Source organism: Eucalyptus grandis, chromosome 3, assembly GCF_016545825.1.
Source record: "Eucalyptus grandis isolate ANBG69807.140 chromosome 3, ASM1654582v1, whole genome shotgun sequence".
NCBI lineage: Eukaryota > Viridiplantae > Streptophyta > Magnoliopsida > Myrtales > Myrtaceae > Eucalyptus > Eucalyptus grandis.
Window position 1 is genome coordinate 10,288,150 of NC_052614.1, and position 67,512 is coordinate 10,355,661.

At 39.5% G+C, this 67,512-nt stretch overlaps 2 protein-coding genes and 1 pseudogene across 2 annotated transcripts; all 3 read left to right on the forward strand.

The window, feature by feature from the left end:
• The first annotated feature begins 34,070 nt into the window (after positions 1-34,070).
• On the forward strand, positions 34,071-43,018 carry LOC120291210 (annotated as a pseudogene).
• An 8,250-nt stretch (positions 43,019-51,268) lies between these two features.
• Positions 51,269-53,630, forward strand: LOC120291217 (transmembrane protein 258-like). The gene is made up of 4 exons (XM_039308287.1): positions 51,269-51,343; positions 51,485-51,585; positions 52,893-52,971; positions 53,311-53,630. Exons 1-4 carry the CDS (start codon positions 51,341-51,343, stop codon positions 53,356-53,358), a joined length of 231 nt encoding a protein of 76 aa, XP_039164221.1. The 5' UTR covers positions 51,269-51,340; the 3' UTR covers positions 53,359-53,630.
• A 7,813-nt stretch (positions 53,631-61,443) lies between these two features.
• On the forward strand, positions 61,444-63,767 carry LOC104436487 (probable polyamine oxidase 5). The gene has a single exon (XM_010049271.3). It carries the CDS (start codon positions 61,828-61,830, stop codon positions 63,514-63,516), a length of 1,689 nt encoding a protein of 562 aa, XP_010047573.2. The 5' UTR covers positions 61,444-61,827; the 3' UTR covers positions 63,517-63,767.
• The last annotated feature ends 3,745 nt before the right edge of the window (positions 63,768-67,512 follow it).

Sequence of the window (67,512 nt, forward strand, 5' to 3'; positions counted from 1 at the left end):
CAAAAGCGATCACCATTCCAGCGCCGATCTCGTGGTACCCGACACTGTCTGTGTTGATGCTCGCCATCGGACTCGTCATCACGGCTTCTTTCTTCATGTAAGCTCCATCTGATTCCCAAGCACTTTCCCAAAAATGGGTTCTCTCTCTCTCTGTTTTTTTTTTTGGGTTTCTGCTCTTTGCTGTCCGGATCAAATAAAGGGCTTTTTTTTTTTTTTTTTTTTTTTTTTTTTTTATGGGTCGAGTGTTTTCTTGAGTTGATGATGTTCATGACCAGATGATTGCATATTGTCGCGACCTAAATTTAGGTTAATGGATTACTTAAGTCTAACCTAGCTCGGGCAGCAAGGACGGCAGAACAGAGGCGGAGCTAGGAAGGCTCGGGCTGAGGGGAGTTCGGTGACCAGTCCTGGCGTCGCTCGGGCATAGGTGGAGCAGCGGCTCAGACAGGAGCAGCAGCTCATTGCAGGCGGAGCAAAAGCGGGTCGAGGGCCGGCAGAGTTGGGTGACGCTGGTATGGCAAGACAGAGCAGAGCAGGAGCGGCTCAGGCGTCAGCACTTGGGCGGAGGGCTGCAATCCGGCTCGGGTCTGGCTCTGGCGGAGGCGAGACGAATGGGTCGAGCTGCAGGTCCCAAGCGAAACGGAGGCGTGATCGATCGGAGGGTAGAGGCGCAGCAGGGAAAACTCGTGGGTTGCTGCGGTGTCAGGGCTGGAGGCGCGCGGTGGTGGCTTCAGGCGAGACGGAACAGGGCAGTAGCGGCTTAGGCGTCGAGTCGCGCCTCCGCTGCTGGTGTCGAGCCGCGGCGGTGCGAGCGTAGGCACGGTGGCGCGCCGGTGAAGGGATCTGGCACGGAAGTGCGATGGCGTGGCTGGGTCGCGGGCAGAAGCGGAGCCAGCAGAGGGAGAGCAGAAGCGGGCGGCAAGTGTCGCACGGTGGCCAGATGCAGGCGTGGGCAGCAAGTGTGGGGGTAAGACGATGAATAGTAAACGTCCCCTCACACCCCTGCTGATTGTACTTCTTCTGCTTTTTCCTTTCTGTCTGCTTTCTTTTTTGACTTTATTTTTCTGCTCCTTCGAAGAGACCCCGACGGAGGAACCCAACAAAAGGAGAAGTCTCTCTTTCTTATGTTAAATTTCTGACCTAAAAATAATCGAGAGAAAAACCCCTTTGATGTGGCTGTGTATTCAATGTATGGCCTCCTCAAAATCTTAAGCAAACAACCTATTTATATGCCTAGGATTATATATATATTTTTTATTTTTTCAAATCGATATCCACTAAAATTCTTTTTCCAAACGCAATATTCGTTTTGCCAAACGTAATATTTGTTTTCCACTTGTCCTATCCAAAAATTCCATCATATTTCGGAAAATTTCAAATTCCTATTTTTACAAGATAATTTTCAATAAATAAAAAAAAAAAGGCTTGGGCCAATTTGCTCGCTTCTTAAAGCTCAAAACCACCAATTAATTCATCAATCACCAATCCAAAAAATAAATGCAAAACATGCAAACTAACAATAAATGCACCTAAATATATATGCTATGCAATTAATATTTTTCAATGATAAAATTAACTCTTAATTTTCTATATAATAAATAAATGATTGACTGCCAAAATTTAGGTGTCAACATATATTGTGCTGATCGAAAGCGATGAGGGCTTTATGTATGACCCTTTTTTAAGGAGTAATGTCAATGCACTTGTTAAATTGCTAAGGGATGAGAGATGAGGTTGAAACTTCATCTTTTGTACAGAACAACGAAGTCTTTTTTTACAAAAGACAAAATATATAACGTAAAAACAACACCACTAAAAGAGGACCCATAACTACCTATGTTTTGCATAAAATAATTACTCCATTAACACCTAAAAACTAGGACAACTAACACAAATGACTTCACTAACTCCAATAATTGAAAAACCAAATCAGCAAAACGTGCAAAAAAAAAAAAAACTATTATTTCAACAATCCCTCCCTTAAACTAATGTTTACTAACATTTAGTTTAAAACCTTGACTGTCTTCAATATGCAAACACCTAGTAATCTTCTGAGCTTCAAAAATGACTCCATCTCGAGAGCCTTGGTGAATATATCGGCAACTTGATCTTCACTCCTACAGTAGATTAGATTAATTATTCCATCATTGTTAAGATCTCTCAAGAAATAAAACTTCACATCAATGTGATTGCTTCTTCCATGTAGCACATAATTCTTAGAGAGTTTGATTGCTGAGTTGTTATCACAAAAAATTTTAGTAGCTCCCGATTGCTTGAATTGCAGTTCCTCAAGAATTCTCTTTAGCCAAATAGCTTGACAAGCACAAGCTGTTGTAGCAACAAATTCAGCTTCTATACTTGATAAGGTAACAATTGGTTGCTTCTTGGATGACCACGAAATAGCACCTGTCCCAAAACATAAAAACATAGCTCGAAGTGCTCCTCCTATCATCTTGATCTCTTGTATAGTCACTATCAGTAAATCCCAACAAATTGGACTTTTCACCATTCTCATAAAATAGCCCAAAGTCTCTAGTTCCTTGCAAGTAACGAAGGATTTTCTTAGCAGCTAACAAATGCATTTTTGTAAGATTCTCCATATATCTACTGATTAAATTCACAGAATACATTATGTCTGGTCTTGTTGTAGTTAGATACATCAAATTGCCCATAATTTGTTTGTAAAGTCTGCTGTCAACTTTCCTCCCTTCATGATCTTTGAATAGCTTTAAGTTAAACTCAACTGGAGTGTTTAAAGGATTACAATCCTTCATCTGAAATCTGTCCAAAATTTCTCCCACATATTTCTTTTGAGAAATAAATATCCCATCATCCGATTGTGCCATTTCTATGTCAAGGAAGTAATGCATCGTACCAAGATCAGACATTTCAAACTCATCCATCATAGATTTCTTGAATTCTTCAAACATGGCATCACAATTTCCAATAAATATAAGATCGTCAACATACAAGAAAACAATGAGCATTTTTCCTTTATCTCCAATTTTGACAAAAAGCGTATGCTCATAAGGACATTTTGAAAAATCAACTTTAAGAAAATAAGTTTCAAGCCTGAGGAGCTTGTTTTAGCTCATAAAGAGCTTTTTTCAATTTATAAACTTTATGCTCATTTCCAATCTTGACATAACTAGGGGGTTGCTCGACAAATACTTGTTCCTCCAAGTACCCATGCAATAATGCTGATTTGACATCTAGCTGGAAAATAGGCCAAGAATTCTATACCACCAATGCAACCACCAATCTAATAGTGTCATGTCTCGCAACTGGTGAAAAAACCTCTGTATAGTCAATCCCATATTGCTACTTGTATCCCTTGGCAACCAAACGTGCTTTGTATTTATTAACTTCACCATTTTCTTTTAGTTTTGTTTTAAAGACCCACTTTACACCAATGGTTTGTTGTCCATCCGAAAAATCGGATAGCTCCCAAGTATCATTTCTTTCAATGGAATTAATTTCATCATCCATCGTTTTTTGCCATTTTTCTTCTTTGACAGCAGTCTCAAAAGTTGTAGGATCATAGTCTAAAAATAAGGCAAAGTGAGTAATTGAATCTCCAATTCCAGTTACTTCATAATCTTCCATCCAAGTAGGCCTTCTTATAACGTGGCAAAGAGATTGAGCTTCTTCCTCATTGATTTCAGTGCATGTTGGTGAAATTCCAACAGTTGTAGAAGTCATATTTAATGAATTTTGGGGCATACAGGGTGCAGAAATCTACTCTTGTTCAGCATCATTGTCATAAAAGACTTGGGTAGGCTATTGCCTATTCCAATCCCAAGTATTATCTTCATCAAAAACATCTCTGCTAATCACAATCTTCTTTGTTAGTAAATTGAATAATTTATATGCTTTGGATGTTTCACTTACACCAAGAAAGACACATTTTTCGGCAGAAGAACAGCCCAAGTGCCATAACTTGGCACGGAATGACACTTAAGTGCCATAACTTCAAAATGGTACACTTGAGTGCCGTTTCAAGCTAAATGGAACACTTAAGTGCCACTCCGGCAAAAATCCGCCAAATGGCTTACGTGGTAATTTTCCAGCGAGTTTGGTCCAAAACGGCGTCATTTTGCACACGACGCGGCGAGAAAATGCAAAACGACACCGTTCGTGAAACCGACGTGTAAATAATAATATAAAAATTAATTAAATTAGATTTAAACTTAATTTTATTTAAAATATTCAACAAAATTTAAAAAATTAAGAAAAATTAAAAAAATTAAAAAAAAAAGGAGGTCGAAGGGGGCGGCCGGGGCCGAGCCCTCGCCGCCGCCTCCTCGTCGTCGCCGGGAAGGGTTGGCGATGGAGGGGGAGGGTCGGCCGGGTCGCCAGCCTCCGGCCGACCGGCGGTGAGGGCTGCAAGCCCTCGCCGGATCGCGGCGAGGCCACGACCCTCGCCCCCGATCCGGGCGAGGCTCGCGGCCCTGCCGACGGTCGGTCGGCCCTCGCCGCCTCTCTAGCCGGGGCTCGACGACCCCGCCGACCCTCCCCACTCCGTCGCCGGGCCCCGGCCGGGGCCGGCGAGGCCAGCCGACCGGTGGCGAGGGCCCGCGAGCCCTCGCTCGATCTCGGCGAGGGTCGCGCCCTCGCCGCCTGGCCGACTAGGGGTTAGCAACCTCGCCCGACCCTCCCCTTTCGTCGCCACCCTTCCGGCGACAGCGGGAGGCGGTGGCGGCGAGGGCTCAGCCCTCGCCGCCCTTCGACCTCCTCTTTTTTTTTTTTTTTTTTTTTTTTTATAAAATTTTTCATAAATTTTTAAATTTTTTTGAATATTTTAAATAAAATTCAATTTAAATCTAATTTAATTAATTTTTATATTATTATTTACACGTCGACATAAAACGACGTTATTTTTGCATTTTCTCGTCACGTCGCATGCAAAACGACGCCGTTTTGGACCAAACTCGCGGAAAATTGCCATGTCAGCCATTTGGCCGGATTTTTGCCGAAGTGGCACTTAAGTGTTTCATTTTACACTGATAATGGCACTTAAGTGTACCATTTTAAAGTTATGACACTTAAGTGTCTCTCCATGCCAAGTTATGGCACCTCAGTGTGTCCCAACCTCCACATTTTTCAGCCTTGTCATCAAGTTTCTTATTTTTCTCATTTGGGACATGGGCATATGTGATACGTCCAAAGATTTTGAAGTGATCTATAGCTGGTCTTCTCCCACTCCAAGCCTCTTCTGGTATCATATTTTGAACAGCAAAAATTAGACTTCTATTCAAAACATGAATACTCCAATTTACTGCTTCTGGCCAGAAAGTTTTTGGAATGCTTCCTTTTGCCAATAAGCTTTTCACCATGTTGACGATGATTCTATTTTTTCTCTCAGATACACCATTATGTTGTGGTGTATATGCAGCAGTAAGCTCTCTTCGAATGCCATGTTCTGCACAAAAAGCTTTAAATTCTTTTTAGCAATATTCACCACTACAATCTGTTTGAAGAGTCTTGTAGTCTTTCCTGTTTCATTTTCCACACGAGCTTTGAAGCTTTTAAATGTGAAGAAAGCTTCTAATTTTTCTTGTAAAAAATAAACCCAGGTTTTTCTGGAAAAATCATCAATGAAGGTAATTAAGTATCTTTTACCTCCATTAGAAGATGGGTTTATAGGACTGCAAATGTCCAAATGCACCAACTGTAAAACATCATTTGCTCTCCATGACTTCTCTTTTGAAAATGGAGAACGATGTTGTTTGCTAACAACACGTTCTTCACAGACTTGGGAAGGAATAGTAATTTGAGGAAGACCCGTCACCATGTTTTTCTGTTTGAGGGTCTTCAATCTACAAAAACTCAAGTGACCATAGCGAAAATGCCACAGTCATAAGGGATCTTTCTTTTCAGCCATCAAACAAGATTGAATATTTTCAATCTTTAATGGAAACAATCTATTTGAACTCATAAGAACAATTGCAATAGCACCTCTAACAGAATCATAAATTTCACAAGCACCCGTCTGAATGGTGATTACATAACACTTTTCTTGTAATTGGCCAGCACTCAATAGGTTACTTTTAAAGTTAGGAACATACAACACATTAGAGATCGTTTCCACAAAACCATTATTGGTTCTTATTTTAATATCACATTTTCTCATCACTTTCACAATAGAATGATCCCCAAAACTCACAGTGGAATGAAAATCTTCATTTAGATGAGAAAAAAAGAAGTCTTACTTCCACTCATGTGGTTACTGCAGCCTGTATCCACATACCAAATATCTGACTCGGGCTTCTTTTAATCTTGAATAGTCATCAACAATGTTTCTACTTCTTTTTCTTCAACAAAATTTGAACTCTCTGCCTTTTCTTTATTATTAGGCAGCCTAGTATAACATTCAGATACATAATGACCAAATTTATGACATCTAAAACACTCTACCTTGGATTTGTTAGGATCCCATCCTCTGCCTTTGCCTTGAAATTGGTCATTATTGGCTTTGAAATTCCTGCTAACATCTCTATTTCCTCGATCTCCCTTTCCTCTACCTTTACCTCTACATCTACTCCTTCCTCTGAAATTGTTGGAATGAGTATTGGTAGAAGCCTTCAACACTTGCTCCTTTACTGTTGAACTTTTGTTCATCTTCTGTTCATGGACCAATAAAGAGCTTTGCAATTCATCAAGAGAGAGCGTATCTATGTCTTTCGACTCTTCAATTGAGCAGACAACATAATTAAACTTTGGTATCAAGAAACGCAAAATCTTCTCCACAATGGTGATGTCGTCCATCTTCTGACCATGGAATCGCATCTTGCTGATCTCCATTGTTCTCGGCACAATAACTAGTGACATATTCTCCATCTTTCATCGCTAGTGTCTTAAAATCTCTTCTCAAGGCTTGAAGCTGTGCACACTTCACCCTAACAGAGCCTTGATATTTTTTCTTCATAAAATCCCAAATATCCTTGGAAGTTTCTTTGCAAAGAATAGTTTTCAAGATGGGACGATCAATAGCCAAAGAGATAATTTTTTGCCTTCAGGTCCTTCAACTTTCTAGCTTCCAATTTTACTTTCTAGGGATCTGTCAAAGCCATGCTTGCTAGTAGCTCTTGAATTCTAGATTCAACAACTCTTTTGACCGTAAAAAATTCTCCATCAGCATGCTCCAATGGTCATAGTGACCATCAAAGCGTGGAATTGCTGGTTGAACAAAATTGTCGGTGGCCATTGAAAATATTGCTGCTGTAATTATCTCACGAAAGTATCTCACACCTCTAAACTTTCTTTATCTTTTAAAGAAACTCTCTCACACTTCTCTCGTGTTCGATACCATTGTTAAATTGCTAAAGGGAGGAGAGATAAGGCTAAAACTTCATCTTTCGTACAGAATAACGAAGTCTTTTTTTACAAAAGACAAAATACATAACATAAAAACAACACCACTAAAAAAGGATCCATAACTACCCATGTTCTGCATAAAGCACTTACTCCACTAACACCTAAAAAGGGATAAGTACACTAATGGTGCCATAAGTTGTGTACGGCGCTCATTTTGGTGCCAAAAGTTTCCGTCGGATCACTTAAGTGCCAAATTGGAGGAAAAATGCTCACTTTGGTGCCATCGACAAAAGATTCCGGCCAATTGATTTTTTTTTTTTTTTAAAAAAAAAAATCGATAAGCCTTTAAATGACGTCGTTTTCGGTCCTCCTAAGAAAACGACGTCGTTTTGCCGTCCTACATGGATGGCTTCATGGAAACGACGCCGTTTAGCTCACATGGGGATTGAAATTAGGGTTTCCGCTGATCGGCCACCGTCGTTTGCCCGCCGTCGCTCGGCCACCGTCGTTGCCCACCGTCGCTCGCCACCGTCGCTCAGCCACCATTGTAGTTGCTCAACCAGGTGAGCGAGGAGAGACTGAAATTGTTGCAGGAAAAATTGAAGGCGAGGACAGAGGAGGAGGAGGAAGAAGATAGGTCGAAGGGGCTGCTGGTGCGCTACCGCTGCTGGTGTTGTTGCTGGTGTGCTGCTGGTGCTGTTGCTGGTGCCGTGCTGGTGCTGTTGCTAGTGTGGGTCTTCGAGGAAGAAGAAGACATGAAGACGAGCCTTCCCTCTCTCTCAATTTGGGGATTAGGGTTTCAAAGTTGGGGGAAAGATGCCAAACGGCGTCGTTTTGGTGTTTGGATGCTGACTCAACTCTCCAACGAGCCACGTTGGCTTCAAAAATTAATAAAAAAGGTCACGTCGGATTTCCGGCCAATTTCGTCGGTGTTGGCACCAAAGTGAGCGTTTTTCAAATTTTTTGGTACTTAAGTGATCCGACGGAAACTTTTGGCACCAAAGTGAGCGCCGTACACAACTTATTGCACCATTAGTGTACTTATCCCCACCTAAAAACTAGGACAACTAACACACATGACTCCACTAACTCCAATAACTAAAAAACCAAATCAGCAAAGCGTGCAAAAAAGAAATAACTATTATTTCAACAGCTCTAATTTGGGACATAGAATTCTAGGAAGAGGGCTTTTCGATATGTGCATGTGAGCCACCATCTACTTTTACATTTGAGGAAGTGGCACCTACTGAAGAAAGATCAATTGGAATGCGAGTTGGTCTTTTATGGGTCAATTTAACTGCGGCTTTTAAGGATCAGTCAAACGATTATTAGTTTTGTGTTCGTGATTGGAACTAGTGTTTCTTTCCTTTTCCTAGAGGGGAAAATGTACGAGTCGCTATTTTCGTTAACCATGGATATGAAATGGATGGCTTTTGTATCACATGTCAACTGCTGTTTAGATTCCTTCATGCATATTGCAGAACACCTTTGTATTAATTCTATTGTTTAATTTTATAGTAGTTACCAGATGATACATCTTCCACATCTCCTGTCTTTGTTTGTGATAGGATTCTTCAGAACTTGAGCAAACATGGCTCGTTATTCCGAGCCTCGAGCATCTCTATTAAACAACTGTGATGTGGTGTTTTATTCTTTTTATTAGAAGGCATAAAAAAAAACGCCCTTTAAATGGACTTAGATATGAGTGTGAAAAAAATCCCTTAATATGAGCAGAAAGTGAGCAAACATATCCTATTCGGTTCCTTCATGGTAATGGAGGCGAATTGGTATCTAGATATAGTTGTGAATTTGCAAGGAGCTCCCTTAATAAGAGCTGGTGCATATTGGTGCAGAGCCTGTTATAGATTCCCAAATGTCCTCGGTTTAAGGTTATTTGACACGGGCTTCAGTTGAACCAGTCATTGCAATTTCAATGGCCTATGGTGGAGTTGTTTTCACTCCTGCACAAACTGAAGAATTCCATGATTATGACAAGAGTCTGTGTTGCATGGTTCTTACTGTGAAGTGGTCACATTTTCTTTTTGAGTCTGGCTATCTCTTCGTTTTCCAACAAGAGTACACTGTAATTTGCTTCATTTTAAGCATAGGTATTTGCTTCGTTATCACGAATATCTAGTAATTGGATCGGTTTGTGCCAGAAACTTTCTTATTGTTGATCATTTTACAGTTTTAAACATGCTTTCTTGTGTTTGAAGCTATGAGGCGACCTCTTCTAGGCAAAATCGTAGCCTAGCCAAGGAGCTTTTTACAGGAGCCGTGGCATCCATCTTCTTGGTATTCAACTTTATCTATTGTCTTAAATTGCATAAAATTTATCTTATCCTATTCAAAATTACAGTCCTATTAACTCTGAATAGCCTTCGCATCATCTTCTTCTATGAACCTTGCGTCAATAGATTCTCTTTTGATACTCAAGCGAGGCATCCTCTTTTTTTTTTTACCCCAATTGGATTAGAGGGTTGGATCATTTGATTGAAAATCACAAAGATTGACTAGGTGATTATAAGAGTAAAACACTCGATCTATTAATGTACAAAAATTCACATGAATTTAGTCTAGATAAAATGCTGTTGCGATTGTGCAGGGTTTTGGGTCATTGTTCTTACTCCTCTCTTGTGGCATTTACGTCTGATCCTAAGCTTTGTAGTTTTTTATGCAACATCTTGCGCTAGGAAGGTGACTTTCCTAAGTGGACAATTTAGCATGATTTCATGATTTGAAATGAGGAAGCTGCCATAGAAGAGGGAGAGCACTCTTAAGAGTAGTTTTGCTGTATCTGGATGGCTGTTAACTTTATTGTTTAAATGTACTCGGCGTTACTTGCTTCATTGTGTTGATTTCCAATGTGCAGCACCTTTATTTTCTTATCTGATACGAAATCTCGCACAAAATTTTCGATGATCTGATACCCTTCTTAGTCCCAATTATACGTGCTCGCAAATGGTTTTCTGTTTTTTCATGTTATGGACATGAACTAGGACATGATCTCATCTATAGAATGTAGAAGATGAGCAGTTGGTAGGATCCAACCGAGCTGAATTTGAGAAGCCTCTCAAGTCTTTACTATGCTCAAGTTCTTGAAGAACACCTAGCTTGTAGTTGTATGCTTACATAGTCATGGGACATGCTCACTCGCTGGTCTCCACGACAAACTGAGCACAAGTGGTGCACAAAACTTGAAAGTTCGACAATCCGGCTCTCTCGGCCTAGATCTTGAATTCATCTACGTTCTTTCCATCCCTCCGAAACATTGTAAATGGTGCATTTAATTTTAAAAAAGAAATTAAGAGGTGGAATTGACCGCAAACTGTAGTAAGTATAGTTGATTGTTCGGTCGCCAAGAAGATAAGACGAAACTACATAAAAGGTGGAATTAGGTGAAATAAGATCAAATTCCTTGGCCAAGAAAAGGGAGAAGAAAAATCATAGAAGTATGACCTTTTGGGCCGATCTTGGCTCATCTTGGCTCAAGTTAATAACCCCTCCAATTGTTGGGAGATAGCTCAGAAGCCAGATAGCTTCAAAAGGATAAATGGCCAAGAGAAAGCCTAAGTCTTAGCTTATCAACATATACAACTTTTATATATATATATATCCCCTTGAATTCAAGTCCAAACTTGTCAACATATCTAATTGGACTCACGTTCACTCAAAGACTTAAACTAATGACTAATGAGTTATAGGTCAATTAGGACCTATTAATTACACCACACAACGCCACTTCTTTGATCTTGAACTTTTTCTAACACCCTTCACTTGTGCATTTTAACATAGATGATTTCTCATTTTCTCTATTTTGTTAATATGAACCAAAAACAAGAAAGCTAATTCGAGTTATGCATTTGAATCCTCCAGTTTGTACAATCTTCATATTATGATGATCAATCACAACTTTCCATGTAAACTTAATCAAAGGAGCTTAATCAATATTTTTTTGGCACTTCAATTAGATGAAACCCAAGTGTTGCACTGAATTGATATGCCGGATAGATAATCATAATTACCTTACCCTTCCCTCTCTTACTAAGACTCTGTCTTATGAAAAACTTTGAAAAGTTGATTGATTATAATGTAAAGAAATGACTAGCTTGTGGTCTTTATTCTCTTAAACAAATTATAATCATTACAGGATATATGGATTGCGTATATTGAGAAAGCTACAAACAGAATGCATTTCTCAATATTTACTTTCTTGCTAATAATTTTCACTGGACTTGGAAGATGTCTGGGAAAAGAAATTGGAAAAGGAAGCATGCAGAGAAAAATGAATAAGAAAGAGAAATAGCAATTGAAATTGGTGTCAGATCTTATCATCTTATCATCCTATCATCCCGGGTTAGATCATATATGGAATTTCTCAAATCAAGTCATTGCCCACTTTGAGCCCAAGCCCAAGGAACAGCCCTTCCCTCAAGAGATGGAAGCATTTTTGGTCATTTAGGCCTGTTTGTTTTCATTCTTTTTTTCAGTTTTTGAACAAAATTTCTATTTTTTTGTTCCAAGGAATAAAAAAAAAAACACGTTTATTTGTATTTTTGTTTTAAATTTATTTTTTGGTTCCTGCGAACACATTTGGAAACGAAAAAAAAAAAAAAAACATGTTTCTTGTTTCTTAACAATTTTTAAGAACAAATTTTCTCACTCCTCTCTTTTCTTCTCTTTTTTCTTCTTTTCTTTTCTTTTTTTTTTGGCCGGTTGCTGGCCTCGGCCTCACCAAAAGAAGAAAAAAGGAAAAAAGAGAAAAGAAAAAGAAAGAAAAAAAGAAAGAAAAGAAAAGAAAATTAAAATATTAAAAAATTAAAAGAAACAAAAAAGAATACAAATTTACCAAACGTGTTTCGTTCATTTTTATTCCCTAACAAGTTTACTAAATGTCTTCTTCTCGTTCAAAAATTGTTCCCTGGAATAGAAATAATTTTTTCTACTTCTCGTTCTCTAACAATTTTTGAACAGAAACGTTACCAAACGCGCCCCTAGTGGTGAGTTCAAGATTGATTAGATATTCTTTTATCATATGAAAATAGCTGCAGAGGATCCGTATCCTTTTAACTTTATGCATCCATTGCTAGTTCGAGATTTGATTGCTGCTATTCTTGTATCATATGTAAACTCGGTATTGCAATCCATAGTTTCATATACATACATGATTAATTAGATATAAGGAAACAACGATCATCATCCACAAAATAGCTAACATAATTTATTTATTTCCATGTGCAGTACATCAAATTATTAGCGCGAACACTAAGAAAGCGGTGTTTGGCTTAGATGGCTGTCGCGACCCGATCTCGCCACCCCCTCGAAATGATATCCAAGGATGGGAAAGGTCGGGTTTAGGGGTACTTGATCTCGAGATCACGAGCTCTCCCAAGCTCGTACCCCGCGTGACGGAGGTTGTCGCGATCCATACCCACATGCGACACACCTAAAAAGGAGTCGAATGTGGATATCGAATTTAAGGGTACTTTTACCATGGTAGCCCTCTCGATAGTACGCTCCACCCATTAGGATGGCATCACTTCATCCTTTGGGCTACCCCCACATCGAGTATGCTAAACCATAGTGAGTTTCATCGAAACTCATACCCCGCGTGACAACGGATTTATTTATATGATCTAGGTATTTAACAACCTAAAAATATACGGGAGTCGCCACTAGCCTCAACTTTGGGGGTCGGCTAGAAACCCAATCGAGGGTCGGAGTGTTCCTCGATTCCTACGCAACCGGATATCTAGGTTGGGGGACTTGGTTACGCTAATATTGCTATTAGCGCCCTTTCGGTACCTAAACAAGTATGTTGTGATTTTCCTAACATGTCCATGCGTTTCTTTTTATATTTTCAGATCATCAATTTCTATACTAAGTGATCATGCGTGGTTGATCATTTTCATGCTATTCTTATTTCTAAAAATAAAAAGGAAAACAACCAATGAAATTGAAATTGCAAAACGTTAAGTAAGCAATCAAGGAAAAACAGTAAATCTATCGGCAATCCTAAAAAATATAAAAGAGAAAACAAACGAGAAAGAAAGGAAACCCGCAACTCCCGGGCTTTATACAATGCATAAAACCCGAGACATGTGTCGGAAAACAAAAAGTACATGACAATGGTCGGAATGGACATCGACCTCCACCATCTTCACGCCTTACACCTTCTCTATCTTCTGGGTCCTAATCTAGACCTAATCTAAGAAACATATGAATAGGTGCATACAAGTGAAAGAAACAAATTTCTAAATCAAATGGTATGTAAATGATGCAAAATTAACATCATCTGAAAGATTAAGATGAATCCTAAGACTTCCTAATAGGGTTCAAGTCCAATCAAGATCTAATTGATGGTCAAAAATTGATATTTGTGAAATCGCGCATGTCGGTCCACAAACAAAACAAAATACAATGCATGTTTAATGGTTCGTAAGACCACCTAGACAATGCATAAAAATGTGAAACTTGCACATGACATAAGATTGAATGCGGAAAAGTTTGGGTAAACATTTAACCCGAATCGAATGCAAAGAAATCACACAGTCATTAACATTGCAAAGTGACTTAGAACTAAGAATGTCATGCATGACAAATTTCAATTGCAATTAGCCAAATGAATGCATGATATTCACATCAAACGAGATTCAAATATGATATGCCATGCGTCTTTCCGAAGTCTGAAATGCCCTTTATGAATATCTACAACACATCGAAGGCAATTGGACACATCTACTAGCTCATTCAAGGCAAACAGCAATCAGGTCACGACAAGACAGTTCACACTAAGGACGATTTAATGAGCATTTTCCTAATCAAATCAACTCCAGAAAATTCTGAAAAAATTATATGTTGTAGCCAAGGACATTTCAAGCAACTTTTCATGAGACACCGATCTATGAATTCAAGTACAAAATTCAGTAGAAAATCGGGAAAACAGTCAAGGTCGAACAATGCATAACAGTAAACTACAATATATCAGTTTTCCAGAATCATCTCCTAATTTTCGAAGAAGATTTCAGATAGCTAATGATATCGGATCGAGACGTGCTATAGCTCGTTAGAAAGCTAATCAAACCATCTTTGACTTTCATGAAGACATCGAGCACCAAAAAGCACATATACTAACTCAATTCTGGGCATACGCACAAAGAGGTCTGTCAGGAATCCGAGGTTGCAGAACAGTTGTCATCCAAGTTCAAAAATCATAGAACCAAAAGATCTAACTGTAATCAAACTCTAAATCAATCAAGTATTGATTCTAATCAGATTCGCAATGCATCCTTTTCTAAAAAAAATTCAAGAGCAGGGATATCTTTACAATGCAGCACTTCTCTTTTTTTAATGATGAAAGCTCCTCAAGAATAAACGCTAAAGATATTGTGAATCCACTAGTAGATATGAAAATCTATTGCTGCATGCTGCAGTCAAGAATCTAAGCAACAAAAATGATATTTACATGATTCACGTACTATTCTATATAGGTAGAAAGGAAAGTAATGCAGTACATGTGCAATTGAACTACATATAATGTTCAAAGACTTTATCTATAACCAGGAAATATTGCCAAGACGAGCAACAATGACAGTTCTGAACCTATACACAGGTTCCATGATCTAAACGAGATACTTGGAAAAATTTGAGCATAGACAATCAAACGCATTCATCCAAATGATTTGGTCCTTCGAATCAGCATACTCTAAAACCACAGATGATGGAAGACTAGTGATAACAAAATTCCCCACTCCCGTGTATCAGAACGGAACAAACGCCATTATTTCAAACAGAGACATCAATCTCATCAGCATGTGACATAAGAAAACGTATAATTTACGTTTATCCAGAGAGATGAACAATCAAAATTTGTCAGACATCACTCATGTGCATTCGTGTTGAACGAATCAGCATCTTCAATGCTATCAATGTATAGCCGATATTCAAGACAAATACAAGCACTTCCAGCATATGCAGCATCAATATGGAACCACATCCCATTTCTCTTAGCAACTATTGCTAGCATAAACAGGGGATTAACTGCCGTTGAAGAAACTATACCAACCTTGAATGAATCGGCGAAGGATCGAAGCTGTCTGAGCCCTAAACTCCAAATCCCTCAACCGGCCGTTCCAGCAGGGGTGCGCGAGACAGAGTTGAAAGAAAATCGTTCGAGTCAGAAATGGCGAACGAGAAATCGGAGACCAAAACCCTAACGGATCAAAAGAGAGAGAAAGAGAGCTCACCGATTCGGTGAGCCCGATCCCCAGAGATTCGAGTCCGAGAATGGCGAAAGATAAAGCGGATCTCCAGTCGTCTTTAGATCGGGTCAGATCCAGCGAACAGAACCACCGGCATCGTCGTCGCCGTAACCGCCGTCGCCTCCGATCGATCGAAATCGCACGCAAGGCCGGGGAATGGAGTGATGACGATCGATCCTTTTTCCTCTCCTCGATTCCCCCTTTCTTCCTCGTGAGCTCTCCACCGAACAAGAGATGAAGACCGTCTGGCTTTCCCCCACACCCCCAGAGAGAGAGCGTGAAAAGGCCAGAGAAAACCGTTCCTCCCCGAGTTAGAATCCTCCCCCCAGAGCCTCTGTGTGTGAAACCCCCAAGAGGGAGAGAGAGCTTGCGGGCGTCCGAGAGAGAAAGTCCCCGGCTCCGAGCTCAAGAGATGGCATGAAGATGATCCGAGAAGAAACGCAAGAAAGATGCCGCCATTGACGTCGTGGGAGGGCTAGGGTTCTGCTGCAACTGCCTCGAACTCCATTGATGACTCCACAGAAAATACGAACGCAGAGAGAGAGAGAGCGAGAGATCGTGTCAGGAGAGAGAGACCGAAAAAACCCCCCAAAACCATCCTCCCCCGGCCCTCCCGTGAATGGCCTCCTTTTATATTTTTTTATTTTATTCTTTTTGTTTCTTTTGTTTTCTTTTCATTTTCATTTCATTTTTTTTTATGCTTTCCTTCATCCATTTTTTTAATCTTTTGGGCTCTTTATTCTTTCTTTTTTTCTTTTTCTTTTCTTTTTTTTCTTTTCTTCCTTATTTCTAATTTTTTTTATCTTTTCATTTCAAACAATTTTTTTACTTTTGCAAATTATTGTTTAAAATGTCGACGAAAATTTCGGGTGTCAACAATGGCAAAATAGTTTGCTCTTCACATCTTGTAGTCATCACGGAAACCGACGCTCAGACACTATCTAATTGCCTAAACCAACAAGGAAAAAAAAACTATAAGCCTGAACTTCAGCATTTATAAATATCCAAAGAAACCGAGAATGCAATAGCTGCTGCCAACGAGCAACGTCAGGCCACCGCCGTCAGATTCAGCAGTAAATATCAGTCCGTTGTATGCCACAGATACGTCAAACACTGGAACCCAACATGCGCCTAAGTTGAGCCTCCGACCGGAGCTCAAGACGACGTTGACCCTTACTTCACCGCGCTCCAAACCCGACACGAGACTCCTAACAGAGAACTCGTTGGCCCTGGGCAAGGCGGAGTGAAAATGAGCGTGAACACTCGTGTGGCTCACGGCTCTCTGGATGAAAGAACAGATCTTGGTGCGAGCCAAAGCAGCGGAGGCCAGGACGATGGTGGCTTTCATGTGGGAGTACTTGACTGGGATAAGCTTGCTCAGGTTCTCAGTGGAGAAGACGAAGGGCCATTCCGTGGCAAAGCGAGTGTCGGAGACTTAAAGGAAGAGAGGGACGAAGGCAGGGTCGAGGGTGAACGTCGGGGACATGGTGGCGGGGATGACTAGGAAGATGATGATAGGGACGCAGAGAGACACTACCGCAGTCACGAGGCACGGTTGGATCACCTTGCGGCACCAACGAGAACGGTGAGGGTGGGCCGCTCGATCCCGGATGGGGAGGACGTGGTTTTCTGCTTGACTGGCTGTGTACTCGTTCTACGACGACAGGTGGAGTTTGGGTTCCTAAACCTGAGAGCATCTCGCTCTGGTTTTCTGGTCTCAGCTTCGACGGAGGGGGGAAGCGTCTTGTATATAGTCTTAGGCCTTCGATTAGTGTGGAATGTGGGTTGCACAGTTTCAGGATTAACATAATCGAAAGAAACTAAATGAACGAAAGTACAGGCGTTCCGTCTTTAAATGGAAGAGGGTGTTAAGAATCTTATGAAAGCACGGCCTGCACAAGCATACTCTACACAAGCATAGTCTGTTGCTGTTTCAACAAAGGAAAGGAATGCAGATACTGCTGCTGTAACAAAGATCAGAAGAAGTGAAGTAAGCGAGTCGTCGACTATGCCAGCTACATATGTACATGGTGTTCAGGTTCAACTAGCTGGGAAAGAGTCGAAGTCAGTGGCGAAACTTCCAAGCTCCACGTGTTCAACTATGAGTGGAGATCCTCTGCTGAAGAACCGTTAATTCTGTTTTTGCGTGTCTAACAGAATGAGCAACCATTTACTTTCTTTTCTTGTAAGTCAGTTTTTCTTCTTGTTAGTCGGTTTTACTTCTTTGTCAAGATCATGTAATATAAATAGGAAAACAGAGCAAGCAAGACAGTGAGCTCTGAGATGAACATTTTTCTTTGAATATAGAGACAAGAAAGTCCAAAACTCCTCGTCCATTCTCATCGTCCTTTCTTCCTTTCATTATATTCATCTTCACATGGTATCAGAGCCAACTTGAGAGCACGAAAATGACAGCTAGAACACAGAAATATCATTTTCCAATCCATGTTAACATTTCCAACTTCGTCATGATTAAGCTTGTTGAAGACAACTTTCTTCTTTGGCAAGCACAATTCCACAGATTCTTGTGAAGCCAAGAGATATTTGGCTTCATTAGTGGTGAAACTCCACCACCTTCTCAAACATTACAGGTTGAAGGTGAAGGTTGTGAAGCTGAAACTAAGAATCCTGATTACACAAATTGGGTAAGAACTGATCAGCTTGTATCATCATGGATCAGTGGAGCCGTATCTGAAAACATTCTAAGTTTGATAATTGGTTTAGAAACTTCATATGAGGTATGGGAAACTTTACTTAATCATTTCACACAAAATCAGTAGCTAGAGAATTTGAACTAAGAGGGAAGTTACAAGCTTGCCAGAAACGAGATCGAGCATTGTCTGTTTACCTCAGGAAATACAAATCAATTTGTGATAAGCTAAATGCAATTGGGAAGCCTGTAAATGAGATAACTAAGATGTTCGGTGTTCCGGAAGGATTATGATTAGAATATGAAAAATTTCAAACTACCATGTATTGCTTGAAACCTCAACCAGAATATGATGAAGTAATATCACAACTAGAAAGGTTTGAAACAAGGTTGCAGAACTACTCATTGAACCAGTACAATCCTAATCTAGCTTACTATGGACAAAGAAAATCTGAGATTCAACAGAAATGGGACTTTGAAAGAGAACATGTTCAGAAGAATTTTGGTTTTGGAGGTCAAAGAGGCAGTAATCACCTAAGTAGCATCAAAACTAACACACGATACGCGACATGACACGACATGACACGCCGACGCGTCATTTCTAAAAAAACAGAGAATTCCGACACGTTGGGACACGTTATATATTAAATATATATTTTTATATATACATAATAAATTATTATTTTTATAATTATTTCAATCAAATTAATTTGAATCAAATTCATAAATAAATAATTAATTAAAAAAGTCTAGAATGAATATACACTAAAAACATTAATCCACAATTTATTAATGTCATTCATTGTTTCAATTTAACAAATTCAACTATATTTCAATAATTCGTAAAACTTGGAAAAAAAAAAAAGCAAGCGATTCATATTTTGGACTCGCGTGTTAGATATGTTGGAAGATGAGAAAAAAAAGATTTTTCTTCTTTTTCTATTTATTATTTTTATTATTGTGTTTTATTTTTTCATATATATATATTGACCTCTCATTTATTTTAAAATTGACATCGATATCAAAATCACATGTTGGAATTTCCGACACGTGTTGATCGAGTGTCGGAGAGTGTCCGAAAGTATTGGAGAGTGTCCAAAAGTGTTGGAGAGTGTCAGACACGTGTCGAAGTGTGCAACATGACACAAAGATTCTTGGAGAGGGTCGGTGCTTCATGGATAACCACGGGGAACGCAGTTATGGCAGAGGACATGCAATTAATAGTAGGGGTCATGGTTATGGCTATCTTGGAAGAAGTCAGAGTTACAGCCAAATAGCTTGAATCATGATCAAGTGGTTCAACGTTTTAAGCAGATTAATGATTTGCTTGGCTCTGGACAGGGATTTCGACCATATACAAGTTCTTCACAAAGGTATCAAGATACCATATCATATCCGTCTCCAAATTTAATATTTAATAAACACTTGCAGGATGAGAAAACAACAGACAATGCTCGTTTGGAGTGTCGAATTTGTAAACGTTCAGGACATGATGCACTTTGTTGCTAGTACTCATACCAAAGAGATTCCAACAGCATTGGCAGCAATGTATCTTAAGGATTCAAAAGGCAGTGAGTGGTATCTAGACAATGGTGCGACTACCCACATCAGTGCAAATTCGGGTAATCTTTATAACTTCTCTAAGTATAATGGAACTGATACAGTTATGATAGGGAATGGTTCATGCCTATCTATTGCTTATATTTGTGATACTTTGTTACATACTGAAAACAATTTATTACCTCTAAATGATGTGCTAATTGTTCCTGAAATCAAGAAAAACCTTCTCTCAATTTCAAAACTAACGTATGATTATCCCTGCTCATTTTTTTTTTGATAAAAAAAAATGGGGTCTATATAAAGGACAATCACACCAATACAACAGTGATGCTCAGAAGGAAAGTTAGAGGACTCTACTGAGTAGATTCACAAACCATGGAAGCCTTCTTCACTCAAAGACACAAAGTTGTAGCAGAAGATGTGTGGCACCAGCGATTAGCTCACACCAACTTTAAAACATTGAAGTATCTGCAGAATCAGCAATTAATTCACTGCAGTACAAGAACCCAAACTATATGTAGAAGATGTCAAGTTGCAAAGAATACTGCATTATCATTCCCCTTATCATAATCTACATCTAATGTTCTTTAGAAAAGATATACCGTGACATTTGGGGTCCTTCACTAGTTAATTCCTTTTAGAACTTCAAATACTATGTCATCTTTGTGGACAATTTTTCCCATTATAATTGGATTTATCTAATGAAATTGAAGTCAGACTTTTATGACATCTTTGTCATATTTCAAAAACAAGTAGAGAATCAATTTGATCATAGAATCAAAAAATTTCAATGTGATGGTGGAGGAGAATTCACTAGCAACAAGTTTTAGAATCACTTACGGAATTGTGGCATCAAACAATATATTTCTTGTCCTTATACACCAAAACAAATTGGAATTTCTAAAAGGAAACATCGCCATGTGGTTGAACTGGGCCTAGCTATGCTCTATCGTGTTAGAGTTCCATTGAAATACTGGGTGGATGCCTTCATGATAGCTAACTACATTGTCAATATACTTCCCACACCAAAGTTACAGATGCACTCACCTTGTAGAAAATTTATCAACAACAACCAAGTTATGAACATCTAAGAGTCTTTGGATGTGCATGTTATCCCTGTCTCAAACTATATGCACAACATAAATTCTATCCAAGATCCATCACGTGTGTATTTCTGGGATATAGTGAGGGTCATAAAGGATATTGTTGTCTTGTGCCTACTGATGGTCGTATATATATCAATCGACATGTGATGGTCGATGAAAGTTTCTTTCCCTTCACTAAGAAACTAACAACATAGTACAATCAGTATATTGTTATGTATCAACAATGGGCAGAAGAAGTTAATCTTCTAGATTCCACAAGTGCAGAACAAGTGAAAAACTGCTCAAATGGACATATAGGACATTTACAGAATAGTGAAGTCTTGGAAGTTGATCACTCTAATGCATCACATCACATTGTTATGCCACAAAACTCATCTTTCTTACAGTTGTAGTCTGACTCAATCTCTGAAGAGCAAGCAATTCTTACTCACACAACCGAAACACCGGCTGAAATCATTATTGATCAAGCATAGCAAAATCCTCCACCTAATTCAAAAGGTACTCTCTCTGTCCACCCTATGCAAACTGGACTGAAATTTGGCATTATAAAGCCAAATCCCAGATATGCATGTTTGGCTTAATATAAAGTTCCTTTGGAACCACAGTCAGTTAAATCAACCTTGGCTGATGAAGCCTGGTGTAAAGCAATGAAGGATGAAATGGATGCTCTGCATGAAAATCATACATGGATACTAGTTCCCTGAACCAACCAAATGAATGTCATAGGCTGTAAATAGGTGTTTAAAACTAAACTAGCACTTGATGGAAGTCTTGACAGATTGAAGGCTCGGTTAGTAGCTAAGGGGTTTGACCAAGAAGAGAGAGTTGATTTTACAGAAACATTTAGTGTTGTTGTCAAACATGCCACCATTCATGTAGTGCTCTCTGTGGCAATGATGAACCACTAGCCAATACAACCACTTGGTATGAAAAATGCCTTCCTACATAGAACATTAAATGAGACAATATATGTGGAGCAGCCACATGGTTTTACACATCCTGAAAAGCCTCAATATGTATGTCTTTTCAAGAAGTCTTTATATGGCCTTTGTCAAGCGCTGCGTGCTTGGTTTGATGAGTTTAGCAACTTTCTTCTTGAAAATGGCTTATTCTATAGCACAACTGATCCTTCACTCTTTGTGCTTCACAATGGACTGGACACAGTGCTCCTGCTACTCTATGTAGATGACATTGTGTTGATTGGAAGCTTAGATTAGCTACTAGCCAAACTGATCAAGTTACTGAGTCTTCACTTCCACATGAAAGATCTTAGGTGTTTCCACTATTTCTTAGGAATTGAAGCCAAACTCACCTCTCAAGATCTTTTCTAATGTCAAACCAAGTATGCCCTTGATCTACTTACCAAAGCCAACATAACAGAATGTAAACATATTTCAACTCCTTTGTCACTTAGATCAGTCGCCATGACAAACAATGAAAACCTGCTTGCCAATCCACTTGAATACAGAAGTCTAGTGGGTGGTCTTCAATATCTAACAATAACTTGTCCTGGTCTTGCTTATGCAATGAACCTACTATGTTAGAAAATGCAACAACCAATAGTTGGAGATTTTCATAAATTGAAAAGGGTTCTTCGTTATGTTAAAGGAATTGTTCATCTCGGTATTTTTATTCACTCTAACAGTTCAATGACCCTATACGGATTTTCTGATGCTGATTGGGCTGGTTGTGCTGACACCAAACGTTCAACTACTGGCTTCTACACCTATCTTGCTTCTAACCTTCTTTCATGGTCAGCTAAGAGACACCCTACTATGTCTTGTTCTTCCATAGAAGCTGAATATCAAGCACTTGTGTCTATTACTACTAATCTTACATGGATCAGCTTTGTTCTACAAGACATTGGTCTATGTCTCACCTCACCAACACTTTTGTTTTGTGATAATAAGTCTACTATCTCTCTTACTGCTAATCATATTCTACATGCTCACACCAAACATATCGAAGTTGACTTCCACTTTGTTCCAGAAAAAAGTCTCCTCGGGCTCTCTAAGTGTTCATTATGTTCCCAATACTCATCAGCTTGCTGATATTTTTACCATGTCATTATCACACTTAGCTCACTCTACTATTAGAACCAAATTAGGTATGGGATGTCTACCCCTTCCCAATTTGCGGGGGATGTTAAGAATCTCATGAAAGCACGGCTTGCACTAACATACTCTACACAAGCATACGTTGTTGCTGTTTCAACAAAGGAAAGGAATGCAGATACTGAGGAAAGGAATGCAGATACTGCTACTATAACAAAGATCAGAAGAAGTGAAGTAAGCAAGTCGTTGACTATGCCAGCTACATATGTACATGGTGTTCAGGTTCAACTAGCTGGGAAAGAGACGAAGTCAGTGGCGAAACTTCCAAGCTCCACGTGTTCAACTATGAGTGGAGATCCTCTGCTGAAGAACCATTATTCTGTTTTTGCGTGTCTAAGAAAAAGAGCAACAGTTTACTTTCTTTTCTTGTAAGTCAGTTTTTCTTCTTGTTAATCGGTTTTACTTCTTCGTCAAGATCATGTAATATTTATAGGAAAACAGAGCAAGCGAGACAGTGAGCTCTGAGATGAACATTTTTCTTTGAATACAGAGAGAAGAAAGTCCAAAACTCCTCGTCCATTCTCATCTTCTTTTCTTCCTTTCACTCTGTTCATCTTCACAAAGGGGAGTTCTTTCCTCGAAGGAGACCCGGCGAAGGTTGTCTCGAAAGAAAAGTTGTCTCCTATGGTGATAATCTAGATCTTTTTACTTTCACGAGTAGATGAGTTGAGCCCCTTGCTCACTCGGTGTCCTCAGTTCACACATCATCGAAATGTTTTGGGCCGCAAAACCCACACTTATTTCTAACTCACCCTCGTCTAGTATATTATAAGGAAAATGACACTAATTATCCCCAAATTTAATTTTAGTTCAATGTACAATGTAATTCCTAAAATTTTACTTTATTCAATATGGTTTATGAACTATAATCTAACGTACAATGTGGTCCTAAGCTTTCAATATATTCAATTAATCCATAAACTTTTAATACACGTTTAATTAGTTTTTGAACTATATAAAAATGTTCAATATTGTCCCCAAACTTGAATTAATAGAAGGAAAATATTGGACCTTTTTATATAGTTCATGGACTAAGTTAAACATATACCAAAAGCTCATGGACTACATTAAATAAATTAAAAGTTCATGGACCACATTTGATATTGGGCTACAATTCATAAATCACGTTAATCAAATTAATAATTGAGAGACCACATTGAATATTGAATAAAAGTTTAAGGACCATTTGTGTTATTATCCAAAAATTATAATAATAATAAATAACAGGGCAATGCTATCCATTCAATTTCCACCGAATCATTCAACTTCTATTTAAACTTGTGACCTCAAATTTATTTACTATCTTTCTTTTTTATTTTCCTAAGACTTTACTCCCCCAAAATTAATTGTGTTGAAAAGAGAATTTTTTTAAAGAAATCTAATTTTTTTATAGGTTGTCAAGCAAATTCATTGATTTATTGTCCGGTAAAAGTTGTAAAAAATATTTACCATAGACACTTTTTGACACAATCACTTGTTTACGGATTTTCATTTTTATTGTGGGCAAAAGAACGCTTCAAGTGCCATAACTTTGCACAAAGGGACACTTAAGTGACATAACTTACGAAAGGTACACTTAAGTGCCACATTCGAAGAAAAACAGATCACTTCCGGCCAAAACGCCGACGTGGCATTTTTCCGACGAAGCGAGCCTAAAACGAGGCCGTTTTGCTCGCCGACGTGGCCAGGCAATGCAAAAACGGCGTCATTTTGGGCTGACATGGTAAAAAATATAAAAATTAATTAAATTTAGTTAAAATATTAAAAATAATTATTTAAAAATTTTAATAAAAAAAGAAATGGGAGCAAAGCGGCGAGGGATCGCTGCCGGGAAGGGACGGCGACAGCGGGGGAGGGTTGGTCGGGATCGCCGAGCCTTGGGCCGGGGCCGGTGACCCCGGCCGACCGATGGTGAGGGCTCGCAAGCCCTCGCCCCCTGATCGGGGCAACACGGCCTCGCCGGATCTAGGTGAGGGCCGCGACCCTCCCTCGTGGCCCTCACCGATCCGGGGCGAGGGCTTACGAGCCTCGCCGCCGATCGCCGGGTCGCCGCCCTCGGCCAAGGCCCGTGACCCCGGCCGACCCTCCCCCGTCGTTGCCAACCCTTCCTAGTGGCGGCGGTGGCGGCAGCTGAGGATCAGCCCTCGCCCACCTCCAACCCTTTCCTTTTTTTTTTAAAAAATATTTTTTAAAATTTTAAATTATTATTTTTTAAATAATTTAACTAAATTTAATTAATTTTTATATATTTTTTACCACGTTAGCCCAAAACGACGCCATTTTTGCATTATTTGGCCACATCAACGTGCAAAACAGCGTAATTTGGCTCGCTCGCTAGAAAATGCTACGTCGGTGTTTTGGCCAGACTTTGGCTAGATTGGCACTCAAGTGATCCATTTTACTCCGATTTTGGCATTTAAGTGTACCTTCGTAAATTATGGCACTTAAGTCCTTTGTGCAAAGCTTACAGACTTCAAGGCCCCGCACGTCTTTATCAGTGCATATCACTATCAACCCTTTCTTACCGATTGTCATTTATACACATATACATATATTTAAATGATCAAATGAAACAAAAGAAAAAACCCTCTTTAAAGATTATCTAAAGTAAGATAGCAATTACATTCTCTAATGTGAAGCTTTAAAAGATGAAATTTAATAATAATAAAAGCATAAAATAAGAGTTTTTTTAATGCCAATGAAATCTCATCATTTTGGATAAAAAATTGTCTATGCTAAAAATTTATATATATAAAATAAAATAAAAATTAGATTTCCCAGGAATTTCCCTTTTCAAAATAACTTATTTTTATTGGGGAAAAAACCACAAAAACCCTAAACTTTACAACTGTGACACATTTATCCCAAACTTTTTTTGTGACACTAAAAACCCCAAATTTTAGCCCACGTGACACATCTACCCTCTATTAGGGTTCCGTGAAAAAACACAGTTAAAAATTCTACGTGGCTGCTGACGTGGATGACATAATGCAAACGGTGCTGACGTGGCACCCGTTTAAGAAATAAAACGGCATCATTTTACATCAAACGTGGCGTTTTTGATCGGAGCCGAAAGGATGAAAACCTCGTCCGTCCATCCCTCCCCTCTTCTTGATCGAGAGGAATTGCAGGTGCGTATTCTGGTTTCTCCATCTCGATTGCACCTCCGATCCGTCCTCAATCGTCGTCGTCTGTCGTGCATCCACTTTTGTTTCGATCTGATTGTTGTGGTTTTGACCGGTCCTCGCGATGCGATCGTCGAGTGATTTTCCGTTAATCGCCCGCGGTTGTTGTCGGAGTTGCCGCGAGGGCTTCGCTCGATTAGTCGGCCAATCGTGCTGAGGTGGAAAGATGTGAACTTTGCCAATTTCGCTGCTGTTGTTGCTTCTCTTGGTGCTTTGATTGGTTAGTTTCTTGAGTCGAAACTATTTGGGCTGAGCTTGCGTGATGTTGCTCTTCATGGTTATAGCTCAAAGAACCTCGATTTTAGCTCGGTAATTTCTGAATTTGAGTAATCATAGCTTTTGGAGTGTTTGTGGTTTTTTTCATACCTCGTTTGTCTAATAAAGTGACGGGAAAAATGGTATTAAAAAAAAAAAAGAGTTGAAGAGCTTGTGTTAAATCGAAGAGCTGTTTGCCTTTGATAATGCCGTCGCGTTGGGTCTTACGCATGTTTGCTTAGAAAACTAAGGGCGCGTTTGGTAACGATTCTGTTCGGGAGCCGATTCCGATAAGAACCGATTCTTTTTTATTCCGTCCCGGAACCGATTCTCGAGTAAAAATACGTGTTTGGTAACTCGCTCAAAATTTTTTATTCCGAATAGAATTGCGTTTGGTACCGTATTAATTGATTCTGCTCCAAATTAATTTCTTTTGATTTTTAAATAAATTTTAAATAATTTCTTTTGATTTTTAAATAAAATTTTAAATAATTTCTTTACTTTTTTACTTTTTCTTTTTTTTTCCTTTTTTTTTCTTTTTCTTTTTTTCCCTTTTTTCCTATTCTTCTTCTTCTTCATTTGGCCGGTCGCCGGACCGGGCGACGGGGACGAGGGCCGGCGACGCCACCGGAGCGCCGCTACCTCGGCGAGGTCGGCTTCGTCGGCCGAGCCTCGTCGGGTAGCTGGCGAGGCTCGGCCTCGCCAGACTGGGCGAGGCCGAGCCTCGCCGGTGGCAGCTGGCCTTGCCCACCTCGGCGAGGCTGCCAAATTTGCCACCGGCGGAGCCGGGCGAGCCTCGCCGATGGCCAGCGAGCCTCACCGGCAGCCGGGCGAGGCTCACCCAGCCCACCGGCGAGGCTCACCCAGCCACCGGCGAGGCTCGACCTCGCCCGATCCGGGCGAGGCCGAGCCTCGCCCGCCGCCGGCGAGGCTCGCCCGGCCACGGCGAGGCTTGCCCACCCCGTCGGTGGCCAGTCGGCCCGCCGCCGCCCGGGCGAGGCCGGCTCGCCACCGGCGAGGCCGGGCCTCACTGCATCCGGCGAGGCCGAGCCTCGCCGGTGGCTGAGCTTGCCTCCGCGAGCTCGCCGACCTCGCCCCGGCCTCGGGCGAGCCTTCGGCGATCTCGCTGACCGGGCGGCCGGCGGCGGACCGGCGACCGGCGGCGGCGGGCGGCGGCAGCGGCGGCGGACGGCGGCGGGCGATGGCGAATGGCAACCGAGATGATAAAAGAGAAGAACAAGGTTTTACCGTTTTGATTCTTTTTCCGATTCTCTGACGAGAATCAAATTTTTTTGATTCTCAAATCTTGTCCAAAATTGTTCCTGAACAAAAATTTACCAAACGCGATTCTCGTCCCAAACCGATTCTCGGGAACAAAAATCGAATCCGCACCAAGTGGGCAAGTTGCCAAACAGGCCCTAACATGTCAAGTTCATATTTCTTTAGACCATGATATACTGTTAAAGCTAATAGGTAACTTTATCTTTGCAAGGAAATGTAGGAGTCTTCTGACTTTAGTCTCTTGCATACAAAGAGATGAAGCGTCGTACAAGGGGAATAACAAATAGAGTTGATATTGAAATAGTTGATGACTTCAAGGCTGAGATTTGGGGTGGAACAGGGGGTGCTAGCCATGGTGGAGATAATGAGGCTAGAATTGAATTAAGTGATGAAGTTGGAACTGAATTGGTGTTTACGCCTGAGGCGAGGCTTGATTATGTTTTTTCTAGCCAAAGTGGAGATAGTGAGAGTGATGATGGCTTTTATTTTGAGAGTGATGATAGTGAGAGTGATGATACTGAGATTGATTTATTAAGCTGGATGTGTGATGAACACATTATATCTAGAGATGAGGAAGGGATACATGAGGTGGGGATGGTGAGGGAAGCGACATTTGCTATTGATGATAGACAAGAAGACATGAATGAGGATGAAAATGATGAGGACATTGAAGGGTATGAAAATCTCAGTCCTCTTGACTTTAGAGATGAGGAAGTATGTGACCAAATAAGACCTTTGACAATTAGATATGACCCTTGCTGCAATCATAACGAATTGCAATTTCAAGTAGGCATGAGATTTGAGTCTCATACTCAATTTAAGAGGGCAGTGCAAAAATATGTAAACACAAATGGTTACAATATTAGTTGGAAGAAAAACGAATTTAAAAAGATGCATGCGAAGTGTATGACCAGATGTAAATGGTTCATTTATGGTAGTTGGCTCAACAAAGAGAAAACATTTGTTGCCAAGACTATTGAAGAAAAACATACTTGCCCTAGAAGCATGAGAAATAGAAGTGCATCTTACATATGGTTTGCCGAAGAGTTCTTGCCTAAGATCAGAGCTAATTTGAAATATACCACAGCATAATTGCAAGCAGATGCAATGGAGATGTGAGAACTCATGCTCAACAGAAGAACTTGTTATAGAGCAATTGATAGAGCTCTTAAGACTATTCGGGGTCCATTTGTTGAGCAGTATGAGTTATTGGCATCTTATAAAGCTCAATTGGAGTAATCTAGTAAGAATAGCACATTTCATCTTTTACTTAGACAACCACAAAACATGTTTAAGAGATTTTATGTGGGCTTCAAAGGGCTAAAAAAGGGTTGTCTAGAAGGTTGTAGGAAAGTAATTGAACTAGATGGTTGTTTTATTAAAACCGTAGTAAAGCAAATGCTACTTTGTGCTGGTGGAAGAGATGGAAATAATCAGATGTTTCCAGTCGCATGGCTGTTGTTGAAGCGGAAACACAAGACAGTTGGACTTGGTTCCTCAAGTTTCTATTTACAGACCTTCAAGTAGGTAGAGGTGATGATTAGACATTCATAAGTGATTAACAAAAGGTAAAATGAACCACGCTTGCGGTGGCCCAATTGGATAAGTGCTCCAATGATCTTTTGCCAGAGGAGAGGAGTTCGAATCCCACCGGCCGCACGGGATCTTAAGTGTGGTGGGTCATCCGCTAGCGTCCCCCCAAGGTTTACCCCCTATTACCCCGAGCCTGTCGGGCTGTCCGTGTTGATACGATGCGGGTGTTCCCTTTGTCATCCAAAAAAAAAAAAAAAAAGGTAGAATGAGTCTCAAATTTCATCAATTCCTTTATAATAGTCGTTGAATTATGTCTTGCAAGGTTTTATTAAATGCATTTCAATTATGTTTTGCAGGGTTTTATCAATGCAGTTTATTCATTGGCTCCTTGTGCAGAACATAGGAATTGTTCAAGGCACATTTATGCAAACTGGAAAAAATTGTACAAGGGAGAAACATTTCAAAATTACTTCTAGAGAGCTGCATATGCCACATATGAGGTTGAATTCAATATGGCAATTGCAGGAATGAAGAGGGAGTCTGTTGATGCCTATGAAGATTTCATGAGGCAAGGGCCAGAGCATTTCTATAGGGCATTCATAAAGGTTGGGTGAAAATGTGATGCTATTGAGAACAATTTGAGTGAAACTTTCAATGCATACATTTACAAGCAAATAGAGATGTCAATTGTTGATATGTTACAAGCAATAAGAACAGCTTTGATGGTGAGAATGTATGAGAAAAGCCAGTTGATGATGGGTTCTCAAGATGAATTATGTCCACGAATTAGGGCAAAGATCAAAGAAGTAAAGATGAAGTCTAGGTATTGTGTTACCAAACCATGCATTGGGGAAAAAATTGAAGTTGAAGTTAATGATGATCGATTTGAAGTAGACTAGAGGGGGAGGACTTGTGCTTGTAGGCAATGGGATATCTCAAGAATACCTTGTAGCCATGCTATCTCATGCATTAATTATATGAAGTATGAGATTAATCGATATGTTGATGATTGTTTCAAAAAGAATGCTAATGAAAGATGCTACCAATTTCCATTACCGACATTAAATGGGAAGAAAATGTGGCCACTATCCACTGAAGAACCAATATTGCCTCCGCCACGCAATAAGCAAGGTAAGAATGTTGAGAAAATGACAAGAAAGGGGAAGGTCATGGTTAATCCAAATACTAATTCGAATAAATTGGCAAAAGTCGAGGTAATCTTCTCATGCTCAAACTGTCAAGACTTGGGACACAACAAGAGAACATGTCCGAACCTCTAGCAACAACACAAATCAAACCTCCGGTAAGAGAAAAAGGAAAACCAAGAAAACTTATATAGGCCCAAGCCTTCGATATTAAAATGGTCTCATGACAATACTTGTTGTAACTTACTCATGCTTTTCTATGTAGGGTAAAAGGGGGAGACCAAGAAAACATCCAAGACAAGCCATGGTGGAAAGGACATCTACCAGACAAGGAGGTACAAGAACACAAGAATCTGCTAATCAGATCGACCATGTCTCAACTAAGGCTTTTGGACCATGTGGAACTCAAGAATCTACAAGTAATGCTCCACATTGAAGTGGATGTGAACCAAGAAGCTGTTGCTTGTTCCTTTTTGGTTGTAATCCGAATTCAACACTAACATAGAATCTCGGCTGCTTGTGCTTGTTTGGTTGTAAATGAAAACAAAGGGTGCAAGCCTTTTGACTGTAATCCAAATTCCTTTTTGGCTAAATTTATTTTTTGTTGTAACCCAAGTTAAACACTAATTATGAATCACTATACAATTGTGGATATGCTGATGTGATTAGATTATTTATTTTGCTTTCAGTTGAGACTTCCACTTTCCCTCGTTTCTTCTATCACTTTCACTTCTCTTCAAGCTTGATGATAAAATGTGTTAAGGAAATGAGAATCTGTGAGCGAGGGACCTGCTTTAGCGTCATTATCTTTTTGTGCAGGAGACTAAAGCCAAGAAACTACCTGATGCCATAATAGGAGAAACGTTGAGATGTGACAAGAATGATATGTGGCAACTACAAGAGAGTCACTTAGTTTGAGCAATCTTAATTATATGGAGGATGAGTTTCAAAGTTCAAAGTTCAATCGGGTCATGACAATAAAAGTGAAAATCAATTGTACATTAGTGTGCTAAAGAAGATTCTGCACATACTCTGATTGTATCACTGCCAAATTCTTGTAATGCTATCTCCACATGTTGATAAATCATTGAATAATATTAGAAACTGACGACCAACAAATTAACGCGATAAAGAACGAAACTGTCACCAATGCCAAATAGGAGACTTTCCGAAGAAAGAAAAGCATGATTTTTAAACAAACCCAACCTCAAGTGCTTTGCAGACTTTATCAACCACCGGTGCGTAGTTAATCCTCTGTGAAGTCATAATGAGTTCAAGAACACCAACGCAAGATTGGCCCGATGGTTCAAAGACGGGCAAAGCCAAGGTTCCCTGAACATTATAACGAAGAGCATGATCAAGCCTCGAATATTATTTGCTGGTGTAGTATTGTACATTAGGAGTCCATTCAGGCAGCTTTTGCTGGAAAACGCGACCAGGAAGTCCCAGTTCTCCATCATTCCCCCCATCCGCAGAAAACAAATACATCATAGACACGATTCTGTACTGGTGAAGCCCATTAGTATTTGGACCAAGAACGAAGAGTTGCCCTGAAGTTGTAAGGACGTACCGACCACCATTCTTTACCGGTGCCCAAACCTGAGCTAGAACAAGCTGTTCAGTTGATTCTTTGAAGTCACGAAGAGCCTGGGTCATCCTTTCTTTAATGATACAGTATCCATCAGGATTTTCAAATGCCGTCAGCCCCAAATATGGTGACGACAGCTTTTCACGATCACTATCCTCAGTGGGAGCTTCGGTCTATGACTTGTCAACTTATCAGTAAAAACTCAGTAGCCGTGGCTTCACAGGCCATTGCAGACAGTTGGAACAAACCAAACTTCAAGCAACAGGCAACTTCATAGTTCAGGACTCTCAGAATTCATAATTCTCACACAATATATATAGGAAATCAGGTGAAATGGGAGGTGGAAGTGGCAAAGAGCCACTGATATTTGAAGGAGGAGCAATCCCAACAATTAATTCAAACTCCTTGCTTTGCTTTGATTCCCAAGCTTTTTGAAGCGATAGAAAACAAAAACCGTACCATCAGACCAAATTTCTCGATTAGTCAAAGAGGGAAAAAAAGTCAAAATAACATGCAACGAATTCAGATTAGTTCCAAACAAGGAAAAATTTCAACTTTCCAAAAATCGTAAAACCAGAGAAGACCAAAACCAAGCAAGTGAACGCGGGTGGAGAAAGTCAACCCTTAATTCTCAAGTCTCAGATGGCCAGAAAAAACAGAGCTTTTCAACGACCCAACTCCAGCTCAATCAATCGCGATCCGCAAGAACCCGACTCGAAACCGAAAGCGAACGAATTCGAACGGACTCAAGACTGACATGCGACAAACCGAGAGCAATCGGAGAGGCGGACCCCTGCGGCGACGGCGGCGGCGAGCTTGTCCTCGGACCTGCAGGAGAAGGCGCAGAGAGGCGAGCTGGGCTGGTCGGAGGCGGACAGGAAGAGGGGAGACGCGGCGAAGTGGAGCTGATGATCCATCATTGGCCAGGGACTGTAGACGTCAAGGTCGAGGTCCATGATGGATTCCCCGGGGCCGCCGCCGCCGCGTCTTCGGGCGGCGGACTTGTCGGGCCACCGCGGCCGGGGCCGTCGTCCTCCAGCTCGGGCATTTTCTCGGGAAACGACGGATTTTCCGGGAGAGTTCACGAGTGGAGGAGAGGGAGAAGGAGAGAGCCGTGTGGGTGCCGTGAGCACCGTTTGAATTCCGTCATCAACGTCAGCGGCCACTTAGGATTTTTAATTGTGTTTTTTCACATAACCCTAATATAGGGTAGATGTGTCACGGGGGCTAAAGTTTGGGATTTTTAGTGTTACAACAAAAATTTGAGGTAAATGTGTTACGGTTAGTAAAGTTCGGGATTTTTGGTGATTTTTTCCTTTTTATTAGAGTAAAATTTGAAAAGAAATGGAGAAGAAAACGTAGTTCCTTTGATATATGTGAGATTTTCACATAAAAAATTTAAAAATGAGAAATATTTAATTATGACAAATAAAATTTAAAGAGAAACATAAAAAATTAACAAAGAAAAAAGTAAATAAATGGAGTCGCCACTTTAAATTGTGATTAGAGGACCGATTGTAGAATTGTCTTTTTAGGATGCATTTGGTAACGTTTATGTTTAAAAATTATTTTAGGAACAAAAATAGAAAAATTATTTCTCGTTCCAGAACAATTTTTAATAAAAGAACGCGTTTGGTAACTACACAAACTCCGCCGGCGGCCTCGCCCTGCCAAGGTGAGGTCGAGCCTCGCCGGAGGCCGTGAACGCCCGGTGAGGTCACCGGCCAAAGAAAAAAAGAAGAAGAAAACAATAAGAAAACAAAAGGAAGGAAAAAATAGAAGAGAAAAATTGTTTCTGAAGTATTTTCGGAAACAAGAAACATGTTTTCTTGTTTTTTTGTTTCCAAATTTGTTTTCTTAATAAAATTAATTTTTTTGTTAAACAAAAGCCAGAAATAAACATGTCTCTATTCTTTTTTTCCCGAACAAAAAAATAGAAATTGTGTTCTAGAAAATAAAAAAAATAAAAAAGAACACAAACAAACCTGCCCTCAGTGAAAATGGGAGCTTTTTAGCTGTATAGTAAATGGAAATAGCTTCGCCTTTTAATAATAATAATAATAAATCTTCTAACTCCTTCCAGTTCGAGGACCACACTCTCTCCCCTTCATCGTCAGCGGAGAAGCCACTTCCCTCGCCATGGTAAAGTCGATGAATCGGCCCTTCAACTCCATTCTCTTCGATTCCCACTTGAATCACCGTCATCCCCTCTTCCCGATTTCTCGGATTCATTTCTCCGTCCTTCGTTTCGTGACGTTTCTTCTTGTTGTTTAAACAATGCAGGCTCCAAAAGGGATTGCCAGTCCAGTGCCGATCTCGTGGTACCCGACGCTGTCCATGTTGATGCTCGCCATCGGACTCGTCATCACGGCTTCTTTCTTCATGTAAGCTCCCATCTGATCCCCAAGCGCTTTCCCAAGAAAAGGGTTCTCTGTTTTTTTTATGTTTCTTGGGCGTAATTGCGTTGAGCTCTTTGCTGTCCGGATCAAATGAAGGACTTTTTTTTTCTTTTAAATGAGTCGAGTGCTTTCTTGAGTTGATGATGTTAATGATCATATGATTGTATATTTAACTAAAATTCAGATATGGTGATGATGATGATGATAATAATAAAACTTCTAAGTTCTACCTCATTCCAATTTGAGAACCGTGCTCTTGTCATTGGAAGAGAGGTCACTAGCCCTAGTTCTGGGGGCGGGGCGGGGCGGGGCGGGTTGGGTTGGGTTGGAGATGGGGATGGGGATGGGGATGGGCGTGGGCCCCTTGGAAAGATGAGGTCGATCGACACTCTCCATCCCCTATGTGTCGATTTTCCATTGGCGGTTAGGAATTCAGGACCACCTGTGCTTGGACGCATGGGATCACTGCACCCGCTCTGAAGGGAATATCGCGTGGCTTGTCTGTTCTTTTTGTTTTGTCGAGTGGATCTTCCGTTTTTGACCATGTTTCCACGGACGCCTCGATCAATTTAATTATTCGACTTTATATGCAAGTGAGATCGCTTGTCCACCTACTTCATAAATTAAATTAATCATTTCCTTTTGGTATTAGGGACTATTGACGAATACATTAATTTTCGCGTAAGATAAAAATTACAAAGCCAAAGCGTCCATTTTTCGCTGTTCGAATCATACTAAACCAATTCTTATTATGGAATATGATATCTTTTAAAATTTAACGGGCAAGCCCGTACCGAAGCGTGGGATAAGTGGAGCCAAAATGAGGGTAGAGAATGAACTGGTGCAGGTAGCGTTTGATAAGTGTGAACTCTACGAGGGAATCGCTTGACTTTTTGATAAATTGAGTCTGGGGATGATCTTATCATCCTGGGTTGGGTCATAAATGGAATTTCTCAAATCAAGCCATTGTCCATGTCGCGACCGAATTTTTCAGGGTATGGACCTCCTGGGTTTGGCTTGAATGGATTGTTAAGCTAAACTTAACCCGGGCTCTCCCAAGCCCATACCAATTCGCGACTTTCGGTTTAAGTTCTTAACATGCAATTTTTTAATCAGGAGTCGCTACTAATCTATTTTTGGTGGGTCGATTAGAAACCAAGTAAAGTAATGGGAGATTTACTTTACTCCTACGAACCAGAGATTATGGGTACGGGGACTTGGTTACACTAGATTTCTCTAATGCCCTTTCGGTACCATTCTTTTAATTTCAAAAATGTTTTTGCAGGCAACTTGAATTGATTTTAAATCTATTTTCCTAACATGTAAGGTTATCATACGGGTGCGCAAACCACCAATTTAACATCCAAGAAAGCAATGAATAAATTGCAAGACTTACCTCATAGCAACGAAAGCATCTGCATTGTTAGATCAGAATTCACATCAACAATCATAGATATGATTTCTAATTAACATGCAATTTCTTTTTTGTTTTCACTTAATTAATGAGAATCATGCTTTATGCAATGCATGCCACTAATTTAACATGAAATGATATGACATGTCAACATGACTTAGCTATATGACCTAAGCAATATGACATAACTAAGCATGTAGTCTATCCTAAGCATGAGATGATTTATTCTAAATAATTTTTTATTTTCCATGAGATTCGAAATTAAAGAAATGCAACACTTAAATATGCAATCTAAATTACTCTAATGACCTAATTCTAACGACGGACAATTTCTAATCTAAATGCATCTAACAAAAATCACTAAATGACGTGCATTGTATGAATCTAATTCTATATGACGTGCACCTGGTTTTTATTCTAAATAAGCATGCAATTTATTCTAATATGCAATGACGTATAAAGAATGTCCTAATTCTACATGACATATGCATGATGACCTTTTTTTGTGTTTTTGTTTTATTAATTTCGAAATTAAGAATTGTCAAATTATTAAACATGCAACCTAAGTAAAAAAAACACTAGCAACCTAAATTGATTGATTTGATTTTTGATTTTTTTGAAATTCGAAATAAAATCTCTATTCTAAATATGCAAGATAACAAGAAATATTATAAAACAAACCTAATCCTAACTCAAATATTTTTTTTGATTTTTCTCTTATGAAAATAAAATTGATCCAAACACACGATATCAAATCAAACAAGACAATATTGATATCCAAAAATTGGCGAACCGTATCTCGCGCATGAGATCGGGTTGACCAATTTTAATTTTAAATCGCGAATCAAATCTCGGGCTTGAGATTGGATTGTCGATTTTTATAAAGGATTGCGAGTCGGATTTCGGGCGCGAAAATCGGACTATCAATCCCTTGCTTGAGGGGACTTTCATGTCAGAATCTCAATCTCTCATTAAGGAATAATTATACTAAAAAAGCAAATAAAACATAATAATAAAAGTAAAATAAGGTAAAAGAAAAACTACCTAATTTCTCTTTTGTTTTTCTTTCCAAAACAGGGCTTGGCTGCTCACGGTGGGATTGACCAGTGTGGCGGCGGCTGGGATCATGCAAAGCGAGGCCGAGTGCCGTAGTTACCGGCGGAAATCGCCTGAGAACCTGCGGGAGAATCAACAAAAGTCCACTAGGCGTGGCTCATGGCAGGCTAGAGATATACCAAGACTTGCTAATGGATGACTCGATTAACCGCTTCGTGGTAATAAATAGACATTGGTCAGAGCCCCCAGAGAGAATTGCTGACGTTAATGTGGTGCGGTGGCACAAGTCTGCAACTTCTTGAAGGAAAACCGCCCTACGATCCAAAGAAAATTTTCTTTAGTCTTCTTGCTTTGACCAATAACAAGCTTTGCTGATTCCTCAACTTTTTGACCGTGGACTTCAAGTCAGTGAGAAGCACGGCTTGACGGTTAACGATACTCGGCCAGGCGCGTCACGAACGGATACGGTTGCGGTGAGGCTCGGCTCAGCGGCTTCATGGATCATAGGTGATGGCTTGGCCTTGGGGACGTCGCTGGGGGTGGCAGCAACTGTAGGCTTGATGGCGAGACCTCGGACGTGATTAAAAAAACCCGCAAGAAAGTGAAGCAAAATTGGCAGAGCAAGGGCTGCGAGCGCTGGGATCACCGGAAACCTGCAAATAAAGAACAAACGACTGGACGGCGACTGGATTTGGGACTGAGGCTTCTCGGGTCAATTGATCTCGCTTGACCTTCTTTTCGGATGGTGTGCTTTCTTTAATGCATGACTCCTCTCCACGTTTCCTCCTTTGACATTCTCTAGTGCGTCCTCTTCAATGTGCAGAATATGTGTCACCTTTTTATTCTCCTCCCTCTCTCTCTTTGATAAAAGCATCCGGATTAACCCAAGAAATAAAAGAAACTCCCACGATTTATCCTCTCACTATTCTATGTAGCCCTCGCTTCTCTTTGCGGAGAACGTGTGTTCTCTGTGTTGCGGCCGTGACTCGCCTCTCTCTATTGCACTTTTCTCGATGCGGCCGCATGTGTAATCTATGAAGTGGCCCCTTTGTCGTATTCTCCAACGAGGTGAGCGAGTTTTCTCCTTGTACCTTCAGAACCTGCAAGAAAGAAAGAATAGAAAAATACTCTCTTTTTGTTGCCATATGTATCAATATGCGTGGCCTCAACTGGTGAGGTACAGCGGATTGACGCGATGCTTCTGCTTCACGATGTGATGCACGGAGGTGTTGACTATCAAGCAAAGTCGTTGATGGATATCATCAAACAAGGCAGCACCGGCGCAATGGTAGGCGTCACGATCGACGGACGGCAAGGGGATCAATGGATTGTGGGAGGCTCCGCCAACCTTCTCTCTCACGTGTGTATCCCTTGATGTGTTTTTATCAATGGCCGTGTATTCTATTGAGTGGCTCTTCCCGAAACCCTACGCGAAAACCTTTTATAAGTGAAGATTAGGGTTTTATTTTTCCTTTTCAAATCGATCCGCGAAGATTTCTTTTTCGCACGCAATATCACTTTTCTTTATTTTCCACATCTCCTGATTTGATCACCTAAAGATAAGATTGCAACCCGATTTTCTTAAATTCCAAAATCCACCGTAATATTATTTCAAATCTCAATTTAGGTAATTCTTGTCATTAAAAGAAAACGGGCTCGGGCCAATTTACTTGCTTCGTGGGCTTAGTCCGACCGCCAAATTAAAGCTTAGAACTACTAAATCAAACCCATTTGTCACCGACCCAATGTAAATGCAAATTAAGAAACAAATGCACCTAAAACTATATGCTATGCAATTAACTATTTTTTTTCCGGAATAAAATTAACCCCTAATTTTTTAATGCAATAAATGACTAAGCGGGTCGCCAAAATTTAGGTGTCAACAGTCCACTTTAATCCCTTAGGAACAGCCCTTCCCTTTGACAATTACTCGAGAGATGGATGCATTTTTGGTCATTTTGGGGCAAGTTACTCCTGATACGGAGGGTCCATATCCTTTTAACTTTATGCATGCATCGCTAGTTCAAGATTCGGTTGCTGCTATTCTTGTAACACACGAAAACTCACGTATTGCAATCCATAATTTCTTATATATACATGATTAGTTAGATATAAGGAAACAACCATCATCATCCACAAAATAGTCAACATAATTTATTTATTTCAATGTGCAGTACATTAAATTTTCAGCGCGAACGCTAAGAAGGTGGTGTTTATAGCTTCTGGTTATCGTGAAAACTGACAGCTCATACACCATCTAATTGCTCAAACCACCAAGAAAAAATAAAGCTATAAACCTGAACTTCAGCATCTATACATAACCGAAGAAACCGAGAACACAATAGCTGCTGCCAACGAGCAACGTCAGGCCACCACCGTCAGATTCAGCAGTAAATATCAGGCTGTTGCATGTCACAGATACGTCAAACACAGGAACCCAACCTACGCCTAAGCCAAGCCTCCGACCGGAGCTCAAGACGACGTCGACCCTCACTTCACCACGCTCCAAACCCGACACGAGACTCTTAACAGAGAGCTCGTTCGCCCTGGGCATGTCGGAGTGAAAATGGGCTCGAACGTTCATGTGGCTCGCAGCCTTCTGGATGAAAGAACCGATCTTGGTGTGAGCCAAAAGAGCGGAGTCCAGGACGATGGTGGCTTTCATGTGGGAGTACTTCACCGGAATGAGCTTGCTCAGGTTCTCAATGGAGAAGACGAGGGTCCATTCGGCAGCGACCCGAGAGTCGGAGACGTTGAAGGAAGAGAGAGAAGAGGCTGGGTCGAGGGTGAACGTGGGGACATGGTGGAGGGGATCACCAGGAAGATGATGATGGGAAGGCAGAGAGAGAGTACCGCAGTCACGAGGCACGGTTGGATCACCTTGCGACACCAACGAGAACGGCGGCTTTGGGTCTCTTGCTCGATCCCGGGAAGGGAGGACATGGCTTGCTGTACGACTCTGGCTTTACTGGTTCTACTGCGACAGGTGGAAGATGGGTTCCGCAACCTGAGCGCAGACGGTGGGGAAGCGTTTCTTATATATACATATATACTTTTAGGCCTGCGATGGCGTGATGGTTAGTCTCGGATGGTTTGTCTTATCTTTGTTGTGGGGGAGTGTTTTCCTCGAAGGAGAACTTTTGATCGCGGTCTTTGATGGCGGTCGTTGCGCATTGTGAAGGTCCTTTTCTGTCTTCGATTGGTGGACATCATGGGATTTGTTCGGGGCGGGGGAGGGAGGGGAGTGTTTTCCTCGAAGAACTTTTTGGTCTTTGATCGCGGTCGTTGCCCATTGTGAAGGTCCTTTTCTGTCTTCGATTGGTGGACATCATGGGATTTGTTCGGGGCGCTCGGGGGGAGGGGGTGGTTGGGGAGTGTTTTCCTCGAAGAACTTTTCGATCTTTGATCTCGGTCGTTGCCCATTGTGAAGGTCCTTTTCTGTCTTCGATTGGTGGACATCATGGGATTTGTTCAGGGCGGGGGAGGGAGGGGAGTGTTTTCCTCGAAGAACTCTTTGATCGCGGTCTTTGATCGCGGTCGTTGCCCATTGTGAAGGTCCTTTTCTGTCTTCGATTGGTGGACATCATGGGATGTCTCGAACACGTATGTAACCCAAATCACTAAATCCTTAGTTCCACTCGGGGCAGCCCATACCACCTCCAAGAAAATGCATATGTACAGTTAGAGAGACTCAAAACCTTATGCCTAATCCAAAACTCCCTCTAAGCGATGTGGGATAAGAGACATGCCCTTAGCCTTGCCTGCATACTGTCAAGGCGATTTTAGTCTCTCTCCGTACTGTCCTAGTCTAGGTCGTCATATAATCGAGAGAAACTAAATCAACGAAAAGACAGGTGTTTCGCCTTCAAATGGAAGAGGGAGTTCTTCCTCGACGGAGACCCAGCGAAGGTTGTCTCGAAAGAATAGTCATATCCCATGGTGATGATCCAAATGTTTTTCACTTTCACGTGGAGTTGAGTTGAACCCGTGCTCACTCAAGGCGCGCATAATAAAATTTATACTTTTCAATTTCTCAAATAGGTTTGGAACTCGAAATCCGTTTAATAACACAATTTAATTTTTCTATTTCTTGAATATATTTCTATTCAGAAATAGATTTGAAGAATAAATTAGAAGTTAAAATTTTTAATTCCTCAATTTCTATCAATTTCTGTTCCAGAAATTTTGTCATGCGCACCCAGTGTCCTCGGTTCACACATCACCGAAATAAGTGAGGAATTATGTTTTGGGCAACAAAGCCCACGCTTATTTCTAACTCGCCTCCATCTAGTAAATTATAAGGAAAATGACACTAATAATTCCCGAATTTTAGCTCAATGTGCAATATGATTCCTAAAATTTTACTTTATTCAATGTGGTCTCTGAATTATAATCTAACATACAATGTGGTCCTAAGCTTTCAATATGTTCAATTAATCCATAAAATTTTAATACACATTTAATTAGTCTTTGGACTATATAAAAATATTCAATATTATCCCCAAACTTAAATTACTATTAAAAAAAAAACATTGGATCTTTTTATATAGTTCGGGAATTAAGTTAAACATGTACCAAGACTACATCAAATAAATTAAACGTTCATAGACCACATTTTACATTGGGTTATAGTTCATAAATTACGTTGAACAAATTAATAGTTCAGAGACTACATTAAATAAAAATTAGCATAAAATAGGATTTCTTTTTAATGTCAATGAAATCTCATCATTTTGGATTGACAAAGATTAATGTCATCCATGAAATGTTTACCAAAAAAAAATCAAGATAAAAAAATGTTTGATGATGATATGCATAACTAAAGCAAAAGTTTTTTTTTTTTTTTGATTGAGGACTCCACCACATGCTCCATGTGCCCAAACGGGACCCTATATATCTTGGGAAAGGCAACTCACCGCCATGGCCGCCCACTTAAATCGCTAGCAACGCAGGGTTTCAAACTCTCAACCTCAGCGATGAGGAAGGAACTCTCAACTAACTACGCTACTCATGAATGAGTACTAAAACAAAAGTTTATAAACATACAATCGCGAAAAAAAAAAAAAAATCGTCTCTGTTAAAATTTTTCTAGATTCTACTTGACATATATGCATAAATTTTATACAAGAAAATTAGATTTCTTAGAATTTCTCTTTAAAAATTTACTTTTATAGGAGTAAAATTTGAGAGAAAAAAAAAAGGAGAAGGAAACGCAGTCCCTTTAATATATATGAGATTTCCACATAAAAAAGTTAAAAATTGAGAAATGTTTAATTATGAAAATAAATTTTAAATAGAAACACAAAAAAAATTAACAAAGAAAAAAGTAAATAAATGGAGTCGCCACTTTAAATTGTGATTAGAGGACCGACTGTAGAATTGTCTTTTAGCGAAAATGGGAGCTTTTTAGCTGTATCGTAAATGGAAATATCTCCGCCTTAATAATAACAATGAGAATAATAATAATTATAATAAATCTCCTAACTCCTTCCAGTTCGAGGACCACGCTCTCTCTCCTTCATCATCAGCGGAGAAGCCACTTCCCTCGCCATCCCTTCATTTTCTAAAAGAGTACACCGTAATTTGCTGAACTTCAAGCATAGGTCATTGCTGCGTTGTCTCGAATATCTAGTAATTGGATCAGTTTGTGCCAGAAAATTTCTTGTCGTTGATCATTATACAGTTTTAAACATGCTTTCTTGTGTTCAAAGCTATGAAGCGACCTATTCTAGGTGAAATCGTAGCTTAGCCAAGGAGCTTTTTATAGGAGCCATGGCATCCATCTTCCTCGTAATTCGCATCATCTATGGTCTTATGTTGCATAAAATGCTCAAATCCTATTTAAAATTACAGTCCTGAGCTTCTGTTACTAACTCTAAATAGCCATCTCCTCATCTTCTTCTATGATCATTGCGTCAATGAATTCTCTTTAACACTCAAGTGAGCCGTCCTCCTTTTTTTTTTCCCAATTGGACTAGAGGGTTGGGTCATTTGATTGCAAATCATAAAGATCGACTAGGATGATAATAAGAGTAAAACACTGGATCTATTAATGCACAAAAATTTACATGAATTTTGCTGATAACATGCGGTTGCGATGGTGCAGGGTTTTGCGTCATTGTTCTTAATCCTCTCTTGTGGCGTTTACGTCTGATTCTAACCTCTGTAGCTTTTGATGCAACATCCTGCGCTGGATAGGCGACTCTCCCGAAGCGGACAATTTAGAAGAATTTCATGATGTGGAATGAGGAAGTTGCAGTTGCCATAGAAGAGGGAGAGCATACTTGTTAGTAATTTTGCTTTATCTGGATGGCCGTTATCTCTTATCTCTGTTGTTTAAATGTACTCGGTGTGAGTTGCTTCGTCCTATTGATTTTCCAATGTGCAGCCCCTTTATTTTCTAATCTGATTGGAAATCTCGCACAACATTTCTGATGATCTAATACCCTTCTTAATCCCAATTATATGTACTAGCAAATGGTTTTCCTATTTTTTCATGTCATGGACATGAACTGGGACACGATCTCATCTAAAGAATGTAGAAGATGAAGTAGTCGGTAGGATCCAACTTAGCTGAATTTGAGAAGCCTCTCAAGCCTATTTAATGCTCGAGTTCTTGAAAAAGACCACTCTTATTCTCGTCCTTAAGACACCCTCACTTGCTGGTCTCCATGACAAGCTGAGAACAAACACAGCGCACAACTTGAAAGTTTGACAATCCCGCTCTCTCGGTCAAGATCTTGAATTCGTTTGCGTTCTTTCCCTCCCTCCGAAATATTGTAAAAGATGCAATTAATTTTATAAAATAAATTAAGAGGTGGAATTAATCGCAAAATATATTAAGTATAGTTGGTTGGTGGATCGCCAAGAAGATAAGACAAAACTATACGAAAGGTGGAATTAGGTGAGAAAATATCAAAATCCTTAGCCAAGAAAAGGAGGAATGAAAATCATAGACCCACAAGAGTTTGGGCCGGTCTTGGCCCATTTTGGCTCAAGCTAATAACAAGTCCAATGTATGCATGAACACCACGAAATAGAGAAACCAATTGTTGGGAGCAAGCGCAAAAGCCAATTCCCTTAAAAGGAGGAATGACCAAGAGAGATTTCAACTCCGAGCTCATCAATATATCAAGTTGAACCAACATTCACGAGTGAGTCTCAAAATCAATAGTCTCCTCATGAAACTCAAGTTCAAGTTTGTTAATATATCAAATTAGATTAACATTTACTCAAAAGCTTAAATCAATGAGTTATAGGTCATTAAAGATATATTATCTACTACAAGAAAATATGGCTTCGAATTAATAGAATAATCAAGTCAGACTTTAACACGTAATATCACATTCTTTAAGAATTTATTTATCTCACAATGTTGCTAATGATCACCTATAAATATTCTCAAAGAAACAACAAAATTTTAAATGAGAATACCATATAGCAATTTTAGTAATTTTCTAAGATTTCTCTAGAAAGCAATTGAAAAGATGGCTATAGTTTTGGAATGAAGACTCCCAAATGATTACATAATGTTCATCCAAAAACTAAAATATGTATAAAAATCAGTCTTAAAGAACATATGCAACTTTTCGTGAAATGTTGCAAAGTAAAAGGTATCTCTTCGGAAGAAGTTGCAAAATGAATAAACACAAAAATTCGAAAAAATTTGTAAATTAAACAAGTATAATTTCCAAAGTTGTCTTGAAAAGACACATATAAAAATTCGGAATAATAAAAATAATAAATAAAAATAATTCTTCTAATAAATAAAATTATGAATTTTCATAATTTCCAAAAATACTTAATGAATAAAAAACAACCTTTAGACTAACAAATGTTAATAAGATAACTGTACAAAATAAAATAAAAATAAAGCGGTTAGTGCTAATTAAACCATAATTTTGCAAAGTAAATAGAGGTATCTCTTCGGAAGAAGTTGCAAAATGAACAAATACAACCCTCCAAGAAATGTTGCAAACTGAACAAATATAATTTCTAAAAGTTGTCTTGAAAAGACTCATATAAAAATTCAGAATAATAAAAATAATAATTCTTATAAAAAATAAAATTCTGAATTTTCATAATTTCCAAAATTAAATATGAATAAAAAACAACCTTTCAACTAATGAAGGTTAATAAGATAACTGTACAAAATAAATAAATAAAAATAAAGTGGTTAGTACTAATTAAACCATGGGCGCGTCGTTCTAAATGCACTTAATAATTGCGCAATTATTCGTGCACTCACATGGGTATTGTGAGGTCTATAGCCCACACTGCAACCTTTTCTTTAAACATGTTAGAGAAAGGTCACACTTATAAATAAGCCCATCTCTTCTCAACTTTCCTATGTAGAATAAGGAGAAGCACATTTTGTTTGTTTTACAAACAAACTTCCAACACATATTACACCAATTCTTTGATGTTGAACTTTTTCTAACACACTTTGCTTGTGCGTTTCAACATAGATAATTTCTCAATTTTTTGCTATTTTAAGTAATAAAAATTTTGTTAATACGAACTAAAAACATGAAAACTAATTCGAATTATGAACCTCGCATTTGAATCCTCCAGTTTGTACAATCTTCATACTATGATGGTCAATCACAACTTTCTATGTTTATCATGGGAGCTTAATCTATACTTTTTCGCACTTCAACTAGATGAAACCCTTATGTTGCGTCGAATTGATATGTTGGATAGATAATCAAAACCACCTTAACCCTTCCTCCTCGTACGAAGTCCCGTCTTACGAAAAAATTTGAAAAGTTGATTGATTATAATGTAAAAAAAAAAAAAAAAAATGACTAGCTTGCGGTCTTTATTCTCTTAAACAAATTATAATCATTACAGGATATATGGATTGCATGATTTTTTTTTTTGTTTTTGGTCGAATATGGATTGCATGAATTGACAAAGCTGCGCATAGGATGCATTTCTCAATATCAACTTTCTTGCTAATAAATTTCTTTAGACTTGGAAGATTTCTGGGAAATGAAATTGGAAAAGGAAGTGTGCAAAGAAAAATGAATAAGAAAGAGAAATAGCAATTGACTCTGGTGATGGATCTTGTAATCCTGGGTTAGGTCATAGATGGAATTTCTCAAATCAAGCCACCGTGTCCCCCTCGTACTGGTGCAGGAAGTTTTTGGCAGGTGTGATCTTCACAAGCAAGTCGGTCAATTTCTGTGACAAATTGGAATCTGGTGTTGGATCTTATAATCCTGGGTTAGGTCACAAATGGAATTTCTCAAACAAAGCCGTCGTCCACTTTGAACCCAAACCCAAGGACCAGCCCTTTGCTTCGACAATTACTCGAGATGGAGGCATTTTTGGTCATTTTGGGATAGGTTACTCCTGCTACAGAGGATCCATATCCTTTGAACTCTATGGTCGCTTGCTGCTATTCTTGTATCATGCGAAAACTTGTGTATTGCAATCCGTAGTTTCATATACATACATGATTAATTATACATAAGGAAACAACAAATATCATCCACAAAATAGCTAACATAATTTATTTATTTCACGTGCTAAACTATTAGTGCAAAAGTGCTAAGAAAGCGGTGTTTGGCTCAGATGATAAGACAGTCTGCTCCTCACATTTTGTGGCCATTACAAAACCGACGGCTCAGACACAATCTAATTGCTTAAATCAACAAGAAAAAGAAAATTATAAGCCTGAACTTCAGCATCTATAGACTATATATAACCGAAGAAACCGAGAACGCAATAGCTACTGCCAACGAGCAACGTCAGGCCACCGCCGTTAGACTCAGCAGTAAATATCAGACTGTTGCATGTCACAGATACGTCAAACACAGGAACCCAACATGCGCCTAAGCCAAGCCTCCGACCGGAGCTCAAGACGACATCTACCCTCACTTCACCACGCTCCAAACCCGACACGAGACTCTTAACAGAGAACTCATTCGCCCTAGGCAAGTCGGAGTGAAAATGAGCTCGAACATTCGTGTGGTTCGCGGCTTTCTGGATGAAAGAACTGATCTTGGCGTGAGCCAAAGGAGTGGAGTCCAGGATGATGGTGGCTTTCATGTGGGAGTACTTGACCGGGATAAGCTTGCTCGGGTTCTCAATGCAGAAAACAAGGGTCCATTCGGTGGTGACGCGAGAGTCGGAGACGTTGAAGGAAGAGAGCGATGAGGCCGAGTCGAGGGAGAACGTTGGGGACATGGTGGCGGGGATGGCTAGGAAGATGACGATGGGGAAGCAGAGAGACAATACCGCAGTCACGAGGCACGGTTGAATCACCTTGCGACACCAACGAGAACCGCGACGGTGGGTCTCTTCCTCGATCACGGGAATGGAGGACGCAGGTTGCTGCATGACTGGCTTGTTCTTTGTTCTGCATACGACAGGGTGAAGTTGGGTTTCTAACCTAAGAGCACCCTCTGGTATTTCGGTCTGAAAATTGAGAGTGGATGAAGCTTTCTATACGGTCTTCCTTTGAAGTAGCTGTCGTCTTAAGTAATTGCGGCCGCTCATTTGGAAATTAGTCGTGCCGGCATATGCCGGAAAGAAGCTGGAAATTAGCGCGAAAGGGTCAAAGTAAACCGGCTGGGGCTGGGGAACGATGTCACAACGTCGTTTCTTTCCACGATTGCGGCGACGTAGAAAGGAGGACCCACCGAGAAGAATTGCAAAGCGGGCGCTGGATAGAATCCTAAGGTGCAGAATATACAATTACATGACGCGCCGATGGAGTTTCAATCTATGATGGTTGTTTCCTCGAAGGTACTCATCTAGAATAGTGACCCCATTAGAGCCAACGGCGGATGTGCTTGAAATTTCGGACCCAAAGAAGGGTCATCTGTCACCGACTCACCTGTGCCTCCAATGGTGACGACCCAATGGTGACGACGGAGATTTCCTTTCTTTTCTTTTCTTTTTTTGGGGAATTGGGCTCATCGCTTGTTCACGCTATCGAAACGTTTGCTTCTAACGCGTTCCCGGTCAAATGATCATGATATTACCGACATTAATAACAATAATATAATAATAATAATAATAACAACAACAACAACAATAATTATTAAATTTTGTGGCACCATAATCAACTTTTCTAAAAATTTGGGCTATTAGACAAAGACATAATTTAATATTTAATTACATTAACACTTTCCCTCATACTTACTCTAATTTTTTTTACTAACACAAGTGTGGACATATTTAATTGAAGTAAATGGAGCCTGAAAAAATGTGAACTTAGGACCTCTAGCTCTAAAAAGTGTATTCTCCACGAGGGAATTGCTGACTTTTTGATAAATTGAGTCCGGTGATGATCTTATCATCCTGGGGTGGTTCATAAATGGAATTTTCCAAATCAAGCCATTGTCCACTTTTACCCTTAGCCTTCCCTTTGACAATTACTCGAGAGATGGAGGCATTTTCAGTCATTTTGGGGCGAGTTACTCCTGATACGGAGGGTCCATATCCTTTAACTTTATGCATCCATCGCTACTTCAAGATTTGGTTGCTGCTATCCTTGTAACATACGAAAACTCACGTATTGCAATCCATAATTTCTTATATATACATGATTAGTTAGATATAAGGAAACAACGATCATCATCCACAAAATAATCAACATAATTTATTTATTTCCATGTGCGGTACATTAAATTTTTAGCGCGAACGCTAAGAAGGTGGTGTTTAGCTTCTGGTTATCGTGAAAACTGACAGCTCATACACCATTTAATTGCTCAAACCACCAAGAAAAAATAAAGCTATAAACCTGAACTTCAGCATCTATACATAACCGAAGAAACCGAGAACGCAATAGCTGCTGCCAACGAGCAACGTCAGGCCACCACCGTCAGATTCAGCAGTAAATATCAGGCTGTTGCATGTCACAGATACGTCAAACACAGGAACCCAACCTACGCCTAAGCCAAGCCTCCGACCGGAGCTCAAGACAACGTCGACCCTCACTTCACCACGCTCCAAACCCGCCACGAGACTCTTAACAGAGAACTCGTTCGCCCTGGGCACGTCGGAGTGAAAATGGGCTCGAACGTTCATGTGGCTCGCAGCCTTCTGGATGAAAGAACCAATCTTGGCGTGAGCCAAAGGAGCGGAGTCCAGGACGATGGTGGCTTTCATGTGGGAGTACTTCACCGGGATGAGCTTGCTTGGGTTCTCAACGGAGAAGACGAGGGTCCATTCGGCAGCGACCCGAGAGTCAGAGACGTTGAAGGAAGAGAGAGAAGAGGCTGGGTCGAGGGTGAACGTGGGGGAAATGGTGGCGGGGATCACCAGGAAGATGATGATGGGAAGGCAGAGAGAGAGTACCGCGGTCACGAGGCACGGTTGGATCACATTGGGACACCGGGGGGTGGGGTAGTGTTTTCCTCGAAGAACTCTTTCATCGCGGTCGTTGCCCATTATCTAGGTCCTTTTCTGTCTTCGATTGGTGGACATCATGGGATGTCTCGAACGCGTATGTAACCCAGATCTCTACTATAGACATATTACTCGCTTTGACACTAAATCCTTGCTCCACCTCGGTCGTTGCCGATTGTGAAGGTTAACCACCCCAAAAACTTTTCTGATACGAAAATAGTCTTGTATGTACATTAAAATAATTGGGGATGTCTCGAACCTTATGTTAAATTTTGAACCAAGACTCCCCCAAGCGATGTGGGATAAGAGACATGCCCTTAGCCTCGCCTACATACTGTCAAGGCGATCTTAGTCTGTTTCTCCGTACTGTCCTAGTCTAGGTCGTCATATAATCGAGAGAAACTAAATTAACGAAAAGTACAGGTGTTTCGCCTTCAAATGGAAGAGGGGAGTTCTTCCCTCGACGGAGACCCAGCGAAGGTTGTCTCGAAAGAATAGTCATATCCCATGGTGATGATCCAAATTTTTTTCACTTTCACGTGGAGTTGAGTTGAACCCGTGCTCACTCAAGGCGCGCATAATAAAATCTATACTTTTCCATTTCTCGAACAGGTTTGAAACAGAAATCCGTTTGATTACGCAATTTAATTTTTCTATTTCTTGAATAGATTTCTATTCCAGAAATAAATTTGAAGAAGAAATTAGAAGTTAAAATTTTTAATTCCTCAATTTCTATCAATCTCTGTTCCAGAAATTTTGTCATGCACACCCAGTGTCCTCAGTTCACACATCACCAAAATAAGTGAGGACTTATGTTTTGGGCCATAAAGCCCACGCTTATTTCTAACTCGCCTCCGTCTAGTAAATTATAAGGAAAATGACACTAATAATTCCCGAATTTTAGCTCAATGTGCAATATGATTCCTAAAATTTTACTTTATTCAATGTGGTCTCTGAATTATAATCTAATGTACAATGTGGTCCTAAGCTTTCAATATGTTCAATCAATCCATAAAATTTTAATACACATTTAATTAGTCTTTGGACTATAAAAATATTCAATATTATCCCCAAACTTAAATTACTATTAAAAAAAAACATTGGATCTTTTTATATAGTTCGGGGATTAAGTTAAACATGTACCAAGACTACATCAAATAAATTAAACGTTCATAGACCACATTTTACATTGGGTTATAGTTCATAAATTACGTTGAACAAATTAATAGTTCAGAGACTACATTAAATAAAAATTAACATAAAATAGGATTTCTTTTTAATGTCAATGAAATCTCATCATTTTGGATTGACAAAGATTAATGTCATCCATGAAATGTTTACCAAAAAAAATCAAGATAAAAAATGTTTGATGATGATATGCATAACTAAAGCAAAAGTTTTTTTTTTTTTTTTGATTGAGGACTCCACCACATGCTCCATGTGCCCAAACGGGACCCTATATATCTTGGGAAAGGCAACTCACCGCCACGCCGCCCACTTAAATCGCTAACGAACGCCTTGATTTGAACTCTCAACCTCGCCGATGAGGAATGAACTCAACTAACTACGCTACTCATGAAAGAGTACTAAAACAAAAGTTTATAAACATACAATCGCGAAAAAAAAAAAAAATTGTCTTTGCTAAAAATTTTCTAGATTCTACTTGACATATATGCATAAATTTTATACAAGAAAATTAGATTTCTTAGGAATTTCTCTTTTAAAAAAATTACTTTTATAGGAGTAAAATTTGAGAAAAAAAGAGAGAAGGAAACGCAGTCCCTTTAATATATATGAGATTTCCACATAAAAAAATTAAAAATTGAGAAATGTTTAATTATGAAAAATAAATTTTAAATAGAAACACAAAAAAATTAACAAAGAAAAAAAGTAAATAAATGGAGTCGCCACTTTAAATTGTGATTAGAGGAGCGACTGTAGAATTGTATTTTTAGCGAAAATGGGAGCTTTTTAGCTGTATCGTAAATGGAAATATCTCCGCCTTAATAATAACAATGAGAATAATAATAATTATAATAAATCTCCTAACTCCTTCCAGTTCGAGGACCACGCTCTCTCCTTCATCATCAGCGGAGAAGCCACTTCCCTCGCCATGGTAAAGTCGATGAATCGGCCCTTCAACTCCATTCTCCTCAATTCCCACTTGAATCACCGTCATCCCCTCTTCCCGATTTCCCGGATTCACTTCTCCGTCCTTCGTTTCGTGACGTTTCTTCTTGTTGTTTATACAATGCAGGCTCCAAAAGGGATTGCCAGTCCAGTGCCGATCTCGTGGTACCCGACGCTGTCTGTGTTGATGCTCGCCATCGGACTCGTCATCACGGCTTCTTTCTTCATGTAAGCTCCCATCTGATCCCCATGCGCTTTCCCAAGAAAAGGGTTCTCCTTTTTCTTTTTCTTTTTTGTTTCTTGGGCGTAATTGCGTTGAGCTCTTTGCTGTCCGGATCAAACGAAGGACATTTTTTTTTTTTTTATTTTTTATGAGTCGAGTGTTTTCTTGAGATGACGATGTTAATGATCAGATGATTGCATATTGTGCTGATGGAAGGCGATATGGGTTTTTCATATGACCCTTTTTGGGGGAGTAATTTTGATGCTCTAATATGGGACATAGAATTCTAGGAAGAGGGGCTTTTTCATATGTGCATGTGAGCCACCATTTACTTGCACATATGAGGAAGTGGCACTTACTGTGCTTAATCCTCGATCTGATTGTTTCTCCGGGCAAGGGTCGATGATATTGCCCTCGTCGGCTATTCTTCTTGAAGCTGTTTGATGACAGCATTGCCATTTAGGCATTCTCTGTGAAGAAAGGTCAATTGGAATCCGGGTCGGTCTTCTACAGGTCAATTTAACTGCAGCTTTTAAGGATCAGTCAAATGATTACTAGTTTTGAGTTTGCAAAACATATTTATATTGATTCTATTGTTTAATTTGATAATAGTTACCTGATGCCTTCATCTTCCACATCTCCTGTCTTTGTTAGCAAGAGAATTCTTCAGAACTTATGCAAACAAGGCTTGTTATTCCGAGCCTTGAGCATCACTATTGGGTAACTTTGGCGTGGTGTTATATTTCTTTTATTAGAAGGTATAGAAAGCCTTTTAAACTGTCATAGATATGAGTGCAGGGAAGTCCCTTAATATGGATTGAGCCGAAAGTGAGTAAACGTATCCCATTTGGTTCCTTCATGGTAGTGGAGGCAAAATGGTATCTAGATATAGTTGTGAAAGGTCCCTTTATAAGAGCTGGTGCATATTTGGTGCAAAGCATGGTTTTAGATTCCTATATGTCCTTGGTTTAACAGTTTTATTTATTTATTTTACGCATAGGCTTCAATTGAACTAGTCGTTGCAATTTTAATGGCGCATGGTGTTGTTTTATTACCTCATGCACAAATCGAAGAATTCCATGATTACGATGAGGGTCTGTCCTGCATAGTTCTTGCTGCGAAGTTGTTGCATTTTCTTTTTGGGTCTGGCTATCTCTTTGTTTTCCAACAGGAGTACACTGTAATTTGCTGAACTTCATGCCTAGGCATTGTATTGTTATTACAAGTTTCTAGTAATTGGATCGGTTTATGCTAGAAACTTTCATGTCATTAGTCAGTAGACAGTTGTGAACATGCTTTCTTGTGTTTGAAGCTATGAAGCAACCTCTTCTAGGCGAAATCGTAGCCTAGCTAAGGAGCTTTTTACAGGAGCCGTGGCATCCATCTTCCTGGTATGTCACTTCATCTATTGTCTTAATAAATATGTTGCTTTTTCCAAATTGCATCAAATTTCTCATATTGTATCCTCAATTACAGTCATAAGCTTCTGCTAATAACTCTAGACAGCCATTGCATTATCCTCTTCTGTGATCTTTGTGTCAGTGAATTCTCTTATTATACTCGAGTGAGCCATCTTTTTTTTTCCCCTTTTAATTGGATTGGATGGTTAGGTCATTTGATTGCAAATCACAAGGACTGTCTAGTATAATAATCAGAGTAGAACATTGGAACTATTAGTGTCCAAATTTACATGAATTTATTGCTGATAGCATGTTTTTGCAATGGTGCAGGGTTTTGGGTCATTGTTCTTACTCCTCTCTTGTGGCATTTACGTCTAATACTACGCTCTGTAGCGTTTGCACAGCTTGCCTTCTGCACTAGATAGGTGATTTTCCCAAAGCGGACATAGCGTGATCTCATGGTTTGAAATGAGGAAGTTGCCATAGGAGAGGGAGAGCATACTTATGAATAATATCACTATATACTGGATGGCTGTTATTTTTGTTGTTTAAATGCACTTGGGTAAATTGCTTGGTCTGTTAATATTTGGTGTGCAGCCTTCTTTACTTTTTAATCTGATATGAAAGTTCGCACGGAGTTTCTGATGATCTGATACCCTTAGCAGATGGTTTATTTGATTTTTCTGTTGTGGACATGAAGTGGGACATGATCTGATATACAGAATGTAGAAGATGAGTAGTTGGTAGGATCCAAGTTAGCTGTGTTTGAGAAGCCTCTCACGTCTTTACTGTGGTCCGGTTCTTGGAAAACACCACTCATTTGCTTGCTGTAACATATGCTAAATCTCATCCTCAACGCACGGTGGGCCTGTTTGCGCACGTAGTCAGGGGATCAAAATGCCCATGAATCAGGATCACTTGCTGGTCTCCATGACGAACCGAGCACAAATGCAGCACACAGATCAAAAGCTTTTGAACTCGTTCCGTATTTTTCATTCCCTCTGGAACATCTTGAAAGGTGGAATTTAGTTATAAGAAGAAATTAAAACGTGGAAATAATTTATTTATTTTTTAAAAAAAGGACCAACATCCTCAGCTAAGAAAAAGGGGAGGAAGAAAAATTAGAACACAAGCTTTTGGGCCGTTATCGGCCCAATTTGGCTTAAGCTAAGAACAACTCGAATACATGCATGAATGCCATCAAATAAAGGACCAAATATTTTTTTTATTTTTTTAATCATGACTATTAAGATTTTTTGTCAATAGGAACTAAAACAGGAAGACTAATTGAAACTATGAACCTCCCGTTTGAATCCTACAGTTTGTACAATCTTCATATTATGATGATCAATCATATTATAGGAGCTTAATCTATATTTCTTTCACGCTTCAACTATAGGAAACCTGTGCATTCTGCTAAGTTAATAAAAGTGATAGATAATCGAAACCAAGATTTAAGAAAAATTTTAAAATTTTATATATTACGCTGTAACAAAATTATTAACCTAAATGATCTTAACACGATATGTGGATTGTATTTACGGGCAAAGTTACACATAGAATGCATTTTTCAATAATAACCTTTTTGCTAATAATCTTCATTGGACATAGGAAGATGTTTGGGAAAAAAAATTGAAAAGGTAAGTGTGAAAAAAAAAAACGAATAAGAAAGAGAAATAGCAATCAAAGTCAATTTTGAGTATTTGGGTTGGACTTAAGATACAATTGCAATACTATTGTGATTTAACATTCTTAAAGAAATAAAACAAATACTAATTTAAGAACAAGGTTGACTTGAGTTCACAATCAATGTAGTAACGATAAATTTCTTATGCCATTTTTATATATAGATAACTTTATGGTTCTGGATATAATTAAAAATATATATTTGAGCAAAAAAGTAGACTGAAGAACTTATGACATCATACCAAATTGTAGCTTCTTCGAATGAGCAAGGAAGGAAGGAAATCCCCATTGTTAGCCATAACCTACAAAACTTTGAATACCAGATAAAAACTATACATTAGGAAACACAGTAGAGAAGCTGCTGAAAATTTTACCATTAATTGGATATATGTAGGAGACATTCGTAAAAATTAAACAAGAAACGGAAATTGAGCTATACAATTTAATAGAACCAAGGAGCTCCACAAAATTGCTGATTTTATATAATCTGCACAACTGTATGGAAACTCTATTCTGTTTATTCTCAAATGTGGCTCGATACATCAGCCTTGTACGGATTTTAGAGAAGCCGACATCATTTCCTCGAAAAAGGACAGGTCATTTCCTCTCTATTTCTGGATTTTCTTCTTGTTCTTTTTTTATCATACCCAAAGGTAGGTGAGAAACTGAGGGTGCAATTTAATTGGGGGCATGGACGTTTGATACATTGATTGACACCTGGGCACATCGGGGTTTTTGGTCATGTAACGTTTCTCCGTCTGGAATTTGTCCATTTAATAGCTTTTTTTTTAACTTTTTCCCTAATCTTGTTTAAATTTCCTTTTCTTTTTATTTTTAAATTTACCCTCCGTAGCCAATCATATTCGATTGAGGCTGGGAATGATCCAGCAGTGATGTAGACAACACGATGGACCAATCGACCAAAGTTGGGCCCACGGACATTATTGTGGGCCCAGTCGATTTTGGTTGGGTCCATGGTCGGTTTTTTTCGCAAAAGTCGGAAGTTAATGACGTTATCGCTTTCCATATCTAATCGAGCAGAAAATTTTGAGCCGTTCAAGGTTCGGGCAAACGAGGTATTGCTAGTCTTTTGAGGGTTCGTTGCAAATTGCCCCCACCGACGTTTCTTGGATTTTGGAATCCCATTGCACCGTGTCCCGTGGCTTCGGCTCCAACTAAATTTTGCTAAGAACTTCGACCAAATGATAACACGCGATTAATTATTTTTGGTAAATTCATCGTACACATGTATATGTATGTATATATTGCATGTGAGAGCATATGTCTAAGGTTCTCGCGAGAATTTGATTGGAATCGATGTCAAATGGGTGTTGATTGTAGTTTTGAGTTATATAGTAGGCCATATACATTTTCTAATGAACATAAATTATTTATGATCAACTTGCCTTTCATAACTAGTCACTTTGCCGCATATATTTAAAAAAAAAAAATGGCTGGAGTTAGTCTCGAGAGGCGCATGGCCACTAATTTGAAAAACTCAGGGCAAATTGCAAAAATTGACATGTCAAGAATAGTCTTAAAACTTTTTTTTTTTTTTTTTGGTGGGGGAGGAGGGGCGAGGGGTTGTAATTCTTCTTTACGTTAACTATGGTCGTAAGAATCTAGAACAAGATCCAATCTAAATTTCTTATTTGACGTTTCATATCGTTGTCCAAAGTAGAAAAAAAGAAGAGGACAAGGGGGAAAAAGGGAGAGGGGGTTTATGTTCCATCATCCACAGACCCACTAACTATTATTCATAAGACAATCATCATTTAATCCAAGAGTTCACGACATTCTTACATTGAATGAGTTTATACTTATTCCCAATTTGATAGCATAAAATCATATATATGTAAATCTCTAAGAAATGAAAAATATCAACCATTTTAATACGGTGCATATTATTAGAAAATGAACAAAATTCCAAGATGTCACATTTGCATTGGTCAGAATTTTCAACAAACATTGATACACATTGGTAATGTGTCGTCAATTAACCATAGGCTCTAATACTGTTTGTTAGGAGCTCACATCAGAAGCCTAGTACCTTCATCAAGGGGAGACCACCCGACAAGAGCGCAAGTTCGAGTCTATCAACAAATCCAATTAAACTTATTTTCACGTAAAAATTTAAACCAATGAGTACTAGGGCATATTAGCTACCCCACCAAACCGATTCTTAGATTTGAGACTATTTTCTAAACAATCACTCTCTCTCACGCAAGCTCAATGATAGGTCTGCTCACCTTTAATTTAGATATCATTTTGCATTAACATATTTCAACTTGAATCTCTAATACCACTTACTTTCATCCTCAATCCCTTTTTGCCAAATCAAACCATGAAAGTTGTCATCAAGATTGCAATGCTCCACAACAACATCCACTTTCACCCTGGGTCTTTCACTAGACCGACCACAAAGGCTGCCTCAAAATCGGGCTGATTTACCAAACACCAATACACATTGAGAGTAGCCTACCAATAGACTTCAACTCTAAAACCATATGTTGGGAGTGTTGGGAGTGTGCAATAGAATCCCATTATTGCCAAGGGAGAATCCAAGTTCAAGTTCACTAATATATCTAGTTGGAACTATCTTCACTTAAAAAATTAAATTAATATTATGAGTCAACTATAATATATTAATTGTTTCGCACCACATCAATTCTTCGATGTAGGACTTTTCTAACACAATTCACACGTGCAACTTCATAATCTCCTTTTTAGGTGTGAGCTCATTGTTAGGTTTGCATCCCCTTAACTCGTGTATCTTTATGCAACAACTTATCTCAAGTTGAATCTCTAACACCTACCATCATCTCAACTTATCTCTAATGGATGAAGATCCATTGTCTCTTTTCCTATATTGAACTATGAAGGTTGTCATCAGGGTTGCATTGCTATGCTACATCCCACATATCCGGAAGTTGCATTGGTAACAAGATTTCGAGTTTAAGATATTCACCAAACATCGGAATAGATTGGGAGCCCACCAATCTACCATTGAATCTAATACTAATTATTGAGAGCATGCAATAGAAGTCTAATACCTTCAGTTAGGGGATCGCCAAGGAAGAGTCCAAGTTCGAGACAAGTCAATAAATCAAATTCAACCCATATGTGACATAAAAGCTTAAACTAATGAATTACAAGTAAACTATAATATATTAATTGCTTCATACCAAGCTCATTTTTTGATATAGAACTCTTTTAACACAACTCACCCATGCAACTCAACAAGAATTGTAGCAGAAGCCCACATTACCTTCACTTGGGTAGATCACTAAGAGGGATCCCAAGTCTGAACTCATCAACATATCTAATTGGATTTGCTTTTACTTAAAAGCTTAAACTGATGAGTCATAAGGTAGCTAGAATTAACTACTCCATACCACATTGATTATCCGAAGTAAAACTTTTTTCGATATAGCTCACACATATATCTCAACTTACAAACAATGCTTACTCATGCTAAATCATAACGAATGAATTCCAAACACACTTTTACAAGTGAGAATGTAGACTACCGAACAAAGAGATTAGAGTCGAGCGCAATCTCATTTGACCTCAACCCTCATAATCAAGGGTAACGCAACGCCTTGATGAAGATCATCCTAGCAACTTCGTAACTCAGAATATATTTTGAGCCAAGGAATTAAGTAATGCCTCCAGCTTGTATGCAAGTTCAAGATAATATTTTTTGCCAAAAAATAATTCAAAGACATATAGTTAGTGGCTCGAGAACTTTCATGTATTTTGTACTCCTGGCTTAATGTAAAATACCGGCCTTAAAATCCTGTTTCCCCCCTGATTTACTCCACGCAAGTCAATCCTAGAGAAAGAGAAAGAGAGAGAGAGAGAGAGAGAGAGCTTTTGGGTAACAAATTGGAATTTTGTTACGGAAAAAGGGCGGTCAAATTGCAAATCTGGGTAAAAAGGAAAGCAATGAAAACAAGTGTCACGTTCTGCATGGCCAGCATTGATTTGCTCTCAGCAAAGCAATCCTCGCATAATTAGACCATATGATGAAAAGTGGATCCCAACACAAATTATATCAAATGATATCCACCTACGGCTTGCTTTTTCTCCTTTCCCATCCCATCCCATCATTCTCTTATCAATCTCCTCACTATATTATGACAAAGACCCAACAAGCAAAAAAAAAAAAAAAGTTTCTTTTCTTGATTTTAATTCCATATTTTTCGGATTTTGTAGTCATTACTTTTCTTGTATTTTTAAATTACTAGAAGCTCTATAAGATTCATCTAGACACATCTAGCAATAACAGAGTAAATTATTCACAGAAAGGAAAGAAAATAAAAATGACACCCTTTATGTGCGGATGGTTGGGTGTTGCTCAAGGTGAGCTTGTCACGAGAGACGATGAGGAGGAAGCAAGGAACTCAAGGATTTGAACTTGTCTCTTATTACAAGAACAATGTGCATTCATTAACTAATTGATTCAATTGAAAAAGGGAATATATAGTAAACCTAAGCATGCCTATGGAACTACATTGTCCACCTATAGTTGAAAGATCGATCGCGATTATCAATGTGCCAATCATTTAATAAGTCCTTCAACTCTGGTCAATTATGACCTCCTAATAGGTTATTTATTGCCCATGCTGATCTGCATGCATTAACATGATGCGGATTTCCTAACTAGACAATTAGGTTTAGGAGTGGGAGTTAAACGGCGTAGGAGTTGACTTGGTTTCACCAATATAAATATATCATCACGTGAAATTTTAAGTTTCCTAGAACTTTCTCGCTGTCTCCGGTAATGATTCAATACCACACTATTCGATACATTAAATGTCTGCACATTAAGCCGAAAAATACAGTAAACAAAGTTCATTGTACGAAATTTTTGTAAAAACATGATATTGTTCAATCAAGGAGTATTTAAACTCTAGATGTCATTGATATTGCAAATCTTAGGTGAACCGATATACTAAATTAAAGAACCTATGATGCTTAACGGAAGACAATTAACACTATTAGGGCTAGCAATTTCCCATCCTCCACGAATGAGCATTCTTCATTAATCTATTTATTGTGATCTCTAGGTTGAGAATTTTTAGTTGAGTACACTCGAGATTCATAATATACTTTGATCAAACATATCACTTGGAATCATCGATTTTGTGGTCACCTAATATATCGCACCATTTTTAAGCTAGAAAAAGTGAGCGTTAAGGAGCTAATTTATCTTTTGCGAAGTGTCGTGATTAATAACTTTGATAGGAACTTTACTTCTTCCTTTTTTCCTCCGGATCTAGACATAATTTAGCTCAAACTGAAGTGTCCATGTCTATCTCTTGAACTTTAAATCCTTCCATTTCCCCTACTAAGATCCTAATTGATGCTTTGGGTAAAGAGATAGCGAAGTTTTCTCTTTTGTTCAATTATACCCGGTCAGAAACACCTAAACTTCTGTAACTAAATCTGGTCCAAATCTGCACTGCCTTTTAAGAAGATATCCTTAGATGAAGGTTATCTTGGCATTGGATATCTTTATATAAAATTATTTTCATAGATCCTTGTTTAAAGCTATTCAAAAAAATTTGAGCTTAACATGGTTTGCTCATATCATTAAACTAGAATATATTAGACATGGGTCATAGTAATAAACACTCTCTCTCGGTGCCTATCTCCATCAGATATCATGACCACCTTTATCTCACATCACAATCTGCATTACCAACTAAACCTGTTGGTGGGTAGCTCAAAAAACATTTTTCTATTTTTTATATTCCATATTCGTTGGGGCCAATTTTTTTTTTTTTTTTTTTATAAATAGGAAAATCTAAAGCTGCTTATGAATGAAGGAGGAAAGGGAAAAAAAAATGATTTCCTATGTTTGGCCCACGATTCCTGTCCTTGATCTCAGCTACTTTGCCCAATGTTGGCAAATTAACATGTAAACAAATGATGTAACGCATATATGAAATTAATGATTTATCGCGACCGAGTTTTTACATGCAACATGAAATCTAACTGTCAATTTAGTGAAAACACACACAGGTTGTGGTCTGTGGCATATATAAGGAAAATAAAAGACCAATTTTTTCAACAGCGGATAAAGAAGTGAGGCTTTTTCGGTGGTTGAGTCTTTACTAGGTTTCAATCAATCATTTGAAAGCATGAGAGGAATTTAAAAGGGAAAATGTCGCACCAGCAATCTTGTCCCGTGAAGGGGAATTCTGAAAATCTTCTGGCAAGCAGCGTTTTGAAGTGATATCTAAAAGCAAGTTCATGAAGTTAGGGGTGGAGTTCAACAAGGACTGATACACAACAGGACTGGAGTACCTACGGTGGTGTATGTACTATGGTGCCGTCAGCCATAAGAAGCATTAAATTGCTGCTCCTTCCGTCGCCTTGTTTCAAACAAATTTCCCAAATAAAGAAAAAAAGGAAGAAAGAAAGAAAGAAAAAGTGGAGTCGAAGGATGAAAGTGGTAAGCAAAGCAGCTCCATTTTAGGTGATGGTTCCTTGGGCTGATCAGGACCATTGACTGATCACAGGGTGGGCCGTCGTTAACCAGTTTTACATGTGAGAGGTTGGTGAAAGGCACTATCAACCTTATAAATGTCCCCTGGCCATCCCCAAGCAGTTCTTTGCGCCCCTAGTTGACTGACTCTGACATTACATTCAACAACAGTAAGTTAAAAAAAGAATAAAAGAAAGAGCACCCCAAGAATCAAGAAGCTTCGTCGGGCGAGTAAACTATAGGGGACTGTCATGAATGGACGGGTGTGTGTGGTGAAATGGGGTTTAACAAATACGAGGGGTGCGTGCGTTTGTGTGTGGTGATTGCGAGGGGGAAGAGAGGGATTTTAATAGACTTATCTTTTAGGGTATGCGTGAAAACGCTATGTGGTAGAGCTTCAATAAAAGTAAAGGCCTGTCTTCATTAGACCAATAAACAAATACTGTGAGAAAGGGACTTGGCTCGACCTCAAGAAGCCAACGCTCAACGCTCTTACACTCGCACCATACCCTCGTTATAAATCCCTCTCATCAGTAACTTACAGTTCCACCTCTTCACTTCACTTCGTGCATAAACCTCTTTTTTCTTTCTTTGCTTGTTTGGAGGTGTTGCCGAAGCTGGAACCTGTCAGTTCTTCAGGTAGAAGGCGTGAAAAGCTTTCAAAAATGGGGGCTAAGAAGCCTAGAGTAGTGATAATTGGGGCAGGAATGGCTGGCCTTACAGCTGCTCACAGGCTCTACACTTGCGCAGGCTCGAGGGACTTGTTTGAGCTGTGTGTAGTTGAAGGAGGTTCAAGGATTGGTGGGAGGATTAACACCTCTGAGTTTGGTGGTGACCGGATTGAGATGGGTGCTACTTGGATTCATGGTATTGGAGGCAGCCCAATTCACCAGATTGCCCAGCAAATCCATGCCCTGCACTCTGACCAGCCATGGGAGTGCATGGATGGGTTCTTGGATTTGTCCAAGACTCAGGCTGAGGGTGGGCTTGAGGTGAGTCCTTGTGTTGTTGAGCCAATCTCGACCCTCTTTAAATTGCTCATGGATTTTGCACAAGGGAAGCTTCTTGAAGATGGAGCAAGCAGTGAGGAGAGAGAGCTCCACAATCTTGCAGCTGAGGCTTTCAGGGTCTGCAAGAGCAACAATGGTGGGAAGGTCCTCAGCATCGGGTCTTTCCTGAGGCAAGGGCTTGAGACTTACAGGGAGGTGGTCAAGGACCAGGACAAGGAGGTCCAGGGGGGCCGTGGGAATTGGAGGAGGAGGTCACTCGAGGAGGCCATTTTCGCAATGCATGAGAACACCCAGAGGACGTACACATCGGCAGGCGACCTCGAGACGCTGGACTACAGTGCAGAGAGCGAGTACAGGATGTTTCCTGGTGAGGAAATCACCATAGCCAGAGGCTATTCCAGCATCATTGAGTCGCTGGCCTCGGTGCTTCCAGATGGCCTAATCCAAGTGGGCAGGAAGGTTAGGAGGATTGAGTGGCATCCTGAGGTTCATCAGGGCATGATCTTGGGAAATGGCCATTCCAATGATAGGCCTGTGAAGCTGCATTTTTGTGATGGTTCTGTTATGTCAGCCAATCATGTGATCGTCACGGTCTCACTAGGAGTGCTCAAAGCCGGAGTTAGTGAGGATTCAGGTTTGTTCAGTCCTCCCTTGCCCACTTTCAAGACTCAGGCCATATCAAGACTTGGTTTTGGTGTGGTGAACAAGTTGTTTCTGCAGCTTGACCCGGCCCATGACCCAAAAGGCAAGAGTTTTGACAATTTCCCAGTGTTGCAAATGGCTTTTCATCGATCGGACTCGGAGGTGAGGCACGAGGAGATACCATGGTGGATGAGGAGGACGGCATCTTTATGCCCTATTTATCACAATTCAGATGTCCTACTATCTTGGTTTGCAGGGGAAGAAGCTCTTCAGCTTGAAACACTTACTGATGAGGAAATTATTGCGGGCATTTCAAGTACAGTTAATTGCTTATTGTCGCAGCCTGAAGAACCCCAGGTCAAGTCCGGTACACCAGAATTGTGCAATGGCAATGTAAAATCTGCGCACAGATTCGTTGGAAGTGATGTGAAGTTCAAGAAAGTGTTGAAGAGCAGATGGGGCACCGATCCCCTGTTCTTGGGATCGTATAGCTATGTAGCTGTCGGTTCAAGCGGTGATGATTTGGACACGATGGCCGAGCCATTGCCGCGGGAAAGTCACGAAATCAGCACGTCTCCAGAACTGCAAATTCTCTTTGCAGGAGAGGGAACGCATAGAACACACTATTCTACTACTCACGGTGCTTATTTTAGTGGAATTAGAGAAGCCGATAGGCTTCTTCAGCATTATGACTCTGTTTGAATATTATATCAATTAGAGGCAATCCTGCTCTTTTTTCATTTTTTTTCCTCTTTCAAATTTGCTTATTGTTCTGATATCTTTCTTGATCTTCGTATTGGAACACCTGTCTCTCTCTCCTTTTATAAAAGTAGGCAAAAATTGAGAGGAGCGGGAGGAAAGAAAAAATAGGGAAGGTTGAGAGAGAGTGAGAGAAGATGGGGACATTTTTAGATGTACCGCGTGAATTAAAGAAGCTTCTTTCCAATTTTTTATTTCTAGTTTACTTTTTCTGCTCTCTTTTCTGTTTGATATCATGATCTCCAAAGCTAAACCAATCGGGGATTATGATTCTTTAGCTACTCAACAATTAGAAAGTAAAAAAGAAGAAAAGCTTTGTATTGTATCTCTCTCTCTCTCTGGGGCTTTTGTTTTGGTGATGCATAGTGGACAGGATCCTGTAAACCCGGCTTTTTCCAGCTTGCAACATGTCCATCAGTTTCCTGCAATTTGGCTTGTTTCTCTGTCCATGATTTAGTGTTCAGTTCTCGAGATACAAACAAAACTCTCATCGCTCTCCTAATTCAATTTCTGAGTAAGACCCTTAAAAAGACACTTGGGACAATGAGCGAGCTGGCCCCAGTTGCACGTAAATCCCTAGAGAATGTGCCTAGCAAAAAGTTACTGAAAGTTCAAAAGGAGAAGAAAAAAAAGGAAAGGAAATGATAACGAGAAGGAATCCCAAGAAGAAGGATAGAGCCATCAATCTGGCACACTTCCTCAATGTCCCTCGTTAGCAATGAGACACAAAACAGAACGCAGAGATCAGTAAATAGCCATCCGATTGCTCTGACCACTGGTGAAGCACCATTGGATGCGCGGTACGTAATCATTATTGGACTGACCTGTCAAGTTTGAGATGTAAATACATTACGTAACTATTATGTGTAAGATATGTCTCTGATCTCACAACATCTACCCTTGAACAATCACACTACTAGGTAAGTCTTGTGCGATCTCAAAATAGTACAAACACCTTTTCAGAGTTGCGACCAGAGTGACCAATATTTTGTTGGCGACAGATCCGAGTGGGGGCAGTCTACACTCACAATGAGACAGCTCTTTGCTGAGAAGACAACCCCCAATTGGCCTACCCACTCGGTAACACTACATTTCACCTCAAAAGCAAAACTCAATACTAATGGTGGAGACAGAAAATGACTGTCCATAGACAACAATATCAGACCCAAATATCCACCAATTTTTCTTGTCTTGGCACATCTGATGCGATCTCCAGATCAGGTCTCACTGCTATTAAGCCAGCAGCAAATTTCTTAATCAAAGATTTGTCACTATCTGCCTGCTAGGGGGGGCCCCCACAAACCTTCATAATTGATTTCTCCCCCATTTCCCACCTCCATTTTATTTACCTCTTATTTTCTGATTTGGCATCGCCTCTCCTACAACAAAAGCCACATGTATTCATCAAGAAAACAAAATGAAGGAAAGAACTCACATGATTTAGTTCGTGCGACTAAAGTGCTAAGGGAATCTAAAATCTGATGAAGCTCCATTTTCTTAAATAGTTTATGAAGGGGTATAAGAAGATTTTTGCTGGGAGGTCCTGATCGGTCAAATCGACGGGAGCTATACGTGGAGACATCCCTCTATTATTGTTGAGATTGCTACTTTGCCAGGTCTCTCCCCCAGCAAAACTGGAGTGGCCCACCTGCTGTCTCTTTTTTTGCCTCTTGTGGGCTTCAATCACTCTTTGATGATTGTGCATATCGCAGACCAATCTGTCACCATGTCCTTGTCTGATTCATCTATTTATCATAAACAAACAAATGAGAATCTCTATAACTATACTACCCCCGTAGAAACCCCAACCCCACCTCCCCACCTAATGGCTCCCTCGTCCCTTATGATTACTTTTTCCTTGGCCCTCCTTTTGGTTATAATCATGATCATCATGAAGGAGAGTGCACCATTAACATATTTAGATGTTTTTAATGTCTCCAGGCTAGGTCCTTGTATTGGTCATTGAATGCAGGTCTGTTCCTTTTTTAGCTTTGAGCTTTAGGTATGGACCATTCATTTGACAACTTGTGCATAGCGGATGGCCACAAGTCCAGGATGTTACCTATCATCCCTTAATGTTTTGCTCAGTTTGGGCGTCCTCTTCAAAATCCTCACATATTGCTACAGATTTTCCAATTTGAGGGCCTAAACTGGGAACCCGCATGTACGTAGAAACGTTTCAAATTGACAGATTTAATAATCATTGAATGGAGGATGTAAGGTCGATTGGGGAAAGGGAAAGGGAAAGTAGATGAAAACGACGTGATTTGGGATAATTAAGTGAATTTCAGGTCAACTGAGTAACATGGGTTTTGGAATTATTAAGTGAATATTAGGTCAGCTGATTAAGCCGCACTACCCATTTTGAGTTTTCTTAGCCATATTGTTTTTTTGTTACGTTTCCTCAACCTATATCTTCCACTGTTATTATTCTTAATTAAAGATTACAAAGTGTGGGTAGGACCCTTTTGATCCCCTTTTGATGAAGCAAGTTGTGCCAATTATTAGAGGTAAGCAGCTATAACTGTTTGTACGACTTGAACTGTTTATCATACTTTCAGTTTGTTCAGTTGAATCATTAAGACCATTTGATATGATCTCAATGCAAACGTATCTTTGCCTTGAAGGATGCCATGTTCCTCTAGTCTAATGACCCAAGCAAGCTTTGCTTTTTGCACAAAATCTTTGATCATAAGAATCACGATGTGTTTGAAACTTTGAGGAGCACCTTTATCCTTTCTTAAATTGGAATAAGATTTTCCCCATCTTGTGAGAACCGACAATGTCAAAGATAGAAGACGACCGATTTAATAAGTTATCGCTTGGTATCTTTAAGGTTGCTTTATGAAGGTTTTTGATGATGATCCAAGACCCTTTAACCAAAAAGAAGACATTGGTGCGCGTGTCTAAAAATCTGTGTTGAAAGAATCTAGGGGTATAGTATAGGACCCTTTAGAGGTTGCCCAGCCCTGAGATCTTATAATTAAGGTTCATGGTCCATGATAAGATCTCCAACTTATAAATAATATAGTTCTTATTAAAGAGTGTTTTCAGAGTGCGAAGTAAACGTATCTAATCAATATTTCAATATTCAAAAACATTGATTTCACGTAACAGGAGGAAAACAGTGCATTAAGAATTGGAAAAGTTTCTCATTTGATTGCTTAACATATGTACGGTTGACTCCTTTATTGTTGATTGACAGAAGCAAATCTTTCTTGAGGATTCTGTTCCAAGCTATAATGCAGAAGCACTTTCAAGAATGGTCCAGCATCTCAAGACCCTTCACCTTCAACCTAAGAGCTACAAAAGGGACAGTTCTAACTCATTGAATGGAAGGGGGTAACCAAAAAATGAGGACGACTGAGCTTATTGAAAGTTCCAAGCTATAATGCAGAACCACTTTCTGTATGGCTATACAGAAAGGCAATGAAACCACTTGATAAACAAGTATGGAGTCCAGCAGAATTGGGTACCTAAATCTAGAGTGCTCTTGTGTGTGTGTGTGTGTGTAAGTGGGGCATTAAATCCAGAGTGCTTGTGTGTGTGTGTGTAACCATCAAAGCATAGCATGCATTTTTTTAATTAATGCTACAGAGGGCTGTAATTAGTGCCACAGCTTAATTGACCGCTAAAACTTCCTTAACTGATATGCACGGTGTTCACTAAAGTTCAGACATTTGAGATTCTTCTTCAGACGTAAACCAGCAACTTAATTAACCACTGCTGCAATAAAGCATAGCATGTATTCTTCTTCTTCTTCTTTTAAATTAATGCTACTGAGGGCTGTAATTTGTGCCATAGTTTAATTGACCACTAAAACTTCCTAAACTGATATGCATGGTGTTTACTAAAGTTTAGACATTTGAGATTCTTCTTTAGACTTATGCTGGAAAGGCTAAATGATGTTTTTGTTGTTTTGTTGGGTGTGTGCTTCCT

What these genes read in the sequence shown, in the direction of transcription:
- LOC120291217 (XM_039308287.1), top strand. An exon ending in ATCACGGCTTCTTTCTTCAT is followed by an intron (nt 51,586 to 52,892) that starts GTAAGCTCCCAT and finishes TTGTGTTTGAAG; the next exon opens with CTATGAAGCAACCTCTTCTA. An exon ending in CCGTGGCATCCATCTTCCTG is followed by an intron (nt 52,972 to 53,310) that starts GTATGTCACTTC and finishes GCAATGGTGCAG; the next exon opens with GGTTTTGGGTCATTGTTCTT.
- LOC104436487 (XM_010049271.3), top strand. Translation starts at nt 61,828, where the DNA reads ATGGGGGCTAAGAAGCCTAGAGTAGTGATAATTGGGGCAGGAATGGCT.